This window comes from Ursus maritimus, unplaced genomic scaffold (genome assembly GCF_017311325.1).
Source record: "Ursus maritimus isolate PB19 unplaced genomic scaffold, ASM1731132v1 scaffold_21, whole genome shotgun sequence".
In the NCBI taxonomy this organism is placed as follows: domain Eukaryota; kingdom Metazoa; phylum Chordata; class Mammalia; order Carnivora; family Ursidae; genus Ursus; species Ursus maritimus.
This window is the reverse complement of record NW_024424564.1, coordinates 51735186-51805449: the sequence shown is the minus strand read 5'-3', so window position 1 is coordinate 51805449 and position 70264 is coordinate 51735186. Positions and strand designations below refer to the sequence as shown.

The window sequence follows — 70264 nt, the reverse complement described above, 5'->3', positions numbered from 1 at the left end:
TCCAAGAGCCCTACGTCCCTGGGCAGAGACCAAACTCATTACAAATCCTTCTCCTGTATGCTGCAAAGAAAGACACTATTCCGTTTTTCTTTTTAAAGGTAAACCAGACGGCTGTTGAGATCTGCTATAAAACAGCACGTAGAAGTCACTTCACAGTTTGCAAAATGTCCCAAACCAGCTGCAAACTACCACTGACCCAGGTGGGTCAGCGCTGCACCGTCTACACCCTGCAAGGAACCGGAGCTGGGGCCAGGGCAGAGAAGGCAGGCCTCAGCTAATTCGCGTTCCTGCAAAATGTCTTCATCCTTAGAGGGAGGGGCACGAATCCTCTGCATGTCCTGGGAATCCAGCTGCTTCCCGAGCCACTGCACTGCCTGGGGGAAGCCCGCCTGGGCCGTGCCTGCGTGCCTGCCCACCCACCCACCACCTCATGGCTGCCCGTTCCCACCCACCGTGGCCTCCAGACCTAAAGTAACACCGATCGCGGCTGACCACAAGCCACGTGCCACACCACAGCCCAGCCACCATGAACTGCCTGCACTTCTCCAAAAGGGGTAGCGGGGGGTCTCCTCCAGCACCCCTGGTAGGAAGCCCCATACTCCGCCCCCTCCTCTGGCTGATTCCCCGCCATCCTTTACACGCAACCAGGGGACCCCTTCCTCCAGCTGGAACCCAGAACCATGGCCAGGATGTGTGTTCCCCACAGGTTACGGTCACCAGTTCTGAGGATGGGCCTGGGGTCCTCCCTGCCGACCACCAGATCCCAGCCTGCCAGCTGAGCGCAGTATCAGGGACACCCCCTCCCTCTGCTGTCCAGGAAGGGAAGAGCAGCCTTCACCTCCCCCTTTTGGGGGTTCTGGCTGCATTTCCTCTGAGCTTTCACGAAAAGCCAAAAATTCGTTTCTTCTAGGCAGCAGCTCTCGCCTAGACTGCCCACTCTGGGACTCTGCCCGCCTCAGGACCCCGCTCACCGGGAGGCTGTGACTGGTGCCCGGGCCCAGGTAGGCCATGTGGATTCTCCCCCTCAAGGAACTGAACAGAGAGCCCCAGATGCTGAGCCCCAGGCCAGGGAGCTTCACAACGGGGCCGATGGCCCAGAGGAGCTTCCCCCCCCTCTTGGGGCTCCTCGGCCTTCTCTTGGAGTTCTCGAGACAGCCCAGGAAGGAAACAGCCCGGCTGTCCACCTCGGCACTCTTACCGGGGTGTGCGTTAGGGGATGTTTACAACAGCCCTGGCCCCCATCTACTAGATGCCAGGAGCACCCCCCACCCCAGACACCACCCATGTCCCCTGGGGGCAGAATCACCCCCAGCTGAGAACCACTGGTTTAAACCTGTGAAGCGGCTACTGGGGAAGGTTGTATTTTCTCGACTGTAAAATGAGGGGGAAATTCTTTTTTTTTTTTTTTTTAAGATTTTATTTATTTATGTGACAGAGAGACAGCCAGCGAGAGGGGGAACACAGCAGGGGAGTGGGAGAGGAAGAAGAAGGCTCCCAGCGGAGGAGCCCGATGCGGGACTCGATCCCGGAACGCCGGGATCACGCCCTGAGCCAAAGGCAGACGCCCAACGACTGCGCCACCCAGGCGCCCCAAATGAGGGGAAATTCTACCCTGCATAGACCTTGCAGTTAGGTAGGAGTTTCTACGTCGCAGGACTAAATGACAGAGCATCTCCGTCCCGGTGTTATTGTATTCGGTCCTGTTATTATAGATCAGTGTTTAAGTGGGCCGCGCGGGGGTCTATGCAGCGTTGACACAGCCCACCGCTCTGTAAAAGTCAAGGTGATCACCGGCGTTAACGGGAGTGGTGTAGAGAATATTCTCTCCTGCGCGTTATTGAAGAAAAGAAACGTAATACTTCCAACCTTCGGTTCAAGGTCACAGCCGCCTTGTGATCCCGTGAGACTGAGATTCCGAGGGCAGGCTCCATCGATATCATGCTCATTGATCGATGCTTCTGCACCCAATGCTTGGAAGGGACCAGGGAGAGAAGCAGAGGATGAGCCACAGACCGGGAGCAAGGACCTAGAGAAGACTCATCTGAGAAAGGATCTGCATCTGAGCTCTTAAAATCCAACACGAAGAAATCAAACAACTTGGACTAAAAACGAGCCCAAGATCTGAACAGACACCTCCCCAAAGGGGATGCACGGATCGCACATGCGCACAAGAAAAGATGCTGCGGGTCCGTCAGTCATCAGGGAACGGGAACCTAGGGCTGCTGGAAAACAGGCCAGTTACAGGGGCGCCGGGGAGGCTCAGCTGGTTAAGCATCTGCCTTAGGCTCAGGTCATGATCCCGGGGTCCTGGGATCAAGTCCCACGTTGGGGCTCCTTGCTCAGTGGGGAGTCCGTTTCTCCCTCTAGCGCTCCCCCCTGCTTGTGACCTCCCCCTCTCTCAAATAAATAAATCTTAAAAAAAAACAAAAAAAAGGACATTTACAGAAACAAACAAAAAAAACAGTCAGAGAAGAGGAACTTCCTAAATGTTTCCTTCCTTAGAGAGAAGGAGGGACAGAGCCTCCAGGCTGGGCTCTGGTCACCCGGGTCTGGGATGAGGGCAGGTCCTCAGCGCAGGGAGCGGGGAGGCCCCTCCATGGGGCCTCTTCCATCCAGGGCCATCCTGGCCCTGGTGCTGGCTTCACCCCTCTAGGGACTTCACAGGGCAGCTGCAGCCCCTGGGGTACCCCCTGGCCCCACCTCCGGGCCCACTGGACGTCTGGGGACTTCCATCCATGGTCATGAGGGGGACCTGGCAAGGGGAGTCTATCCAAACAGCTTTTAATAAGCTGCTCCTCAAAGTCTCCGGGCCTTCTACGGGACCGTGGGGCTTGTCAAGCCTTCTTCCCACCCTTTCCGATATCCACAGTTAGTCACAGTTCTGTTTTCTAAAGGGGGCCACCATGTGACCCGAAGTGGTTCCCTCCAGGAGCCCATCAGCCTGAATCATGCCACGAATTCAGCCACGGGCACTTCCTGCATCGGTTCCTTCAAACCCCAGGGCAACACATTTCCTAAAACGATCTCGCCTGAAGATGACAGTCACCCCAACATGTCCCTCCTCCGTGCCTTGTCACAACCACGAGTTCTGCCAATCTGGGGGGTGGGGGGGCGGAGTCCAGCACCTGCAGGCTCCCCGAATCTTCACACCCTCCCTTACAGGGGCCTCACCACCACCCAGGCTCCTGAACTCACCCTCAACTTTCTAACAAAAAGGAAAATGAAACCCCACTGCAGCTGACAGGCCCAGCAATCTCTGAGCACCCCTCCCTCTTCCTGCTGGTTCCGTGGCAGGCAAATGAGTGTCATCCCACAGGGGCCCAGGACCCGCCCTGGCTCACAAACTGCACGAACAGCACAGACATCAGGCAGGCAGGCTGCCAAGGCAACAGGTCTGCTGGAGGACTGACAACTCTCAATTATCCAGGACCTCATCATCCAGCCTCTGCCTCTCTGCTGCCCACTTTCCAGAAGACCAGTGGGAAGCCACTGGGATGCCACTAAGCCCAGCCCCCCCACCCCCATTCCTGTGTCTGAGCCCAGTAACAGTTTTCAGCCTTTTGTTTATATGGGGAACCCCAAACAGGCCAGGCACCTGAACTTTGAGAACCTAGGCAGGGCAGTCAGCTAACACACACACAAAAGCAACAACAGCACTACTGCAAGCATCTTGCTCCTTCTGCTGTTTTCATGTCCCCGCTGTTCATCACAGGAAGCTCTGGACTACTGGGATTCTTGGCGCACTGACATCGGACCAGACTGGCCCGCAATGAACTAGACACACCCGAGTTCCTAGAAGCAAAGACAAGAAGCATCTCACTTTGGGACCAGCCCATTAGCCCATGACTGCAGGCACGTGTTCTCTGTACTCCAAGGGCGTAAACGGCATCCATACAAAGCCAAAACAGTCCAGAACATTCCGTTTCCTTGCTATTCCATGGCACATTTCTTTCACCGGTTCCTTCTGATCTCAACCCAAACAGGACCTGCTCTGAGCGCTCCTCTACCCGCCTGCCCTCTCGCACCTTCTTCGGAGCACTCCGTATTCTCGCACTACTGGTCTGTTTACTCATCACAACCGACGCCCCGTTCCATGAAAGCAAGAGCCTGCGCTAGCCCTTCTCCCCAGGCCGAACAAACTGGGAGAGGGGAGTGGCATTTATGCCTGTGATTGTTCCAAGTCATAGAGAGGACCTGAAATGACTTTTGGCGAGGGCGAGAGCGAGGTCATGACAGGTGAGGACACACATCACTGAGGCAGCAGGAATGACAGAGAAGAGTGACTGTCTTTTATCATCTCGTTCAGGAGATACGACTTGGTAAGAGGCAAATGCAAGCCCCCGTGGGCCCTTAAATTGTAAGGCTTGAGAGAGAGGAAGGGCCAATTTGTTCGGGGCTATTTGGAAGCCACTAAAGGGTGACAAGGCCCTACCCACATGGAACTGTATCAGGTAATTCGGTAAAAGCATCCCCGATGGGAGATGCTACATAGAAGTCCCTGAGGGGAATGCATGGGGGTACAGACGTCCCCGAGAGGTCGAAGTGTCACACGCGTCCCTAGGAGTACACAGGTCCCAGGGGGAGATTAATGGAAGTCCAGCGTCCCAGACAGTATGCATCCTTGGGGTACACTCAACCTGGAGACACAGGGAGACTTTCTGCGGCATACGTCAGCCTCCTGGGGTTTCCGTCTTTGCTTTCCCAGACACCAGCCTGAGGCCGGCCCCAGGGCCTTCTCCCCCACCTGCCTCTTATCTTGGCTGCCTCTTCCGCTCCTCCAGGGCACAACTCACCCAGACCCATCCGGAATCTGCCCCAGGGGAGGATCTCCCGGCCTTAACAAAGGGAAAATTCAGGAATGCGGTCCTCCGAGGGCGGCAGCGGCCTTGTATTTAAACCACACACAGGCCGGCAGAAGTTCCGGCCTTGCAACTCTGATAAAACTTTCAACTGTAAGAGGAGGCAGGTAGTTTTTAAGAATAATTTTCATAAGCACAAAAGGGGGAGGGGAGCTCTGTAGCCCTGGGCCGCCGCACCCCCACACCCCTCCCCGGCCTGGGGTCTGCACACGCTGCGCCCCTTGCCTTCCTCCCCGCTCCAGGGTGAAGGCCACGTCCGCTGCAGGGGTTCCCGCACCGAAAACCAACTGGGCCCCTGGCCGGTGCCGACCCAGCCATAAGCGACCAGCGCTCAGCGCAAGGAGGGGCCCGCACCCGGCTAAACGCAGTCGGCCTGCAGGCGGTGCTGCTCTGGAGTGGTGCTAAGGCAGCGGCGACTCCAGCAAGGTGGGCGCGGGGCCGTTGTCCGCGTGCCGGGGCCCCGGGCTCTCGCTCCAAGCCCGCCTCCCGCGCCAGCGGCCATCTGCAACCCGCCCGGGGGGCGGGGAGGGCGGCCGGGCCCGCGCAGGCTCCCCGCCAGTGTTTAAAAGTCTCCGGAGGAGGAAGGAGCGAGGGTCAAGCGCGCTCCCGAAGGTCACGGCGGCGCCCCGCGCGCGCCGGCGGGGTCGGTGGGGGGGACCGGAGCGCGCGGGCCGGGCAGCCACCCTGGCGAGGCCCGGCGGGGGACGCGTGGTCCCGGCAGAGCCCGGGGACGCGCGCGCGCGGGGCCCGGAGGGGGCGGCGACGCGCGGGCCCGGCGGGGGCAGCTGGCGCGGGGCGGGGAGCCATCCCAACGGGGCGCGGGGACGCCTGCGCGCGGGGACGCGTGGCCGGGCGGGGGCTCGGGGACGCCTGCGCGGCTGCAGGCCGGGGCCGGCGCACTCACCCTCCTTGGCCTTCTTCTTCCTTGCCAGCGTGCCGCCGAGCTTGCCCAGGAACGACTCGTCCTTCTTCATCCTGTGGGGCCGCAGGGTGGGCGAGCGCAGCGGCGCGGAGGACATGGGCCGCGCGGGGGACACCGGCGGGCGCAGCGCGTGTCGGAGCCGCCCGGGTCGCCGCCGCCGCCGCCCGCCCGGGGAGGGGCCCGCAGGGCGCGGCCCCAGCGCCCGCCCCCGCCCCGCGCCCGCCCCCGGCCCTGGAGCGCCCGCCGCCAAGGTCCGCGCTGTCCCCGGCTCTGCCTCGGCACTTCCAGCCCCCGGGCCGCGCGTCCGCTCCCCTCCGAGAAGTGAAGGGGCTCGGCTCCCGAGGCTCACGGCGACCTTTCCTTCTACACGTTTGAGCCCTGCGCCCGCGGGCTCCGGTGATAGTGCCAAGCTCCTGTGGGGAGCGCGACTGAGGTGCTTCAAGTAACCACAGAGATAGGTCATTTCACTTGTTGAGCTTTTACCCAGAACCAGGCCTTGGGCTGGGGGAACCCCCTGTGAATGGTCCCCGCCCTTAGGAAGCGGCGGGGTGGTGGGCTGTGCTGGCCCATAGGCGCCCTCTGAACACCTTACCAGGTCCAGGGGAGCTCCAGGTGTTTCCCAAGAGGTGAGCTGGAGGCCCAGGAAACAGGGCTGGCCTGGATTCAGGGGCAGGTGTTCAGGCAGAGGAAAGACCACAAGCACAGGGGACAGAGTGGGGGCTCCAGGTAGGGCAGAAGGGAAAAGAAGGCAGGGCAGGCCTTGTAAATGCTGGAAGCTGAGAAAGGATTTTTGGATTGGGATGATGTGATCAGATGTGGGTCCGCAAGGTTGACTGTGGCTGACACCAGGACTGTGGGTGGAGGAGTAAGGTGGGAGCCCGGGACACCAGTTCCAGGGCCGAGGTGACTTAGGAGGGAGGTGAACAGATTCTGGAAGACGTAAGTGGAAGGATCTCTAGACCAGGAGTCAGAAGAGTTAAGCCCTGCTGGGCCAGGGTGAGACAGGGTGGCCCTGTCCTTGCACTGGGGGGAGTACACAGACCACAGGGACAGAGACTTGCCCTCCAGGACAGCACACGCGAACTGCGGTGACACAGGACTCACGGGTCGTGCCGTTAGGGACCCAGTGAGATGCAGGGAGAGGAGGCTTGCCGGGGAAAGGCCATCTGACCTGGGACACAGAATAAAATTACCGTCTGTCTTTGTTCAGTAAAGGGAGAGAAGACTCAGCAGGCAGAGGGGAGAGGGATGGGAAGAGAACACTAAGTAAAGACCGGCACCCCAGGGCTATGAAGTGACAAGAAAAAAGGCACATTGCCTGGTGTGGATTGAGCATTTGGGGTGGAAGGAACAAGATCAGTGCCCCGTTTGAAGAGCCCCAAGCCACCGAGAGGGTTTGAGCAGAGGCCTGACCCGCTGGATTGATGCAGGGAATGAAAGGAAGCAAAAGCCAGGGCCCGAGAGCAATTCGGAAGCTACTGAAACAGGCCAGCCCCGAGTCTCCGAGGCCGAGTACCAAGGTGGTAGCAGAGGGAAGGGACAGAAAAGAATGAGCTTTCTTGCAAACCCCGACATTTGGAAAATAATTGGATGCCAGGGTCAGGGACAGTGCAGGGTCCGAGGTCTCTGAGGCTCTGGAAGGCCCCATTGGGGGTGTCTCTAGCCAGGCTGGGGAAAACGGAGAAAGGTTGTGAACTGGGTTACTGACATCCCAATGGGATCAAGGCACCGTCAGGGCTACACAGTGCTCTCTGGATCCTGGAAGGATGCTGTCATCGAGGGCAGGGGTCTCTGGCCCCTTTGAGAAGCTGATGCGCAGACCCAGCAGTTGATTCTAGAAAAGTGCACACGTGAGATGTCACACACTGTCCTGGGAGGCCCACAGACACCCCCGCCCTCCCGCTGCCCTCAGCACAGCCACGGGCCTCCGGGGAGTGGAAAGAAAGCATGGGAAGGAAAACAGCAGAGCCGTGCTCCTGGGCCACAAGAACTGGCAGCAGAGAGACAGTCCGGTGCCCCCTGCCCAGCAGACAATCAATTGTTCGAATATTTCATCAGTGCGTCCAGCTTCCCAGCGAATGCACAGAACTTACAATTTTCACTTGTTAACTGCTCACACGGACACTGCAGAGACAGATGGAATCCTCCTTTTAAAAATGTCATGACACCATGAACGAATGCCTCTAGAAGACACCGAAGCCTGACAAGGCCCGCCTGTCGCAAGCAGGACTACTCACTACAACAAAGTGATTCCTCGTTCCTAGAGGAACTCCGCTGGGCCTTACGTGATAGTAGGTGCCTGGCGCGTTGCAGAAATCATTCGTATAGAAACATGATCTTTTAAATGTAGGCGTGGTACTTATTACCAAGAAATCCATGCAAGGCAACAACTTCTCAGTTCAGTTTATCATCACTCCCTTTTCTGCAGAGACGATATGCGCATTCACACACACCATTTCTCCCCCGCACATTTTGGGTCGGAGAATGGGATGATCTCTTACTGAATGCAGCTTTGAAGATTATCTTAAAGTATTGTGTGCGTTGCAATGGCTTGTCTCAGGTACGCCACAGACAACAATCAAAAACTGACATGATGGCTGTGGGTTGATTTGTATTTTTTTTCAGGGCTAGATGAAGGAGGGACAATGATATAACCGCCCCCCCCCCCCCAAACTCTCCTTCCTTCCTGGCCTGACTCCCTGGGGATTTTATACAGTGTTCCCTCTAGGATCGTCTAACCAAAACAACTTTCCAAATCGCTTTACAGAGCAGCACACATCAATAGTCACTTGAAGATTGGAAAGTGTTGGTTTTTAATAAAAAAGAGAATTTAACAAGAAGCGGAAATGTGATCTTAGCTCCTGTCCTCATCAACTCCACCTTCCAGGTCTTGGCATGTTACGTACACATAGCCCACGTCATTGCTCTGCATACACTTTACATTTGGAGAAGAATCATGAAAATCAGCTTATGTGCAGCTGCCCATTTCAGGAAAACCATTTGATTTTGCATTTGAAGTGTGGCTTCCAAAGAGGCCAGTTCCCTTATAAGCTTAATGAAGGACAAGGAATAAACATTTCGCGAGGGCGCACCCTATTCCTGGCCGGCTACTGAGCCCTATGCTGCGTGTTCTCCATCAACCCCAATTACGTGCATTCCCGCCAGTCTTGCGGTCTTTCCCGTAAATGGACAGGCGCACTGGGCAACGCACACAGATGTAATTTGTCCTAACGCTTCAGCTGAGGCAAACCAAACAAAGAGCCTTCCAAGTAACGAGACAGAATGGACACACTGGTATGTCCGTACGACGGAACACCACTGAGCCATCAAAAAGAATGACCGAACAGATGTATCTCAAAAATGTCATGTTGAGAGGCCAGGGGCGCACTGGGCGCATCCACGTGTTTGAAGGTCAAGAACAGGTGACCTCTTCGCTATGTTGACAGTGGTTCCCCTCGGCAGGAGAGGGTCTTGCCTGGTACAGGCACCGGGAAGTGCCAAGCGATGCAGACGTTCCCTGTGTTGGTCTGCGTGGTAGTCACACAGGCACAGACCCGTCTGCGAGGATTTGCGCATTTCCCTGTATATCCGTTATACCTCCATAAAGTCTTGGGGAAAATAAAGTAAATAAATAGTACCTCTAAGCAGGATAATTTGAGTTCTTTACCTTGCCCGCTTTGGGGTTCCGTTCCTTATCAACGTGCCTCTTACCGCCACGCAGCTCTGCAAGCACTTAAAGGGGGTTTTAAAGCTGCGTGTTTTCTCCGATTTCCCTTTCGTGTAACTAAAAAGAAGTGATGTCTTTCAAAAAACAAAAAAACAGCCGTTAGCTCTTCGGGAGAGGAGAAGGAGCTCATCTGAGGGCGTAGGAGCCTGTGAAATGTTTTCTTGTGTTGCTCATTTTCAAACCTCCGAGCAATTGTGGGAGAGTCAGAAGTCTGTCGAAAAGCGAGGGAAAGCATTAATTCAGTGATGGAGACGTATTTCCAGCCCAGGTTATGCTTTGGGTGAGATCTTACCACACTCCGGGGCAGCGTTTCCAAATGCACGGTGCTCATCACCTCCAACTAGGACACCTTCTTGCGGACGGTGCTGTTTAATTAATTTGCCCACGGAGGGATCCGGCAGGAGAGTGACGTGTGATTTTCGCTGTAAATGCTAGGAGCGTGAAAAGATGACCACACTTGCCTGGAATTTAAACACCGTGGTGGTAGTGCTTTCTCCCCTATACATGCGAGTGAAACATGAGTCACGGAAGGCCGTGATCAGCAGCCTGTTACTTGGTGATTTTGGAAACATCAGCAAACTTGGAGACAAGGGAAGTTAGATTTCCATTTATTAGCAACTCCTCTGAGTTGTCAGTTTGCATAGTAGGCAAATGAAACTACAATACGCACTCGCTTCCTGAAAATGTTTTATAGATGAGGAAACGGGTGAGAGGCTGGGACAAAGTTATCGATTCCTTCCGTGAAGGAGAACTGGTAAAGCCCTCTAAAAGATTATACCCCCAAGACTTCCCCCAAGCTTTTAGAGAGCAAGCTCCTTGCAAAATGGCATTACCTTGTATATAGCTGGGAGAACAAAGGCCGGGCCTATTAGACATTCACATCTTAGTCTGAATTTCCTTCACTATTAATTTGCCATATATATGTATCATCTGCCTGCACCATAAAAGGCTTTGCTTTCTTCCTCCCACCCAACTTGGGAGCAGTGAGGGAATGAGAGCTGTGCTTTGGGTGCTGGGGAGGACGATGAAGGGTGGGGCACACTGGCACAGCGAGACTTCTCCAGGCTGCTGGATGGAGCAGACTCGGCCACCAGAGCCCATCATGAGAACATCACTGGAGCCAGGAGACGGTGATGTGGGGCAGGGGTGTGTAAGGGGCCAGTCAGTGGATATGTTCAACTTTGCAGGCCACACAGCCTGTCTCAGCTTCTCAGCTTTGCTGTTACAGCCCAAAAGCAGCCACAGACACATCAGCAGACGAGTGTGGCTGTGTTCCAATAAAACTTAATTTATGCACACAGAAATGTATATTTCATATCATTTTCACCTATCACAAAATAGTTTTCTTTTGATCTTTTTTTCACAACATTTAAAATGTAAACCCATTCTTCCCAGGCCAAACACAGACAGGCATCGGGCCAGATCTGGGAGCAGACTGTGCCAAAACTGAATTTCGCTTTACGGCACGTTTTTGCCAGAAAGTCCTAGCAGTGGTAACGAAGACGGGACCAGTAAAAATCAGTGTTTAGAAGCTGACCGGGATTCAGATCCTGTGGCTTCCCACTCCGAGGAAGTAAGTCTACAAAATCCTTCCTCGTGTTCGAAATGCATTATTCCCACGGCACTTCCAAGAGTGGGCTGGTAACAGTCCCACTTCTCATGCATCGATTCTGTAACACTCTGTACTATTACATAAGGTACAAGTACATTGCAATGGCCTGTCCTTTTGGAAAACAGGAGCCACTTAAATGTGCATCCGTGATTATGTAAATGATAGCGGAGTCCAGCTACTCTCAGTGTTTTATGAGCAGGCTGGAGCTATCTTCCTGGTGTGTGTGCGTGTCTGCGGTGTGGCGTTAAGAGGAAAAGCATGATTCCAGGCCTTTCCACACGCTGCAAAGGACACAAACACCTGCCCGGTCCAGCTGACATTTTAACAGCAAGGGAATCAAATGAGCATATGTAAAACCCAAATATGTGTGTGTGTGTGTGTGTGTACATTTTACACACACGTGAGTAGATACACATGCATTTTAGGTATATATATAAAACTGTTTGGAAGCCCACCTTTGAATCTCCAGATCCTCTATCAAGGGGAAACGACCGACAGGAACTTTGCTTTCCTACCCGTCAGTACAAAAACCAACAAACTGATGTTTATGGAGAGCGAAGAGAACTGATTTGAGGACCAATTAGAACACGTCTCGATTGAGAAAGTGGAGACGCCGGCAGAGCATGAGCTCAACACGGTGCCATTTACCAGTGATTCGTTCAAGCTCTCAGCTCGGGAGGTCGAGTGTGTTCCTCGATTATCCACCTGCCACACGTACTGGGGTTCGTTGCTGATCGCGATCGGAGGCTGAGCAGCTGTGAGCAAATTGTGCTCTTGAACCAGGAGCGTGTCAAAACGTGAAGCTCCACTCTGATGACCTTAAGGCTGTCAAAATTTGAAATTTAGGGAAATCGGTAAGACACAAGGCTTGAAAAAACGATTCAGCCATTAGTGCTATTTAAATGCTTAGTATAAGGAGCTATTAAAATACGGAGCTTAATGTTTTTTTCAGAAGCGCCAGGTGGGCCCTTGAACTCGGGGTTCACAAGTTACAGAGTCCGTCCCCTGCAAACGTTTCTTCACAAGTGAACGTGGCAGTTTTCGTGTAACCTGAAAGAAAAATGCAGAACGAGAGTCTTTGCTCAAGAAGCATCACCCATAGCAGCTGTTCAGTGAATAATGATGAGTCCCAGAAGCCTGTCTCTGACGGTAGGAACAACCCAGCTGCCCATCGACACATGACCGGACACAGTGTGGTCGATCCGGGCGTGTGCATGTGAGACGCCGACACGTGCCACAACACAGACGAACCCCGAGCCATCGTGCTCGGTGAAGTGAGCCCGACACAAAAGGACAAATCGTGTGTGATCCCACTCCCATGAAGTCCGCAGAGGTGTCACCGTCATAGAGAGGAAAGGTAGAACGGTGGTCACCAGGGGCTGTGGGAGGGGCCTGGGGACCGAGAGTTTAGCGGGGGCAGAGTTTTGGGTTTGGAGGATGAAGCGTCCTGGGGATGGCTGGTGGTGACAGGTGCGCGACGCTCTGGATGTTGGACTTAAGGCCACTAAACTGTACACTTTAAAATGGTTGCGACTGCAAGTGGCAGCTTATGGCTCTTTTGCCACATTTTTAAAAAAAATCCTGTGCCTAAGACCCAAAGGAAATCCAGCCCTGAAAGTAAAGGTAATTTAAGACACTGAAAAGGAGGGCCTTTGGGGTGTGGGTGAGACTAAGGCTTCCTATGGAGGGAGGTGACAGGTGAGACGGATAAACAGAGCAGACAGGGAAGGAAGAACAGGGAGTAACAGGCCCTGGGAGGCGGCAGAGCGTTCACCGGAGGGCCGGCCCTTGGCAGACAGAGAACGGAAGGTGGGTGCACCGGCGACCAGGACCCCGGGGAGAAGGAGGGAGGTGGGGAAGGCCACAGAAATAAGGCCTGCGGTGGTGGTGGTGGAAGGAGCCACGGGCAAGCCCCAGCTAACCTGCAGAGCAAGCCCGGGGAGAACAACCCTCCCTCAGCTCTCCGGGGGCACCGCAGCTGACCCGTCGGGCCTTCTCCCCGCTGACTCAGCTGTGCTCCCCGCCGCCCCCTGCACAGGCAACATCATCTCTGCCTTTGTAGCCCACGTCGGAGCCTTGCACACACCAGGACCTCAGTGTTCGCTGAATGAATGAATGAATGAATGAGTGATCAATGACAGTAGTTTCGGCCACTTGTGGTGACAGGGACATCTGCACGCATGCAGAAGAGCTTTTATTGATCGATGCAAATTAAGGCTCCTCCTGATACACTCAGCCCCAGTGACAGGTTCAATGATGGACACAGGAGAGGACGGCATGGCATGGAACTAGCAGAAGCAAAGCTTCACGGTCACCAGGCCCTTCGAGGGGTCCTCTGCTGTGGGGGCACGTCAGCACCTGTATGCACGAAGCACCTGGCGGCTTCCAGTGTCAGAGCAGAGCCCTGGCAGGGTCAAACCTCCCGGCGCAAGGCCCACGCAGGTCAACTGGGATCTTTCAGAAGTGCAGGTCCTGGCGGAGGAGGGCGGAGCCGGGCCCAAGACTCTGCATTTCTAATCCAGCCCGAGGGAGACCACACATGTTTAGAGGACGGCTGGGAGGCCTGCCATCCTTGGTGAATTTGCCCAGCCCCTGGGCAGGGATGTGGGGGTCACCAGGGACTTCTGCCCCCAGACTCACAACCCTGCCCGGAGCCTGTCAGCTCTGCCTCCTCCACATCTCTCGCCACCCCACCCCCACCCCAGAAAGCCTGCGTTCGCACCCCACCATCTTTCACCCGGACCCAGGTAAGGATCTCGTACCAGGTAAAACCCAGTCATCACCACCCTCCCCACCTTCATCATTCATCCCTGCTTGGCCTGGTGCCCCAGGGCCCCACAGTCTTGACTCCTGACTCCCTGCTCCCATTGCTGCCGCCTTCCAGAACTGTCCAGGCTCCCACAGGCTCCGATCTGGAGGCCACGTCGATGAAAGGGGCACGTGCATCCCTGCATTTAATGACCCTCATAGGTCTGTTCACGGTTCAAACACAGGCCACTGTTCTCCAGGCTACCTTGCATTTCCGTTCCCTTCATGAAGAACGCAAGCTCTCGATTCTCGCGTGTAGATCTCGGGATGAACACCATGAAGGGAGAAGACTTAAATCAGCAGACGATACACAACTTTCCTGTTTCACCCACGTTTTCCTTCTAAAGTAGTATCTGTGAAGCCTGCCTGACAGACACTACCTCGGCCAGGTGATGGCGGGCAACATCACGGTGGCAGGTCCTGCTGGGGGCATGTACCCAGATATAGGATGGGAAGGGGACTTGACCTCTGTGGTCTTCCTCCCCCGGTCTACAAAATACCTGCCCGGCACTCCTCGAAAATGTCAGGGTGGCCAAAAGCAAGACAAGTCTGGGGAACGACGGATGGCTCAGTGTAACGGGGGATCCTGGATGGGGTGCCGGGCCAGAAAAGGACGTGAGGTAGAAACAAAGGAAATTTCAGTAGAGACTTCAGTTAAAAATAATATATTCATTAATTACTTGGTTCCTCAATCCTAGCAAATGTCCTCAGACTAACGGAAGATGTTAATAACAGGAGCTGAGGGTGGGGCAGGTGGGAACTCTGCGCGATCCTCCACATTTTTCTATAAATCGAAAACTGTAAAATGGAAAGTTTATTTTAAAAATATCACCATTGATTTTTAAAGAGCTGCTGTGTTTTTTCCACCTTTATTGCAAAATAAAGATTTTCGGAATTTTCAAAGCTCCTAAGGAGGTCAGCTGGGGACTGTGTTATGAGTAAGAGGCAGCTCCCCCAAGATCCTTTCCGAATCAATCATCTATTTTTAGAGTCCTTTGGGGCCAATGGTTCCTCATTTTCCTTAAAATTCATTTCAGAATGCTTAACCCGTTGGCCCCTTCTGGCTTAGTCAGAAGGCAGGAGCAGTGTCACCTCAGCAAGGGGAAACTGAGGGGAGCCCGGAGGAGCGGCCACGTGCAAGGTCAAGAGGGTCACCCCCGCAGCTTCCTGCAGCAAACCCAAGGGCTCCCACAGCCGGGGGGTCGGGGGCGGGGGGCATTTGAGGCCCTGGATGCTTTCTCCCTCTCCTCTGCCTTTGGCTCTGCTCCTACGTGACTGATGGAGACGCCCGTGGCAATATCTAGTCTGACTGGTTTTTCTGTTTATTTGGTTACTGAGGCCCAGAAAAGGGGGGAACTTATTTACTTCTGTTCTCTGACAAGAGAATGACCTACAGAGCGATAAGTCCCCTTCCAGACCCTGAGGGTGGGAAGGACCGCGTGTCAGGAGGGGTTTTGCGAGAGAACGAATGCATTCATATTGGAGGCACCTGCACGGCACCCTGCACCCGGCCCAGCCCTCGCACCTGCGTGTTGAATGCGTGGGTAAGCGAACAACGGGAGAGACAGAGGACAGGATTCCAGACGGTTCCGACTCCTAAGCCATGCTCTTCCAGTATGAGCCGGGTTCCCGTTCCCGCGCCCGCCCGGAGGAGCAGGGGAGGCTGTGTTCAGACAGACGGGCACTGAGGCCCCGGGGCAGCACTGAGCCTGCGGGGGTGGGAAGGCAGGGCAGACTGGGGTGGCTCCAGCTGCTTGCTCTGGGCGCCCAGTTAACAAACGTCTGGGTTAAAGCTTAGGGATGAATCATATTGAACGTCTACCGGCCATGGTAACATCTCAGGAAATCCCACCCCCTTGACTCCCGCACTTCCTCCCAGAGAGGGTAGCATGTCAATTTTCATCCGTGTTCAATGTCAAGGCCATACCACGGTCTCTTTATTATGTTCTAATATTTCTAGCAGTGGCTCTGTCTGCTTAGTATTTCAGGGAAATTACACTTCGACGAGCGGTAATTTCTGGGTATGATAATAAGATCGAAGCAATTGTATCTGGGTCTCTGACTCCATACAGGGAGGTCACCTTCTATTCTGCAGTGATGGATGGATGCGGGCTTGCTATTATCACATCCATCCCAAGTCAGAGTTACTTTAATTGACCAGCACATCTATCTAGTGATAAATGTAGGAAATGCTTCCTCCATTAGAAACTAATTGATTGAAAAGGGAAAGAAAAAAAAAATTAAACCCGGGCAGAGAGACTGTAATTTTCAGCTTGTCCAAAGTCATAGAATGTGCTTTCTTTTCAAAAATGATTACTATTTATTTTCCCAGCCAGATAATGCTGAATCTCTTTCTGCATGAACGTTCTTTGTTCTTAAAGTCATCTAATGATTTGGCAAAGGAATCCAGTAATTTACTTGTCACAAAAATGCCACGTAGAAAGCCACAACTCAGGCGTGGGGACAAGATGTCCGAGATGACCGGTAGCCCCACTCTAGCAAAGCATTGTTCATTTGTAAAGCCGGGACAGCTGGTTTGACCCCAGGGGAGCAGTGCTGAGACAGCTTCCCACAGCTCACTTCTCAAACTGGAACTTCCAAGGGCGGATGTTAAGACGTGTACATTTCATTGCAAATTTATACTATTACGTTTTCTCTTTATGCCACTTCCAGGTAATACCAATGCACAGAAGACTCCATTTTCTCCCTGCTCACACGGTCCTCTGGATCGCATCCACAACCCAAGGCAGAGCCCACCTGCACCGTGTGCACCGCCTCCCCTCCCCCCCCCCGCACCCCAGCCCTCTCCCATGCCCACTCTACCCCCAACCCAACCTCAGCGATAGCCTTCAGCTCCGACAGCGTGCCGGGCCCCTTACATCCATTTCCTGCTGCACAGTTTTCACCACAAGAGCAATAAGGGCAGGGAGGTGAGTATGATTTCTATCTGATCCTAAGAGGGTTTGTCATTGCCAGCTTGTCCTTCCTCTTCAGGTCCATTTGGAGGCTCTCACGTTCTTGGCGTTCCCAGCATTAGGCTAGTGCAGATGCCACCACGCTATCTGGGGAGGATCCTGCAGCCTGAAAACACGGGCTTTGGATGATGAGAGATCAGCGGTTCTCTGCGTGTGGTCCACGGGCCCCTGGCAGTCCCTGAGACTTTCAGGATCTGTGAGGTCAAAAGGATTTTTATAAGACCAAGATGTTTACTTAGTGACCTGGCTCACGGTGACACTGGCACTCCTGTTACCTGAGTAGTGCGCCTCCTAGCGGTCACTGTGCTCTTGCCCACGCGTGCCGAGCAAAACACAGATGCTAGGCTCGCTGAACAGTGGCCTCCGTGAAGCCGAAATGACCAACTCCCTTAGAGCTCAGCCCCTTTAACATTCTGTGTGACGACAGGAGCACACAGAGAGCTTGCCCATGGAGGCACGTCTGCTCGGGAACATACGTCTGCCCGGGGAACACACCACGTATGTGGTTGGGGCTCGGGCAGAACCAGCCGCTCTTCACGGAGCATTGATCATTGTGACCTGAAGGAGTGACTGCCCAACAGGTGATTCGGACCCAGGTATTTGGTAGACATTTCCTTGAAAATGAATGAAGTGGGCTTCCAGAAAAGCAACTGACCGTTATTTGCTGTCAATGATAAAAGGTGAGCTTCCACGCGAAAATTGGCATTTGGGGAAACTGTATCCACCACCAAGGGCTTGACAGCTTCACAATACTTAAGGGTTTTTCCGAGGAAATCAGTGGTGACATCAATAAATGTGATCTTTTTATTTCACACAATCATGACATGGGTCAGCGTTTGGCAGATTTGCATAACTTAGTGAGCCCGTATTTCCCAAAGGACCAGGGCATGACGTCACAAAATCATGCCTGGGTAAAAAAGATCCAGTCACAGCGTTGGTGAACCAGTGGATCTAGTGTATCTGAGTATGAAAAGTCCCTGAGGTGGTTTGCTTCCAAATTGCAACCAATCTGTAAAAAACTGTCACTTGCTGAGTTTTGGTCAAATAGCAAAAAATAGTCACCGTCACCTGAAAAGGCTATTAAAATACTATCCTCTTTTCCAAATACCCACCTGCTCGAGGATGGATTCCCCTCAGAGCCTCTCAACAACCTCACCCCCCAACACACTGAACGCAGACATTGCTGTGAGAAGCCATGTTTTTGAAGACAGATAGTCAAGAGATTTGCAACATTGCTGAACAATGCCACTCTTCTCACCAAATTTCTTTCGGAAAAGATTTTTCATAAAGTGTTATTTATGTTAGCAAGTAATAAGTTTGTTATTTTTTATTTTTATCTATTTTTTTGGAGTGGGCTCCACACCCAGCATGGAGCCCACGGCAGGGTTTGAACTCATGACCCTGAGATCAAGACCTGAGCTGAGAGCAAGAGCCGGGTACTCACCTGACGGAGCCACCCAGGTGCTCTTAGTTTCTTATTTTTAAATGAAATCATATAATTTTTAAAATTCCCAATTTCCAGGGGTGCCTGGATGGCTCAGTTGGTTGAGAGTCTGACTCCTGATTTCGGCTCAGGTCATGATCGTGGGGTCCTGGGATCGAGCCCCGTGTCAGGCACAAAGCTCAGGGGGGGAGTCTGATTGAGATTCTCTCTCCCCCTCTCCCCCCACTTGCATGTGCACACACACACTCTCTCTCTAAAATAAATAAATAAATCTTTAAAGAATTAAAATTGTCAGTTTCCACACCCCATATTGGTTTAAGTATTAGTATCAACCCACATAAACAAAAGCTCTTTGGGGGTCCTCCACAATTTTTGACAGTGCGAAGGGGCCCTGAGACCGAAAAGTTTGAGAACTGCTGTTAGACTTAATGATCATCCGAAAAGATCAGTTTAAAAAAAAAAAAAAAGGCAAAGGAATTTATTTATCGTTCCCGGGGCTCCCATTTTGAATGCCGCGAACAAGCTTGAAGTGGTTACACGATGGAGATCATCAGCCACGTTCCCATTTGCGAACGGGAACTGATGGCTTTAGAGATTTCTGGGAGGGTCATAACCGGTGCCGGAAATGCCGTATCTAGCTAGCGGCAGAGCTGAATGGCAACCGAGTGCCTACGGTCCACTCCTTGTATCAAACGCTCAAAACCAGGCGAAACAGTCTACAGTGTGACCTGTTGGCTAGACTTACGTTGGGGGCAGAAGGCCTCAGCAAACCCGCCGGCGACGGGCAGCCGGCTAGGACTGTGCACTCCGTCGCTGAGAGGTGGCCAACCCAAATCCTCTCCTTGACAGAACGCAACCCTAGGCCCAGAGGACAGCGGGGATTTGGGGAACAGCCCATAGGGCTAGAACCAGGCTCCTGACCTTAGGCCCCGTTTTCTAAGCAACACTAGAGATGGGAATTTTGAGTACAGTTGCCTGATCTCAAACCCTTCATTGAAAATGCAGTTCTCCCGGGGCGCCTGGCCGGCCCAGTGCGTGCAGCACACGACTTCCGATCTTGGGGTCATGAGATCAAGCCCCACAATGAGTGTGGAGCCTACTTTAGAAAAAGTAAGTATTACAATAAAATAAAATAAAATTAAATTAAATTAAAAAAAAGGGCAGCTCTCTGGTTGTTTTCTGGACTCAGGAATCTTCTCTCTGGTGACCTTTAAACATTGAAACCTTGAACACATCTAACTGCCCCCAAGGTGAGCTTACATGATTTAAAAAAAAAAAAAAGCAAACCCACAAACTAAAGAGAATTCTTAGCTGAGGGAGATGCATGTATGAGGAAGGCAGGGCCTCTGGACAAAGCGGCGAAGGGGAAACGTGACACGATGTGTCGGTGGCAGGGCCTCCGCGGTGTGGCCCGTCAGGCTGTCCTCTGGCACAGGAACACTGACATTTGGCAGGACAGCCTGCTCCCTGGCTGGATCGTCAGACCCACAGACACGGCGGGCCCCCGAGGAGCCGCTGGCCCTGCCCGTCGAGCACGCTGCCCAGAAAGCCACGGGTAAAGGTCATTCGCTGTGTGCACAAAGCCCGCAAGTTCCCGGTAACGGAGGACGCGATCTGTCACGACAGCTTTGTCTCCCCTGAAAACCAGGCTTCCTGAGGTCCGTCTCCTCGTTACACGTGGACGCTGACCGGCCTGGCAGGCTTCCAGCGGGGGAAGCAGCGGTGGTCTCCGTCCGGACAGAGAAGCAGGCTTCGAGGCCCATTCACTGCAGAGGTGAACGAAACCCATATCCAGCTCGGTTCCAGTCCCGAACACGAAGGGATTTACAGGAAAATGGAGTAGCACAAGGATGCAAAGGTTCACTGAGGCAGGGGGTACTCTGTGGAGGGGTTTGTTGGCTTTTCAGGTTTCTTTTCCACCATCGCGGATGCCCTCAACCAGCAGCTATGAAAACTTGCTTCCCACAGTGAAACCAGCCTGGTTTCTGGTCTTCCATGGGAAGCACTCTGTGAAGGGCTCTGGCTTTGTGCTCCGGTCTGCCCACCTCATCCCGCCTGGGGACGAAGAGACTTCTATTTCCACCTCGCGCCTCCGCTGGGCTCGTTCCCCCTTGCGGAGGGGCAGCCTGTGCAAACGGCCCTCCCCCTCCCCCCCGTGTGCGCTGGACACCGCGGGGCCTGGCGCGCTTTAATTAAAGAGCTGGTGCCAGCGACCCGGGCACTGCTTGATGAGACATGCACCCTTTCGCAAATGACTTCTTCAGGCTCTCCACTGGCACGGTAGATGAATTCTCAAAGGTCACGGCGTCAGAGAGAGTTATTCGGGTTTTACTGCTCTTAATTTACAGTCTGAACATGACAGTGTTATCACACGGGCCTCTTATTTTGCCACAGGCATAAATGTGAGACTGTAAACAATAAAACAATTCAGGGGGAAAAGCGTATTTCTCCACCCTCCCAACTAATCAGAAAAGTAAAGCTGTGCTGCTTCTTACATATTCTCTGAGAAATCCCCATAATTCACACAGGCAATGGGGGCAAGACGGTCTCTGGGAGGCGGGAGAGCTTGGCCCCGAGACGACAGGGGGCCTTGGTCCCCCGCTGCTCCTGAAGACCAAGTTCAAAGGCAAAGACACAAACAACAAGTTACAGGGAGGACTGCAAGGACGGGAACTCAGCCCCAGAGAGGAGAGGGAAAAATCCAGTAGGAAAACGCAACTGGGAACCAGCTGCAACCCTGGACGTTTCTACAGGAAGAATTCGAAGGAGGTTTAACTTTCAAAAAAATTTTTTTTCACATGACTGATCAAGTATATCCTGAAAATATTACTTTGAGAGATACAAGGTACGTGCAGGAGAGTCACAGCCCCCCAAAGACGTCCGCGTTCTGATTCCTGGAATCTGTGGCCATCACAGAACATGACAAGGGAGAATTAAGGTCACAGATAAACCTGAGCTTGCCGGTCTTAAAATAGAGCAGCTGGGCTGTCCGGGAGCACCCCGTGGATTCACGAGGGTCTGAAAAAGCACCAGGAAGCAAGAGGCAGAGAGACTGGAAAATGTTCTGCAGCTGGCTTGGAAAACACGGGGCTGTGAGCCAGGGACGGGCGCCCGGGAGGCCGGAAGGCCAGGAAACGGACTCTCCGCTGGAGCCTCCAGAAGGAACACGGTGGTGCGGACTGACTCCGGAGAGCACTGCCGACCCCCAGCGCTGTTCTAAGCTCCAGGTTTGCGGCAATCTGTTGGAGCACCGTCAGGCAGCCGGTATACTCGTCTCATTAACGCTATTACCTCTGAAGAACACATTTTTCCTCCCTGCCTCAGTGTCCCCAGCGTGCCACATGTTTCTTCCACGCCACCCACGTGCATTTAAAGGACTCTAACCCCCGGAGCTGTGACCGCGGCCCCCACCAGCGTGGTTCCCCCCTCAGCACGGCCAGAGCCTGCGCCCTGCACCGGCACCCAGGCTGCCCCCGGGGCTCTGCCGAGCACTTTCGGCGCATGGGAACAGACGCGGAGGCACCGGGAGCCTGGGAGGAAAAGCAATCGGGGCGCCGTGTGACGGGACCTTCCGGCTGGCCGGTCCACATGGAAGAACACGCGGCAGCTTTAAATGGCCCGCCCCCTCCATGCGGTCCTCCGGAAAAGCCGGCGTGGGACACAGAGCGGGGGAAAGCAAATCATATCCACGATGCCTCTGAGTATTTGTCTTTAAAATTTATTGACGTGGTTTCCCACGAGGACTGCAAAGAACGGCACGGACGCGTTTGCCCGGCGAGCAGGTGCGTGGCCCCGACCGGCCGCCCGAGGCCGGGGCTCCTCCCGCAGGCTCTAGAGCACGCGTCAGCTACAGGAACCTGATCCCAGCTCCGAACTGCACGCCGTCACATATCCTACAAAAGCAAAGGGCAGACAATCAACGCTCACCTCCCGCCATCACAACACCGTACCCGGCGCCTCTCTTCCTGCCTCCAGCACAAGCCGTTGGCGGACTCGGCCGCTCTGGGGGCACCCGCCACAGCCTGGCTCTCCCTGCCGCCCAGGCGCCTCGCCTCCGGCCCTCCTCTCCCGCTGCCCGGCCCCGCCCGCCAGCCCTGCGGCTTCCTCCCTTGCTGGCTTAAGAACCAGCCTTTGGGAGGTAAAAACACGGTAACACGTGGGGACACAGATTCCCCTTTATTGCTCCCTCCCCACCTTCTTTGTGGTCCCCCAATTCTGACTCAAGTGGCAAAAAGAAAAGAAGAACCCAGGAGAGAAACATTATGAACAATAAAAGCCCTGAGGGGGGAAAATAGCTTTGTGTTTATTTCTAAGGCTACCAGGCAAGGAGCAAGTTGTGAGAGGCTTTCTGTGCAAAGCAGAGCAGTGACAAGAGAGGTGGCTGTGGAAGGTACCTGGCAAAGCACAGCACACGGTGGGGGCAGGGAGGACAGGGAAGCACAGAGAGGCACAGAGAGCAGGGGGGATGGGAGACAGAGACGGGAGGACAGAGAAGGAGGGGGCAGGGAGGACAGAGGAGGGAGCAGGGAGAACGGAGAAGGGGGGGCAGGGTGGACGGAGAAGGAGGGGGCAGGGAGGAAAATGGAATTCCGAATCCCAAACAGCAGGTGACAGTGCGTGGCAGAGCACAGCATTTTTGCAAGTTGTGGACAATTTCCAGAAAAACTGGACAACAAGAATGGCTCCTTTGGGGGCGCCTGGCTGGCTCAGTCAGTGGAGCACGCGAGTCTTGATCTTGAGGTTTTGAGTTCAAGCCCCACGCTGGGTGTAGAGATTACTTAAAAATTAAAAAATAAATAAATAAATAAATAAATAAATAGAATCGCTCCTACTTTCAGAGGAAAGTTGATAATTTTATTGTCCTAACACCTGTGCCCTTGCCCAATCTCGGGGTTTATGGCGTATGAAAACTGGCAGGAAGTTTTTCTTTTTCAACCTGGGAGTGAGGGAATAAAACCCCCAATCTATTAAGAGATTGAAGGCGGACCGCTGTCTTCATCGCTAGGACCCCCTGCAGGACCGAGGTGCTCACTGGCCGACGGCATTAGCAGGAGTGCTCTAGCCAGAAGGGACGGTGGCAGCCCTTGGTGACCAACGGTAAAGCACGCCAATGTCCTCAGAAAGGCAAAGACCCACAACCAAAGCCAGGGCTGCATCTGTGCAAGTTCTGTTCAAATCTAAATGATCGGTTTCTCTATTTTACACCATCAGGTCCATAAAAGAGGTCCTTGCCTGTACTCACGCTTGCGAAAAATGCCTGAAAATAAGCCACAGGACAAAAAGTCAGTCAGGCCCCGGCTTCTGCCATGCAGGAACAAGCGGGCATTCCGACAAAGGCTCACTGGCTCAAACCGTAGCAGACGAAACGCCCCACAGCTTAAAAGGAGCCCACGGAGAGAAGGCGCCCATTACGAATACAACAGAGTCTGAGTTACATGAGGCCCCATCTATCCTTCCGTCGCATGTCTACCTCAGAATCAGGTCATCTGGGTCTCCCCTCCCCCCATCAGGGTCCCCAACAGGCCTGCCGTGTGCTCCCTAGAGGCCCCTGCCAGCACCCCACTGCCTCCTGCTCCGCACCTCGAGGGCCACCATGGGGGGGGGGTCTCAATGAGAGTCACACTGGCACCCTCCTGCTGCTAAGCCCTCAGACCCTGAGCACGGTCCCCCAGCAGTCATGCGGGGACATCAGGTGCCAGCCGGGGAACGCGGCAGTGGACAAGGCAGACGAGGGCCAGGACTCAAAGACCTTGGGCGTGTGCCCAAAGTGAAAAGGCCAGAGAGGATGGAAGAGGAGAGTGGCCGGGACTAAGTGCCGCCCCAAACCTCCTTTCTGCTCCTACAGAATGACAGCTCATGTGCCCCTGGCATCCAGGCTTGCTCTGCAGCCGGGAGTGCCCTCCCCACAAGTCCCCAGCCATCCAAGTCAGGAAGCTCCAGCCCAGAAACCACCTCCCCCAGGAAGCCCTCCCAGGCCCTCCGCAGGCGAGATGAGTCTCTTTCTCATCAACCCCTTCCTAGAGGGTAGTGGCTCTCAGGAGCCCGTCTCGTTCATCCCTGAGCCTCCAGGGGCCACACTCCGTGAGCCCCGAGCAACAGAACACTGTGAGGTCTCAGACGACGGTGCGTGCCCTAAATCACCTCCAGTACAAAATTTAGCCAACGTTTCAAAGCTATTTCCATTTGTGTAAAGGTCGGAAATCCTAATTAGAGAGCGTTTGCTTTAAGAGTTGGGGGGATCTACAGGTGATTCACACACACGTAATCCTCTGTCCCGCCGCTGCCTAATTTCAGAAATGAAGATCGGATTCTCACGATACCACCCAAACTTCACAGACTTCCCAGTTTGATGATAAAGCTTCAAACAAAGACGCACAGAGAGTAAGAGCGCGTCTCACACTGAACGGTAACCAGGCCGACCCTGCGCAGGGGGCACTGGACACAAAAAGCACTGGCTGCAAGCAGCAGGATCGGGGGTCACAAAGCGGAGCCGCTCCCCCGCTAGAGGGCCACAGGAGCTTCCTTATGTTCTGGTCTTTAAATATCGTGTGCACAGCAGGCTTCCTCCTTCCAGAAGAAACCACATTTGAAATCCATCTCTGAAACAGATTTTTCCAATTTAGAGAGAGGCAAAGCTGAAAGGTGAACGGAAGCAAGCATTCTCTGTAAAGATTCTATGAATCGGGGAGAAGACGCGGGGCTCCTGAACAGGGTGAGGGATCTTCGGAGCACAGCGACACCCAGTGGCCTCCAACAACGCTGCAGCCATGGTGAGGGCAGCGGGCGGGCTGAGCTGAAGGACAGGGGGCCCACAGCCCCAGGGACTTGCCCCAAGTCACATGGGAGAGAGAGGGAACACAAGGACGGGGCAGGGCAGGCCCCGGGGCCCCACATCTGCTGCTTTCTCAAAACCGGCTGAGAGGGGAGCAGTCAGTTCTCGGTGGCTGATGGTCATTCCGTGACACAGACATTATAGCTACAGCCAAAAAGCCACATGTACTTCTAGTTTTTTTTGTAATAAAAAAATATTTAGAATGTATTTACTTATATAATTTACACTAATATTAACCCAGTTAATCCAAACCGATCGAGCATCATGGAAACAGCCTATACAATCTCTGAGATCGGAAAGTGTGTATAGAATTCAAGCTTGAACAAGAAGACATTCCAAGAAGATGAGCAAGGGGGAGACGATTTTTATCCACCTGCACTTAATACTTGCGGTGCAGAGAAAGCAGCGTGGGGATGAAAGGAGCACCGCATTTCCACGTCCGGGCTCTCAGAAGAGGGAGGTGGCGGTGCTGGTGTTCGGGGCTTGCGTGGTTTCGGAGCAGAGGGAAAGGCGCAAGCTTTGGCCTCAGGCAGGCCTGGTCCTGCTGCTGTGCTGACCTTGGGCCCTGACGAGGCTCACTGTCCTGGTCTGTGAAAGGAGTAACGCCCTCCCCTGCACAGAGCTGCTGGGAGGCTTCCATCATAACATCAAGTGCCTCGCTGGGCGTCTCACACAAGGTAAGCGTTCAATAAATACCAATGATCGCCTTCCCTCCACGAAACGCTATAACTGCTCTCAGAAGAGACACAGAGTCGGGCTTCCTCAGAGCGTGGTTGGTCCACGAGTGTCAGCCTCACCAAGGGAGCGCGTCAGGAAGGCGGTGTCTGAGGGCCACCCCAGACTCAGGAGCGTCTGCCTCTACCAGAGTCCCCAGGGGAGTCAGAGGCACATTACAATTTGAGAAGCGCAGGCTCAGGGGGCTTGGGCACCCACATCTGACTCCATCCTGGTGTCGGGGTGGGCTCAACACCGGCCCCTCTGGTGCTCCCAATTAGCACCCGGGCGTTAAGCCAGGAAGACCCACATTCTCACCTGCGGTGGGAACACGGCTGTGCAGAATGCAGCCTGTGAAACTAGGCTCATTTACCTGAGACTGGAAATGTGTGGGGAATCTGCTAAAAAGTTACCTAATGTGCAAACCTTGCTCTAGGAGAAAAATGTCCATTTTCACATGTCATTATCTCTGAAATCGGGACACAAAATCCTATCCGTAGCACGTCTCAAACACAGCCAGGGGCAGCCACTGCATTAGCGGAGGGAAAAATGTCTCCGAAGGGAACACGCTTTGCTTCCTATCTGAAAAGGGCCACAGCGAATCCACCAGGAGCAACAACGTGAGCAGGAACCGACATTTACCGACAAAACGCTGAGCACCGTTCCAACTGCTTCACGCGCATGAATTCATTCATGCGTGGTCATGAGCGCCCATTCTCTGGGCAGGAAAACTGACACCTGGAGAGGTTAGGTCACTCACCCTGGGTCACATAGCCACAGAGTGGCTGAGCTGGGATCCAAGCCTGGACAGCTGGGCTCCCGCACGGACAGCCTGTGTAACCAGACCCTTTCCAGCTCTGCTCTGTGCTGAGCACAGGCACGGGGTGGACATGATTTAACAGTTATCAGAGCAACGGCTGGCCACGGGGCAATGGAAGGAAGGGCACTGACATCACTGGGAGCCAGGGCAGCCCTGCAGCCAGAATCAGCCTCCCAGGTAGAGACTGAGGGGCAGATGCTAGTGACTGGATAACCGGAAGGGATCTGGATGACGGCACACGGGCTGCACCGGAGAACCGGTGCTCAAGCGGCCGCCCCGTAAAAAGCACCACCACCCACCACACTGAAGTAGAAGACGGTGGGAGGAAAACCAGTACCGTTTTTCCTTAAACGAGGACAAACTCCAACGTCACGCTTGAGACTCAGACTATGACTCAGACAGCACCACCACTTGGTGGCCACGTAAGTGTAGACAGAACGCCAAAAGAAAAAAATACAGCCTAGCGTCCTGAATGCATTAGTGTGAAAGTAACAAGAGAGAATACAGACACAGCTAGGGGCAGAATGCTCATGTCCCCCCAGAATTCATATGTTAAAGCCCTAACCTTGAGATGGTATTCGGAGGTGAGGCCTTTGGGGATTCATTAGGTTTAGATGATGTTATGAAGGTGGGGTCCCCACAGTGGGGTTGGTGTCCTTATAAGAAGAGACATCAGAGAGCTGGCTTGCTCTCTCTTTGCCATGTGAGGACACGAAAAGAAAAGGGGTCCATCCATAAGCCAGGAAGAGAGCCCTCACCAGGAACCGAACCGGCCAGGACCCTGATCCTGGACTTCGAGCCTCCAGAACAGTGAGACACAGGTGTCTGTAGTTTCAGCCCCCAGTCTGCGGTATGTTGTTAGAGCACCCCCACCTAAAACAGACCAAGACCCTACTTCTGGATTCCTCAAAATGTATACAACAGATACCATACAAACCCAGAAATGGAATTCCTTTAACTGCAAATGACCTCGGGCCATATCCAGCCACATAATATTTAGCAACTCTTGCTCAGTAAGAGGACTGGTGGAGAAAGGCCAAGATGGCAGGTTCCTCTGCTCCCAAGAGAAGGCTCTGGAGAACGAGTCCTCTGTGGTCAGGAGCAAAGCCTTGTCTCCTCCAACTCTTGAGCTCCTGGCCTGCAAAGTCACCCCCCGGCAATACCTCATCCCACTTTTAACAGGCAGGATCAATAATGCCTCCTCAATTCCTCCGGCCGGACCCGTGGAGGGGCCCCCATTACTTGGCAACAGTGAGTGTAAACAGAGTAAGGTGGGGGAACACATCACATTTTTCCTCCAACTGGATGGAGAAAAACCCAATGGAGGAAAACTTCTTTTCATTCTTTCGCTAACTATTCAATTTCTCCTCAAATCTTGACTCTTAAAGACCACCGACAAAACGATTAACCATGTCCACAACAAAACAAAATTGCTGGACGGTGCGACGTAACGGGGAGGAACCCGTAGCACCTACTTGTCACCCTTCTGCACGCCCATGGGAACACAGTAATTCAGCTCCAGCCGGGCGATGTTGCCAAGCCTGAGGACGATCCCAGCACCGTAAGACCAGCGGATGCACTCGGCCAGCTTCCGGATGTGAGCCTTGGGGCCCTCCCCTGAAGAGAGAGGAGAGGACGTGACCAACAGTGCGGAGCCCCTCACAGGGCTGTCCTCACACAAGCCCTGGCTCTCCTCCTTACTGTGTGGCCCTCAGGGACATTTAAAGCCAGGCCTGGATATTCAAGGAGAATGCATGAAGTAGGATTAAGACAAATCAAGGGCGGGCTTGGGAGTAGACTTCCTACTCACCGCACCAGAAGCCATTCTCTGGGCCTGGCCCATTCTGTCCCCTTTGCCTAAAAAGGCATTTCCCCTGCGCCCGACCACCCAGGAAGCCTGGCTCCACGCGTCGGGCTGAGGGCCTTGTCTTCATGTCCCCCTGGCTGGATGAAGCAGCCGTGAGTCTCCTCTGTCCCCAAGCCCCTTGAGGGAGAGGCAAGCCCAACTCCACTTGGGGGTCATAATGAGAGCACAGAGCAGGTGCCCCAGAAATGGGTGCTGAGCGAACGAAAAAGCAGATCTTTGCAAGACAGCATTCGATGACGCTTTCTCATGCGTGTTTCATTCAACAACTTTACTTTGAGCACCGTGTTGTAGGAATCTTCTTAAAGAACGTAAAGACTCTGTAATCTAACAAAAAGGCAGCGACTCGCGTGCCGTGCTTTAAACGCAAGGACAGCGGCACCCTGACGGCCTCGCGGCAGCCCCGGCCTTACCGTAGTTGAGGTTGCAGAGGTTCCCCGCGTTGAGGCCCTGGCCTGGCCGGAAAGGCAGGGGGGTGTACAGGTGCAGGCCGCCGGCCCAGTACGCCTCTCCGCCCAGGTAGTCACCTAGTCAGGGAACAAGTGCAGAAGACAGAGGCTCACGGATTCGGAATCACATGGAAGTTTCTACAAGCAAGACGCGGGCCGTGCGCAGAACACACAGTGCTCGGGCTCTGTGCATGCTGGCCCGTCTGACTCTCGGTGTTGGTCTCACTTTGAAGCCTTTCTTTTTTGCCTGGCTTATTTTATAAGCTTAAACTGAAAAAAAAAATGCAAGTGTAGTTGAGTAAAGAATGACATCAGAAATTTATCAAAGTTGTAAAACGGCTGGAATAAAACAAGTGAACTCATGGGCGTCGCCTTGTCCACAACCGCAGAGGAGCAGACCGCGGCCGCCTGGCACATCAGACGCTTCCTCAGCAACAACTTTGAGACCACAAGGCTGGAGACAGACTGCAGAACGGGCCGCTGCAGTTTCTGGAAAGGGCTGTACAGGCTATCAATCAATAGGCACAGCATGTCTACTGCCCGCCAGGTCAGGAAGCAGTGTCCCAGCTCCACGTGTCTAGGGAAGAGGCTCGTTTTTGAAAGCTCATGACCACTTAGGGTTGGTTTGTCTGGTTTTTTGCCCAAGGTACTTTTGCCAAATTTAAGACCATCCGCTGAGAGTATAAAAACGCATTATTTCTAAAAAATGTTCCTATCCGTTCCATCTCGACTACAAATAGCTATACCATCAAAGCAGCAAGAAAACAAACAAAAATAGCCCTGAATGTTCATACGTGGTTGCAAAATACTATTCGTAAAGCGTCTAAGTACTCGTTAATACAAAATGATGGATCGTAACAAAGAAAAGTTGAGTTGTCTCCAAGATTAACCTCAAGAATAACCTGCTTGTTCACCGCAAGACCAGCCATCTCCTCAACCCCCTTTTAGTACCGAAGTTCTAGAGAGAATAAAAACAGGTATGACAAGTACCAGGAGGTCAGCTGTGTTGCTTTCATTTCTCAGTAGCTGCCCCTCTTTAACCTACTGTACCCTGGTCACAAAAGTACTACGCTCCTTGTAGAAAATCTGATAAGTAAAGGGAAGTACGAAAAAAGAAAAATATCCTTTAATTTCTCCTACTCAGAGATAATCAGCTAACATATCAATGCCTTTCATCCAGTGAACTGTGATGAATTGAGAAAAAAAAATGTGAGTCACTGTATACACACAAAGATAGATAGATAGACATGTGCCTTAGTCCTGCTTTTAAAAAGCCAGTTCGAGAGTTTAATATGTTGTAAGCACTTTCGTCTAATACTTTCTCTTGTTTGGAAATGTAATTTAGATGCCTGAATAATCACGTGGGTACCACACCGACCCAATCCCCATCTACTGTTACACTGGTGTCTAACTTCTGGCAAGCGTTCATTAGCCTGTCCTGAGTCTCCTTGCACACACAAATATTCAGAACCTTGTCTTGCAGTATAATCCACGTACAGAGAAGTATACATGTCCTAGGTACACCGCACAGTAAACATCCCCACAGGGAACACAGCTGTAACACGAGCACGGAGACTCAGGCACGTGCAGCCCCCCGAAGACTCTGTTCTCCCTGCTGACCACTCCCCCTGCTGGCCGACAGCACAGACCACTCTAGCCCGTCTCGAAACTTCACATGGACCGAATCACACTTGATGCCTCCGCTGGGTCCAGCTGTGCTGTTGCTGCTCCTGCTCGTTTCTGAGGCTCATTCACGCCGTATTCAGCCAGCGGCTCGAACTCGCTCACCTGGCTCCTGAGACACGCTGTCAAATTGCTTCCACTAAAAGCGATGTGGTTTACATTCCTGCCCATAGTATCTTACCGATGGCCTAGCTAATAGGGTACTAAGTGGAACAGCCTCGCATTTTAATTTTAGGCACGTGGCAGATGCCTAAACTTCCACAGAGTCACTACATAATACTTCCTCACAACAAAAAAAGAACACAACTATCCCTGATATGTTCCTTCTCTTTAAAAACAATGACACACGAATAAAAGAACAAAAATAAGTGACAAGAAATGTGTATTATGTACAAAAATGCACACACAGGGCAGTCATTATTCATAGTAATAAAAAACGGAGACAACAAAGATGTTAAAAAGAACAGCTCAGAAAGTCAGGGTAGGATATTTTATAACGGGACGGCGTGCAAACATTTAAGTGCTGTTTTTGAAGATTTTAGTGACGTGTGGAAATGCCTCGGACAGAATGTCAAGTGTCAGAGAGGGATCCAGGAAACAGGAATGATTGAAACGGGCTTTCCAGGGAGCAACGTAAAGCTTCAAAATGTTCAAAATCCTTTGATCTAGGGATTCCACTTCTAGAACTTAAGATTATAAAGTAAAACCTAGAGGTGAGCACAAAGACTCATTAGGTTATTCGGAGATACGCTGTTTCGTAATCATAAAAAAAGAGAAAGCCTAAATGCCCGACACGGGATTTGGTTTAGAAAGAGGACACTTCGCCAGTAAGATGAACTACGCTGCCGTGGAAAATGACGGTTCTTCTCTCTGGTTCGCTTTTGATGGGAATGCACAACAGTACGGCCATTTTGGAAGACGGCCTGGCAAATTCCTACAAAGACGACACAACTTTATCATACGATCCGGCAACGGCTCTCATTGCTGGTTCCGCAAATGAGCTGAAACTTTATGTCCACACAAAAACCTGCACGTGAATGCCTGTATGAGCTTTACTCATGATGTCCGCAACGGAGACGTCCTTCCCTAGGAGGTGAACGGGTAAGCAGACGGCGGCGCAGTCACACGACTGAACATCGTTCAGCGATACAAAGACACGAGCCATCGTGCTGTAAGAGACACGTAAGGAAGAAACTTACATACGCGTTGCTCAGAGAGGCCAGTCTGAAAGGGGTTCATACTGCAGGGTTCCAATTACGTGATCCTCTGGGAAACGCAGGACCGAGGAGAGAGGAAGCAGCTCGGGCCGGTCACACAGGGGGGCGAGGGGAGGGAGGGAGGAGTCAGTGGAGCACGGCGGATGGTGTGACCGGGGACCTGGAGGGCGCTGAAATGGTGGGTCCGGGCCACACACATTTGCCAGACCCCACAGAACTGCACAGCAGAGTGAGCCCGAGTGTGAACGGTGCGATACGGTTCGTAATAACGCGCCAGTACTGGCTCACAACCGTAACCAGCGTGCCTCACTAATGCAAGACGCCGGTCTTCGAGGACACTAGGGCAGCGTCCACGGAAACTCGGTGCTTTCGGCCCAACTCTTCTGGACACCTAAAACTGCTCTCAAAACCATTAAGTTAGCAAAGTTATAGCAGGTCAAGAAGATGAAATAAACTGTCACTAAAAAAGATGAAGCACTCATTCCCATAAAAATCTTTTTCACTTGTGTTACTGAGGCCGCGGGAGAAGCAGGTTCGGACACAGGAGGTAAATGTACCAAACACGAGCCCAGGGGCGTGCTTGCTTAAAAAACAAATGCTCCCACGTATCCTCGCTGGGCGGTGAGATCACAGGTGGGTGCGGGCACTTTTTGCTTAGACACATTTTCTCATTTTCCTACAGTTCCCTCAACAGGTACCTGTCCACGCCTGCTGCGTGACAAATGCTGTGGTGGGTGCTAACTCCGTGCTGGTGAAATATGAACATCTATCACTGTGGTAACTCAGACGAGCACAGTTACCCCTGAACAGCCCGCTGTGAACCGTGCAAGCCCACTTACACACCAACTTCCCATTAGCACGGTTCTATCAGTGCGTCTTCTCGTGACTTTTTTAACACCACTTTCTCTTCTCCAGCTCACCTCATCGTAAGACTACAGTAGGATCCATACGACCTGCGAAATCAGTGTTAACTGTTTGTTACTGGTGAGGCTGCTGGTAGTTAAGTCTTTGGAAAGTCAAACATGACACTCAGATGTTCACCTGCAAGGAGGGGGAGGCTGGCGCCCCTCACCTCCTCCCTACTCCACCGTTCAAGGGTCTAGTGTACGCGTTTTCACAAAGGAGATGTGACCCAAATTTTGGCTTGGTGGTCTCCCGGGGAAAGACGGACCTTCACTCTGTGGCCCAACGCTGTGCATGCCAAAGCCTCGCACGCTGGTCGGTCCTCCGAGGTAGAACCTACAACGGAATGGTAGATGTTAGAAGAAGTCGCCGCCGGGCGGGAGCCCACTAAACACAGTGGCAGCGAGGCCCACGTTTGGTACTGGACTGCCACTGACACTGTCCCACGGCCAAACGTGCAAGGACTGGGAGGGTGCACCGGGGTACGGCGCCTTTCATAGAAACTTAAACCAAAATCTAAACACTTCAAACTTCTGGGGATGTAAGTGAGATAAAAGGCACAAGTAAAGACCCTTCTTTAGGAAAGAGGGACATGTGGACCATCCGTGATAAAGGAATTATCTGCTGTCCATGAGAATTCATTATGTAACAGCTCTGTTGCAAAACGGTCTCCTATGTGCTCACACGTAATATTAAGTTAAAAAAAAAAAAGATAAAAATTATGTAACAGTATGATCCCAATTTTACAAGAGAAAAATAATACTAGAAGAAAACAGACCAAAATAGAATTGTTACTTTAAATGTTTTTTTATATTTTCTACAGTGATTGTATAATTAGAAAAAAATTATTACAATTAAAAAAATGAATTCCTCTCGTATTCCTAATGGACTGGATTATCACACTCTCTAGAAAGCTATCTGAACAAAATTAAAGGCATGAATTAAAAATTACTTAGAAACCCCATCCACTTTCTGTGAAACCTAACCCTTTATCAGAAGCCGACTCTAGGCCATGCTGAGTACTGATAATGAAGTAAAATGACGAGGGAAGTGGTATGTAATCTTTCCAATGGGGCCGCCACAGAAGCAACAGTCAGCGGCTGCCCCCCGGCCCCTGCTGACCCACGACACCCATGCTGGCTGCGAGGAGCCGTCCACATTCCTGGAACACTGCAGAGGGAGCAGGGCGCTGTTTCTCCCATTTTCCTACAGCATAAAGCCTCGACGAATGCATTCATCTGAACTTGAGTTAGAAGTCTATAAATGGGGGCGCCTGGGTGGCACAGCGGTTAAGCGTCTGCCTTCGGCTCAGGGCGTGATCCCGGCGTTATGGGATCGAGCCCCACATCAGGCTCCTCCGCCTCTTATCTCTGTCGAATAAATACATAAAATCTTTAAAAAAAAAAAAAAGTCTATAAATGTGTTTTTAATATTTGGGATTTCTAAGAAAGCCTTTCTGAATGCCCCATTATTATGGAAACAAACAGCAAGCTCCATTTACTTTTTTTAAAAAGTGATAAATCACACATATTCTTTGGAATTAAAACGACCCAGGAATCACAAAAAGCAAGAAGTCCTTGCCCTCTCCCTCATCTGCCCACCGCATCCCGACCTCCAGAGCTGCCTGCTGTCACTGGGTTGGTGGCTGACCTTCGGGACCCTCGGTGCTACCCCGGCAAACATAGACATGCGCTCGAGAGCTTCTGCCCTGATTCGAGAGCAATCCGCTCAAAGGAAGCGCGTGCCGATTTTAACCTGCAGACATCTACCTCGTTCTTTTTCATCATACGAGCTCTTCAGAATGGCTGTATTTGAATTTAATAATTTCTATACTGGCAGTTTTCGAATTTTTGCTATTCTCAACAATGCTACGATGGACATCCTCGTACACAAACCTCTGTCCGTTTATAAATGTTTTTCTGCAAATTGGATTCATAGAGGTGAAAGTGTCAGATCTCAGAGCTTACAAATTAACATTTTTTATACTTCCAAACTGTCATCCATAAACTAGGCTAAACTAGTTTAAACGAAACCATTTTAACTAATGCAAGGTTTAAAAAAAAAAAAAAAAGGTTCTTGCCCTCAAGAACACTTATTAGTATTTCAAAGCCAACAAGCACAATTTCATACTCTGCCGATAGGAGTATAAATTGCTATAAGCTTCTAAAAAGCCGACTCCAGCAACATGCTCTACAAGCTTTAAAAAAATGTTCATATTGAGACAGTACTTGCACATTTAGGACTCTCTCCTCAGATAACAAAGTGAACAAAACTTGACAAATTCACATTCTTCACAGGGTTACTTATATGCAAATAATGAAAAATTAAAGTGCAGCTTTTGAACAATTTCCCATGACTTGGGGAATGGGTTTACTGTATATTTCCTTAAAACTTTCTAAAAGGCAGGGAGAACACAGGGGCACCTGGCTGGCTCAGCAGGTGGGGCGTGTGACTCTTGACCTCAGGGCTGTGAGTTCGAGCCCCACGTTGGGTGTAGAGATTACTTTAAAAATAAAAGCTTTAAAACGAAATTTTAAAAAATTAAAATATCAAAAGCAGAGAGAACACAAAAGTGTATGCAAATTACAGTGTGTCGGCAACATACACGCGCGTATACACTTACATGACTGTACGCGCACAAAACACACCCCCACAACTAGCAAATTCAAAGGCAAGCGCCCCACACGTTAACTCCGCTTAGCACTGAGCAGGATTTTTGTTTTTACTTCCTTAAATGTTTATCTTTACATTTCTGTGATGCACATGAACTATACTCTTTCATGCTCAAAAGAGAATGTAAGATTTTTCATATTATGAAGTTAACTCCCTCCCCCTCAAAAAAGCAAAGCATAGTAGTATGAAGTACACTGGATATTTTGAAGTTACCCGAAACATAAAAACTAAAGTAAAATTTGACTATTTGCTCTCCTAAATAGTTAAGCTTCTCTACAATAACTTACAAGGAACCAACCAAACAGAGCCGAAGGAGAGCATCTGCAAGGCCGCCCACTCTCCCGTTATCCCTTACCTGTCCGCGATACTTGATGGTTTATCGCCAATGGGCACCAACATGCCACCCCAGAGAGATGCTGAGAAAACCTGCGGAAACACAAGCAGACAGCCGTGTTCTTCAGTGATTGTCCCCCGCGACGCGCGTCCACGGCGGCCACCGCACAGAGGTCTGGGCCGCGGGCCACGCACGGGCGCAGCGCTCTGGGGCTACAGACCGGGAACGCCTGCCTGCGTGGCCAGGAGCTACAGCGGACGGTGTTTCGTGCATACTGCTCACATGAAGACCCAGCAAGCACACCAAGCCCCACGTCCGTGCAAGGCACGGTTTCCTGGGCTTCCACGCGGGGCGAGGCTGAGCATGGTGGGAGACGCGTGCCGTCCGGCCAGGGGGCAGCGGCGCCTTCACGTCGGCCCCAGTCCCTAGCAGGCCTGGAGAGCGGCCAGCAGTGCTTCCTGCTTCTCTACAGGCACCCCCACTTGCCCTGATGGTGACACCACACTGGGCCTCCCTCCAAACAGAAACTCATTTCAACATGGGGCCCAAAGCCCTCTACCATCTGGTCCGACCTGCGTCCTCCCTGCGCCATCCTCCTCCTCCTCCCTCTGTCCGGTCACAGCAGCCCCCAGCTCGTCCAGGAACGTGCTGTAGCTCCTGCCTAGATGGCCTATGGCTGGCTCCCTGCCTTGGTTCTGAGCTGAGCTGCCTCATCCAAGATGCCTTCCTGGACTATCTTAAGTAGACTGCACCCCCTTTGGGCCACTTTCTCTTTACTCTGTTTTCTTATTCTTTCCAACACTTGCCACCTGCTGAACCGTATACACACGCGCTTGCTCGTGGGTCTCCCTTCACTAGGACATGAGGGAGTGGGAACTGTGTTTTACCTACTAAGTATTTTTAACGCCCAGGCAGTGCCGGGCAGCCGATACAGACGTGGAGGGCGGATGGGCAGGTGAGTGGGTGCACGATGAGCAGTACCCAGAGGAAAGCACAGGAACGGAATGTACAAAGCTTTGGTACGTTGTACATTGTACACTGAATGGAATGTACGGTACAGACCGAACTTGGTCTGGAGGTCAGAGGAGTTCCATAGAAGATAGTTGTTAAAAGGCAGGGAACAAGGGGCCAGTGAAGAGCTGAAAGAACAGACCCAGAGCCAGCAGAGGACAAAGTACAAGTGCCTGCAAGTAAGAGAGCCTCGTCCTTTCGGGAAACGAGAAGGAGTTTAGCAGAATCAAAGCACAGGGAGAAGGGGAAAGAGACGAGCCCAAAGCCTGGCTGCCATGCCAACAGTACCAAGCTCACGCGGGAGAGCGGTGTGGTTAAGGCTTGTATGTCAGATCGTTTCAGAAAGACCAGCACGCCTGCGCTGTGGAGCAGAAGGGGGAGCAGACGTTCATCAGAAAGGGACGTCACCACCAAGGTGAGAAAGCGCAGCACGGGAGCCGAGTGACACGGAGCAGGCGGAAGAGGCAGGGCCCTGGACTCTGTGGCCTTCAGGGTGAGGACTCCTCCGAGCAGTCACGGAGGTCGAAGGCAGCTGGGCCAACAGCTGTGCAAGCCAGTGGAACTGGGAGCCCGGTGCAGGCTACAGATTCGGGAGGGAAGTAATAGCTGGTTTCAGACACGCCAAATTTGAAGTGTCCCTGAGGAACAGTTGACAGTTCGTGACTCTGGCACCGAGAAGGAGAGCAGCGCCGAGCTCTGGGAGCACAGCACACAGACAGAAGCCGCAGCCACGGGCGGGGTGAGATCCTCCGGGGAGAGTGGCAGCACAAGACCCCTCCATGAGAATCTAGGGGAGACACTCGCAAGGTGGGGGTGTGGCAAGCTGCAAAAGGAGTGCGCAAAGAGAATGCGGACACGTGGAAGGAGGATACAGTCATGATGGAGTCCAGTGAGGACAGCATCAAGCGCGGTGGCAAGGGCCGGGGAGGGGACTGGGAGGAGCTCGCCGACTGGACAACGTGGGGGCCTCTAGACCAGCAGCAGCGGGGGAAAGGTAGGAACCAGACTCAAGGAGCAATGACACCAGGACTGACTGGGAGTAGTGAGAAGTGACTTTAGAAGTAGACACGCGTACCATTTCATTAAAGCTCACGCCTCGCCCCTGAGTTTTACAGTAGAGAAGGGCACAGGCGGGGTGTGTGTGTGTCGCAGGGGAGCACAGGGAGCTGTCCCCAGTCACCCTGGCTCTGGGAAGCCTGGAGAAAGAGCCAGGGGGGTCCTCTGCCTCAGTCAGAATCGGGTCACCTACTCCTCATTCCCGAGCAAATCAGGAGAGACCAAACCAAACTGGATTAAAGATTTAAAAAGAAATGCCCGGAAGCGCCCAGAGCCCTGCAGACTCAGCAAAATAAGGTGAAGACTCAGAATTTCTGTGGAAGGAACCTCAGAGGGAAAGGAGGCACATTCCTCTGCCCTCCAGACACGTTTCCGTGATGGCCCCGAGCTGACAAACAGGGAAGGGGCTCTCCTGGGGTCCCACATAAAATGACTGACAGGTTCCTCTTAAAGAGAAAAACAATCACGTCTCCCCAGAGTATCCTCAGTTCCGGCTAAATTGAAAAGACTGAGCACTTCAGTTTCAAGCACTAATGTCTGGGCTTCCCCTCTGGGTGGTGCTTTCACTATCCAGGAATTGAGTTTCCAAAAACAAGGGATAAAAATGCAGGTAAACATTCTGGCTGGATACTCACTGAATCGAATAAAAGTTGTTTATTCAACTGAAGCTCGAAATCTTCTTTTATGAAGCTCACGTCCCCTCCGGTGTAGCCGGCCAGCTCCTACGGGTGAGGGATCGCAGTCGAAATGGAGCAAACAGACTCACTACACCGGCTCCAAAACCATGTCGCTCCAAGTACTATATAATTTTATTGTTTTGTATTTTTAGAAAGGCAGGAGATTGCTTCTATCCTCTAGAAGCTCCATTCTAGTTGTTATTCTAATTGTTGTAGATGGTACTGGGGGACTGACATAAATACGGAATTCTCAAACACACAGACTCCGCCGAATGTTATGTTATGTTATGTTACTCCCGTATGTGGGCAAGAAACACCGGCCACAGGAACATTCTGCGTGATATGGCTTGTCTGGCCTACTCGGTGTTTGAAAAGAAGAATTAGCCAATCTTGCACAACTGGGCACCATTTGATGTAAAAATCTGGTTTCTAGCTGGTCCTCTGACCCTGAAGATCAGGCGGACAGAACAGTGCACCCTCCCACCCCAGCCGGCATCCACCCCGGGGACCCTATGGCGTAGGACTCACCCTCTGCCTTGAGGCGGTCTCTTACCGGTGACCAAGGGATTCGCTCAGCCAAATCCCAACCTTCCTCCCTGCCTAGTGAGTGACCCCATCCCAGAGTCCAGAACTTTATCCCCCCTCTACTCGGTGGGGACAGAACACTGCACTACATGGAGTAGTTCCAAAGCTGGGACCCTCACATGGGACTGACACCCCTGCAAGCCGTTCTAGAACAATCTCCATAATTAAAGGAAAGTGTTCGATACAGAAAATGTGCCTACTGGGTGGGACTCTCTCCCCTCCCAGGTCACCGAGCCAGCAGGTCGCACGCAGGTGAAGGAATACTACCTGGTTAACTTTCAGCAGAGCGCCTCTTCTCGGCAAGATGGAGGAGTTCCGTGAGTCGATGACCATCGCGTGCTGAAAGAAACGTGCATCCAGGTGTTAAACGCCAAGCCGGCGTGTCAAGTAACAAGGCGCACCTCCTGAGCTCTGACCGCAGGCTGCCCTCGCCCTATCATCTCACTTCGCCTTCCAAAAACCGTCTGGCAAGGTAGCTCCTGGTCCCTAATTCACAGGTGAGGGAACGGAGAGGATGGAGCAGACAATTCACGGTCACCAGCGGGGAGATGATGACCTGTCGCTGGGCCCATCCTCTCAAGGAGCTTGACCTGACCTAAGTGAACTCTGCCAGCTTTCAAGCACATCCCATGGTCGGCTCCCAGACACACCTTCCCTGTCCCTACTGACATCGCTTCAACAGAGTAATATGGAGCGGTGCCCAGAAACTCACAAAGCCGCTAGCAGCCACCCCACCCGTGACCCTTCTCAGTCCGTCCCATTGCTGGCAAAGGCTATTCTCCCAACGCATCTAAATACGCAGTCCAACAAGGAAAGCCCTTACCGAAAGAGATGATTTCAGCGAGTGCCCACTTTCCTTCCGGACAGCGAAGGACGCCGATCTCGAGAGGCAGCCCAGCTCCCGCCACACACCCTCCCACTTGATGGTGTGGCTGGTCTTCCATATGGGAAACTGCAAGGACACGGGGGACACAATAAGCCTTTCTGTGCTGTACCCACGGGGAGTTGTCCCCAGTCAGGCCTTAGAACGAGGCAGAGGTATCTCGTTCCAATTAAACACCTAAGATACATTTTTTTATCGTGGGCAGGAGGGAGAAAAAGAAGGGAAAGCGGGGAAGGGAGGGAGGGAGGGAGAAGGGGAGAAAGCTGCAATCCTGCTCGAAGCGGCAGGACTGTGCTCCGGGCAAGGAGAGAGGTGACCTGTGAGAAAGCGGCACACAGCACACAGCTCTGTAAGCCACAGGCTCTATGACCACCTGACGCCTGCCCCACCCGGCTCGGCCCCTGGTCTAAAGCCAGGGTGGGTGACAGCGGAGACCCACATCAGGCCCCAGGGAAGAGGGAGGAGGACGAAGGTGCTCACGAGTGAAGAGAATCGTTCCTGCAGCCAGAGGCCTGAGCCACGTGGTCACGTGCCCTTGCCCCGACCCTCTGGCCCCGAAGTCAGGCTCACCCATCTTAGGTCCCTATCATGGAGAGACACCCAGGTTGCTTTGGAACAGTGAACACTGTCTGGTGGCCTCAGGAAGTGTGACGATGATGTGACTCCTACAAGGAAGTCGAGTCACTCCCCACTCCTGGAGTGGTCTCTCACTGGGCCTTCCCTGTGGCCCTCAGGCCCGGCTCCCAGGGTGAGAACTCGGGGCCACCTGCCTCAACCCCAGGTCTCATCCAGCACCCACGAGGCACCAGGTCAGGTGCTAGGGAAGCAGACATGATACAGGGCAGCCTTGCCCCCCTGCCGTTGCCGCATGTGGGGCCACACGAGACTCAGCTACTCCTCCGAATGCCCGAGGAAGGTGCACGGCTGGCCTAAACCATTCCTTCCTTCCTCAGAACGGAGCTTGTAACGAGCAACGTGACCGCCCAGAGGAGACCCATGTCTCCATGTTCACAGTCAGGAGGACAAGGCAGGGGCCAGATGGTGCCACTTTCCTCCAGGAGCGCATCCCTCAAGCCCAGGGCCACCAGCTCCCAGTCCTCTGTCCCTCCCGCTCCCCCTGCCCCTCCCTCACGGCCTCTTCCAACAGAGATGGCTTTCACCTCTCCTAAGTCCTGGGGCTAAACCAGCTATCTCTGTATCTCTGGAGAACCTGCCCTTTAACAAAGGTGTAGAAAACAGCGATAAGAGGAGCACACGGGACCAGGGCACACTGCCGGGGGCCTCTGGAGAGCTGCTGCTGGACAGGGGCTAGGAGGGGGCAGGGGCTGGGTGGGCAGCGCCCACTCGGGGCAGGAAGGCCGCTGAGGCCTACTCCCAGCAGACAGACGAGGAGAGGGGGCCACACGGAGGACTGAACGTGCAACTGCAGGTGCTCACGTCGCATCCCGAGCCAGGGGCCACGGGCCCCCCTCCGTGCTGGGGGCTTCCCTGCCCCTGGTCTGCCTGCAAGGCTGAGGAGTGCCAGTGGCCAGTGCGTCCAGTGCCGACAAGGGGCTGCGTAGCACCGACCACAGGGCTCCAGCAGGGGACCCTGGACCAAATCTGCCAGGGCACAGATGGAGAGAATGGTCCAGGTACCCTCCCCAAGATACGGCGGGCAGGCGGGGACCAGGAACTTGCTTTTCTAACCAGTTCCCAGGTGAGGCCATGCTGCTGGCCTGCAGGCCGTGCTTGGGGAACTACTGTTCCATTGCGTGTCCAGGCCTCGCCTCATGAACTGCAGCCCAGAACAGCAGGGGAGGAGGCCACACAGTGTAGAAAGGAAGGGAAAGAGGGCAGGGGTCATCGTAAAGCCAAAAGGTCGTCAAATGCCAGGAATTCCATCTGCTGCGTTACGTCAGATCCTGCTAGAAGTTCGTAAGTGCCAACCAACGAGGAGAGCTTTCAGTCACCTGCAGTGACCTTGCTGGCTACCAGAAGCTATCGACCTCAGCACACATGAGGAAGGACAAACACACGGCATTGCAGGAAGCCGCCAGCTGGGAAGCAACCCACAGCGGGGCGAGGGCAGAGGGTGACCCCGGCCACGAGGCCCGCGCTCCAGGCGCCAGACCGAGGGCAGGCCTGCCCACCCTGGCCCACCCTTCTTGCTGACTCTGGCGATCAGCTGAATAGGTGCCTTGTCCTCACGCAACTGCCCCAAGGGAAGGACGAAAGGCTACTCACGCTGTACTCAGCGGACACTCCTCGGTCTGTCTCCCGAAGCGAGCTCCACGGGAACTGGCCAGTAACTTTATACAAGTTCACAGAGAAACTAGGAGACAACGGGACAGAGCTTTAGACGCTGAAACAGTGATTATAACTCGTACACATTGAAATCAATAGATCTAAAAATACACTTCTGGGGCTCGTCGTCATGAGGGAAGCTACAGCACATTGTGACACACCGCACAAGGACCAGCTGGTTCAGCCAGGTGTCTTTTCACAACCAACGCATCTACTTTAATTGATAACCAGGCCACTGTACTCAACGGTCTGTTTGGCTTCCTACTTTCTCTCGAAGTTTCCGGGCCGTGGTTTGAAGAAGGACAGGCCATATGAAGTCTCTTTGGTTCCATAGGAAAACTGAAAAGTCACCTTTTCTGCACGGCCTAGAAGATTAGGGAGTTTGAGGCCAAGCACCTAGGAGGAATGGAAAACCAGTGTTGGTTTACATGGAAGGAAGGGTAACTGCTGAGAAAAACTCTGCTGGCCAAGGGAGCCTGATAAACACAGGACCAAACCGAGGACTACAGATCTGGCCTTTCCTCTGTAACTGCTTTTCCTCTTTAAAATGTGCCTTTGCTGAGGGGATATGCACCTCCCCCAGCCCCCCGAGCACGCGCCTGAGGGAGAGGGGCAGGCTCGCTTGCTGACTGCAAAGCCAGGGAAATCAACTGTACAGATCCGGAATTCAGGGGAATTTGAACAAGACACTTAATACAAACATTCTGCAAAGCATTCCTAATTAACCACTGATGTTCACATTGTTTTCCAACAATCTAAAACATACTACAGTCGGGACGGGGTGAAACAGGGGAGGGGGCTGAGGAGGGCACTCGTCGTGATGAGCCCTAGGTGATATGTGGAAGTGGTGAATCGCTGTGCGGTACACCTGAAACTCACCTAACACTGTGTGTTCGCTGGAATTTAAATTAAATGAGAAAGTAAAACAGACTACGGCCAATTCCAGGAAGAGCAGTGAGAAACCACGCGCTAGCCTACAGAGGTGAAGGTGCGCGGCAGAGTCTGGAAACCACCATCGGTTTGGAGGACAGTCCCATTTAAAAGCTCATTATTGAAAGTCCCACTATTAGGAAGCATATCATACCATACTGCCTTCGTTGTTCCCAACCATGGTGTTATAACTGCCCGTTAATCTCCTTAATTCGGTTACTTCAAAGGTAACGTCTAACCCATTTGGAAGCGCGTCGTCACCTACGTACACAAAAAATATGGAACGGTAAGACGGCTCGCACATGTGGTTTTACTTGAGGTCCCACGGCTCAAAAAGACAAAGAGCAATTTGAAGGTTCACTTGAAAAAAACACACCCTCTATTTTAAAGTTCCAGAACATTCCACCACAAAATCGCAACACGCCTCTCGCAACACACCCTGCACCTGGTTCCCGTGGTAGAAGATACCACACGAGTCAGTCTCCGCGACAGGGAGCAACTACGAGCAGCATGTTTGTTGACGCGCACCCTATCTGCTGAGGGCATTTGTTCTCCTGCTACAGAGTCCTTGAGGGTACTTGGGGCTGCAATTCAACTGCCATTAAAACACGGAATTCCTGTGACAAGAGGGACTCTAGTGACCCCGAAAGACAAGCAGCGAACTCGATGCAAGTGAAGAGGTAACCGCTCCGGTCCTTCCGCGAGCCAGGGCAGCGGCGGCTGCGCGATGATGAGGGCCTGAGTCCGCGACAGCCGCCTCGGCACCCACCACGGGCCCCAGGGCGCTGGGGGGCAGGGCTGAGCTCTGCGAAGGACTGGGGGCCTCTCACAGAAAGGCAGGGCTGACCCCACCAGTTGGCGGGGTGGGGGCCGCATGTGGGGAGCTGCCTCGACGCTGGCTCCTCGATACTCAGACTCAGTCCAGGCCGGAGCCCAGGCCCCATTTTTTCACAATTTAATTTAATTCAAAATTAAATTAAAAATTAATTTAATTAAATTAATAATTTAATTAACAGTAAATTCAAATTTTACTGTTTAGAGCGGCTTTAGATTTATAGAAAAATCGAGCAGAAAGTAATAAGAGTTCCCACAGAGGCTCCCCCCGCCACCACACACACATTTATGTCTGCAATCATGCTGCGTTAGTGTGGTAACGTTTGTCACAAGTCACAAACCCACAGCGAGGCCTCCGCACGAACCGCGGTGGGATCTGCACGGTTCGTCCTTGCTGCCGTACATTCTGGAGGATCTGACAGACGGATGACGGTGGGCACCCCATCACAGAATCACGCAGAGCTTTCCTTCCCTAACCATTCTTTCTCACAGGTTCCCAGGTAACCCTAACCGCTGCTGGGACGCAGCACCCGACACGTGCCCCCGCGGGTGACATCACGTCGACGGCAGGCAGGAGAGCACGAAGATGAAACACTGCCAACCAGACTTATCCCCAAGAGAAGCACTCCGGAGTAATGGATGGGCCACTTCTGTCACTCACGTGTCTGACCTGGGGCAAGTTAAACCTCTCTGAGCTGTGGTTTCCTCAGCCGGAAAACATCTTCTCTAAAATAACACCAGTCACCTCCCCGGGTCCTGGTGAGGACTCAGCGGATCCTGCACACGCACGCTGAGCAGACCTCCGCCGGGAACGGCTGCGTCACTGCTCTCACTGCGGGGGCAGGAAGGGCTGGCTGTCCCCCCACCGCCCCCCACCCTGCTCGGCTAGCTCCTCGAGAAGCGGACTCTGCCTTGCTTGCGGCGGCCTCTCCCTGGTACCCGGTACAGGGCCTGCCCGCAGCGGTGCTCGTCATTCGGCGAGTACGCGTGGACTAAGCTGGCCGACTTGCGCAAAGTCAAACAGCAAATAAGCAAATGAGCGAAAACTGAAAGTGAAATCTGCTGCCTGGTGCCCTCCCGTTGAAAGCACACGTTCAGATGGAGCCTGTCTGCCAAGAGCCCATGTGGACACCGGCTGGGCTGGGCTATCCCGAAAGAAGCCTGGCTCCCTCCCTCGGGATCCTTCTTACAGCGCCTGCACCATCCACCAGTTCAGGTGACGGTATCTTCAAAGTTCACCTGTCCTCCCTCAGCCTGACATTTAAAAAAAAAAAAAAATCCAATGCCCCCCTGGGACCACTAACTACCGAGACCCATGTGCCTGACAACCCTCCAGGCGCCATCTATGTCTGGCCGCACATTCGCTTTTGTGATGCTGCAGGACGGACGGGAGGGGTAATCAGAGACACAACCCCGCGGCAGGTACCTTGACACGTATCGATCAAAACATCCACTTGTCTAAATATTCCTAGGCGAAGCAATTTTTCACGGGCTTCATGAGATTTCCGCATCACCTATGAGAGAGGACAAAAAGAGAAGGTCTTCCTCTGGGACAGCAACGCAGCTGGTGGCCGTCTGACCAGGCCGGGGGTTTGGCCCTGGTGCTGAGTCACCGGGAAGGGAGCCGCACGGAGACAGACACGTGAAGGGATGGACGAGCACTCAGGGAGCAACGAGCAAGCCCCCTTCAGAAGCGCAAAACCCAGACGAGGGTAGAAAGCAGGTGCAGTCACAGGATCCCTTTCACGGAAACAACAACAGAATAAACTAGTCAAAATGCACCCCGCCTGGCAGGACTCCCCGTAGGGATGACACTCCGTTGATACAGCGGTTGTGTCTGATACAAGGGAGACTGTGTTGTGTTTGCGCCTTTCTGTGTTGTTTGCATTTTCTAACCACCGTCCTGCTATGTTTTGCGCTCTTCAATGTTGACAGCAGTACTTTCTGATGCCAGGAGTCCTTTCCTGCTGGAGGGACAGACAGAAGTAGAGGGCAGGGCAGGAAAGGCTCTTGGGGAGCAGAGTAGGGTAGGACTTATAATACGCACGGTTTAGAGCTTGTCCTGTAGCTGAAAGGGCAGTGACTTTGGAGTTTCCAGCAGGGGACAGACAGGGTAGAACTTCCTCCAGAGAGACAACTGATGCTGTGAATGAACACGGAGAGAGAAAATGGGGGCGGAGGGAGGCGGGAGGAGCTGGGAGGGAAGCTGGCAAGCATGCGCATGCGTCACGGTGCTGGGGGAGAAGAGACTACACACGTCACACGCGGAGCCCGAGGACGGTCACTGACTGGATGGAGTGCAGGAGAGAGAGGAGGCTATACCAACTTTCTGCCCTGGGCTAACGCTTTCGAGTACCATGAGAGAAGTTAGGGACAGAGAAGGAAGGGCCGGCAGGGGCTGGGGGGAAAGGGACGATGAGTTCCATCTCTAGCCACACAGGGCTGGAGGTGTTTGTGGCGATCCCATGAGGAAATGCTTACGGGCAGGTGCGTGTTTGGGGCTAACGCTCAACACAGAGGCCTGGCGAGAAGTAGAAGTGGGGGGGCCCTACCACACAGGCTGCAGTGAGACCAGGGCTGTGGGTGAGAGCCCCCGGCAGACGGTCCTCATGGAAAAGCAACACATAAGGATGGTCACAGGGAAAGAACCTGACGCTGCAGCCTAAAGTGAACGTGAGGAGGGGGGCAAGCAGCCCAGGGTGTAGGCTCCGTGGAAATCAGGCGGAGAGAAAACGCTGAGAAAGAGGGAAGATATAAACAATCTCAAACGACAACAGAACAAGAGAAAGGCACTCTGCATCGGTGACAGAGGTCACTTCTGTCATACGCCAGGAGCCCTTATAAATTAACAAAAGCCCAACAATCCAATGGGAAACAGGGGACGGCAATAGGGGATTCGCAAAACATGTGAACGGCCAGTAAACCTGGGAAAGGTGCTCAACCTCATTCACAGGGAAAAGCCCCAGTGAAAACAAGGACGCAGGGTACTTCACCTGACAGGTGGGCACGAATTTTAAATGTGTTAATGTGAACAGATCTCCATATGCTATCGAAAATGAAAGGTGCAGGCAAATGTGGGGAATGGAGTTACTGTGTGTACATGTGCACAACCCCGGCTGCACAGGAGCCCCAGCCCGCTGACCGCTGGGGAGCGAGACGGGGGCTGGCGGGGGAGAGAAATGCCTACCTTTCAGTTCAGTACCCTCTGTACCCCCAGACTGTTTGATGTTTTTTTAAGATTGTGCTTACACAGTACTTTCATCTTTTCTAAAAAAAATAGCCATTTTCTTTAAAGTGAGCACGGCCAAACACTGGGTGAAGGTCAAGGAACGTGGGCGCGGACAGGAGCCACCTGAGCCTGGCCCCCAGGAGACTGGAGGGGCTCTGCCTGGGCGTGTCCAATGTGGCTCCAAGGGCAGAGGGACGGAAGGCACCCAGCAAGGAGGGAACGGAGACGGTGGATAAACGGAGCAAGGGCCCCGAGGAGACAGCAGGAGTGGGTGACAACAGAGCACCCCACGAGAGAGCATGTCAGAGTGCTGCTAAGTGGGGTGCCAGGGAGGGAGCGACACGGATGGACCAGCGTCTGCGGTGAGAGAGGCTGGAGGGAAGCGCGAAAGCAAACACAGGATAGGTTTGTGGGAGGCCCCCAGGGAACCGGGGTGGGGGCTCGGCCTGGGGGCACCGAGGCTCCCGTCAGGGTAGGAGGCAAGGTCGTCAGTGGAGAGGCTGCACTGGGAGCTCAGGGCTTTGAGACAGGAGATTTGTAGGTTCTTCGGAAGGGAATGGGAACAATGCCAAGCAGGGAGACTACTTGCCTCAATAAGGTTTTTCGCCTTAAAAACGTCTCCAATTTCACATATGATGATATCATCCTTAGTTCTTCCAAGCCCATCGAAATGAACGTGTTGAACAACCACCTGAACGTGATGAAGGGACATGGGTTACTATTTTTTTTTTTTCAGGTTTTAAATGCTGGTCTTTTGTTTTTGTTTTTTAATTCCAGTATAGGTAACACAGTGTTCAATTAGTTTCAGGCGTACAATACAGTGATTTGACAATTCTGTACTGTGCCTTTGTTCTTTTGTTCTGTTTCTTAAATTCGGCATATGAGTGAAATCGTATGATATTTGTCTTTCTCTGACTGCCTTATTTCACTCAGAAGTATCATCTCAGCCCATCCATGTCATTGCAAATGGCAAGATGTCGTCCTTTTTTATGACTGAGTGACCTCCATGATACATCTATACCACATCTTTATCCACTCATCAGTCTGTGGACACTCGGGCTGCTTGCACAGTTCGGCTATTGAAGATAATCCTGCAACACTGGGGCGCAATCTTTCCAAATTAGGATTTTCATATTCTTTAAGGAAATACCAGCGGTGGACCTACTGGATCAGAGGGTAATTCTAATTTTGAGGACCCTCCATACTGTTTTCCACAGTGGCTGCACCAGTTTGCACTGCACAAGGGTTCCCTTTTCTCCGCATCCTCGCCAGCACCCGTTGTTTCTTGTGTTGTTGATTTTAGCCATTGTGACGGTGGTGTGGTTTTGATTCGCGTTTCCCTGATGACGAGTGACGTTGAGCATCTTTTCATGTGCCCGTTGGCCATCTGTAGGTCTTCTTTGGAGAAGTGTCTATTCGTGTCTTCTGCCCATTTTCTAATCGGATTATTTGGGGTTTTTTTGGTGTTGAGTCATGTAAGTTCTTTACATATTTTGGATACTAACCCTTTATTGGATACGTCATTTGCAAATATCTTCTCTCATTCAGTAGGCTGCCTTTTAGTTTTGTTGTTTCCTTCGCTGTGCAGAAGCTTTTTATTTTGATGCAGTCCCAACAGTTTATTTTTGCTCTCATTTCTCTTGCTTCGGGGGACCGATCTAGAAAAAAGTTGTTATGGCCGATGTCAGAGAAATTACTGCCTGTGCTCTATTCTAGGATTTTAATGGCTTCAGGTCTCACATTTAGGTCCTTAATCCATTTTCAGTTTATTTTTTGTGTATGGTGTAAGAAAGTGGTCCAGTTTCATCCTTTTGCAGAGACATGGATTATTAAGTATGATACAGGACAAGAGAGTAGGCATCAAGGCTAAAGACAGATGTCTCAAAATTAATCCAAGGATTTTTTTTTTCAAGTTTAATGATCCATACTTCTTAATTCCAGACTTTATTTTCCTGCCTTTTTAGAAAACTAGTTACCTGAACCTATCCAATGCCAGGTCTATACTTCCTGTGACGGAGACTTGCAAGGTCTCTGTAGCCGGATGACCAAGGACCACGTCACTCCTAAACCCAAGCAGGCCACAGAGGTCCCCTGTATAGCCTTCCCAGCGTGCTCCCAGAGCACTCGCCCCTGGCTGATGCTGTGACCTCCAATTTAATAACTGTGCATCTTGCTAGAGAGCTTATGCACATTTCAGTAAACATGATAAATGCTGGCTCAGAGCCTCCTACCTCACAGTCTGTAAAAGCTTATTTCATTAATTCATTCAATAACAATGCACCCATCACCTAACGGCCAGGTATTATTCTAAACACTGAGGATATAGCAGTGAACAGCACATAAATTGCTGACTCAATGGAGCTTACCTTCTAACGGGGGTAGAAACAGGCAGTAGATACAGTACAGTAGATGGTAATGGATAACAGAGAAAAGTAAAGCAGGGATATGGGGAGTAGTAGGGAAATGCAGATCTGAAAGTAATCCGGATACTGCAGAAGATCTTAATCACACAACCACTGAAAACATGCTTACACTTCTTCAGCTAGATTTAAATTCCAAAGGCAACAAAGTTTAGGAAAAGTTTCACTCTTTTCTCGGGACACAGTATAAACTTAATTATAATTTGAGTTTGCCCTTGAAATACTTTGTTTTTTTTTCTTATAAACACAAAAATATGTTTAAACTTCCCACATAAACAAACGATTTCTCTAAAACCAGAAACGACTTTTCTAAAAGTCGCCAGCCTTTCTAAAACGTAGTTGGCTATCAAGTCTTCTTCAATGAAGGCAATGAGACAGGTTAATCCTTCCGTCTCCCTGGGGGTCTGGGGAAGCGAATGTCTCCGGCAGGAACTGCATCGAGCCCTGCAGCAGAAACTCACATCTTTGTTTTCAAGAATCTCCTGTTTCGCTTCAGGTTCAACTTCGACAAACTCAGCTTCTTCTCCTAATGCTCCAAAATCAGGTCCGTTAGCTGGGAGAGGCTCCAAACTCTGAAAGGGGGGGGAGAACACAGATAGATAAACTCACAGAAAAAAACAAAAATCCTTGCATTTTGTCCTTAGACAGTGCTCCAGAAAGCTCAGTACCGTGTTTCCCTCTGTGGAGTGGAGACTGGGGAGCAAAGGACAGACGCAAGTACTGTTGACAGACAAGTCCTGGGTTGGTTGTGAGCCCCCTGGTGTCCAGCGTACTATTAATAAATAAAAAGATGAAAAATAACCAAAAGGGGCAAGCATGAACCTATGATGACTGTGTCATGAACTGAGGACTATGGGACTATGGCTATTTGGGCCTGTACACCTAAGGCCCATTTGGAGAAAAAAATAGTTAAAAAATAAGGTGCCACGAAGACATTTATCAAAGGGGGCACCTGGGTGGCTCAGTCCGTTAAGCATCCGACTCTTGATTTCGGCTCAGGTCATGATCTCAGGGTGGTGAGATCAAGTCCCATGTTGGGTTCCGTGCTCAGCGGGGCGTCTGCTTGTGATTCTCTCTCCCTCTCCCTCTGCCCCTCCCCCTGCTCGGGCGGGCGCGCTCGCTCTCTCCCTCTCTCTCTGAAGTAAATAAATAAATCTTTTTTAAAAAAAAGACATTTATCAAAGAGAAAAAAATTGCTTTTTTGTTTTAGAATGTATCCTAATTTTTTAAATCAAAATCGGATACATTCTAGGGTAACTACACTGACAAATCAAATTACTAAAACATATTTTTCTGTACCCTGAAAGTCCCATTCGTATATTAAAAGGAACTGTGTATGTTCATAAAATGTGCCAGAAAGCAGTCACTTTCTCCAATCTGAACTGACCTCTCATCTCGAAAGCGTTAAAGCGACTTCTGAACAAGGATTCCACAGGCTGCAGCTAGTACAGTACTTCCAGGGAGACATGGTAACATAATAGAATTTATCATGACACACAAGTAACATTATATGTTACAGACATGCTTGCCTAAACACAGGGATTCCCAGACGCTCCTGGAAATAGACTCAGAAGGTCTCGTGTGGCACCAGGCAAATGTACAAATATGCAAGTTCGGCAAAACTGTCCTAACCGGTATCTGCTGCTTCCTTACGCCACCAGTTCTCTGCAAATAAGTGCTTTCGAAGTGCACAGACGGGTTTGAGATCTGCAGGTGGTGCAGCAATGCAGACTCTGGGACACTGCCCCCTCTCCCCAGATACACAGACTCGTCAGGATTTCCTCCATAATGTCACTGGTTGTCTGGAAAGGTAATACCCTGACACGTCCCCTTTCCCATTCCTGCTCTGAAAGACTGCGATGACCCTCGAGAGAGCCTAAAGGGATAGAATTCAGCTAGATTCCTTAGCAGGGCACACGAGGAACTCCACCCGAAGGCCCACATCTGCGACTCCAAGTTCAACCCCCACCACCCTCCGCACCCTCCCGTGCATGTTTGCGCACACCTTGTTCTCTCTGCCCCGTACAACTTCCTCCCTAAAACGACCTGCCTTAAGTGTCACCTCTGTGAGCCATCCCTGGCTTCTTCAGGCACAATCAGTCCCTCCTGTAGCGGGACACCTCTTGACGCTGGCAGTTTACACTGCCACAGGCTGTGCCTGGGGCTAACGACAGCTGCGGATGCAGCAGTGAGCAAGACAGACCCAGTCCTTGCCTCCCCGTGGCTGAAGCGGAACATCTACATAAGTAAATAGGGAAGATAATGCTGGGCAAAGAATGTACCATTTGTTTCATATCATCTTTTCATTTTTGTGGTGTAATATTATAAAAACAGAATCATTACTATAATCTCTCAAAATATTAACAAATTAAAACAGTAACTTTTTACCTGCACCATTTCACAAATATGCTTCCTGTATTTAAGTTCACATAGTGTAAAAAAGTAGGTGAAATTTGTGCCCATTCTGTATGCGGAGAACATACAACGGTTAGAAATATATTCATCCTATTTGATCTGAATGCTTAGCAAATACACTGTCGGGGCACAAGGCTTACATTCCATACTAAAAAAATTCCATTACAGTTCCTAAAATTTCAAAGCATGAAATAAGGTCCACTAAAGCCGCCATACCCACTTGTATACTTTAATTAGAAATTCAAACTTTAAGAGATGACGTCTTCGTGATTCCACGGTTACATCAAAGCTTGATGTCCTAAAATAACGGCTTTACCAACAGAGATTCATTCATTCACCAAATATTAAGAACCTATCACGTGGCAAGCACACACAAGATCCTCACCCTCAAAAATTTATATTCCAGTGTCTGGAAGAGCAGGCACAGGTTAAGTATTTGGTGAAATGAATTAAAATAAATATTTGGATCTAGCTCTATCTTTTCAGCAGCTCAGCCTACCAATCGGCAAGTTGTTGGGTTTTTTTTACGATTTTATTTATTTATTTGAGATTTGAGAGAGCATGCGCGTGTGTACAACAGGGGGAGGAACAGAAGAGGGAAAGGGAGTAGCAGACTCCCCACTGAGCAGGGAGCCCAAATACGGTTCCACCCCAGGACCCTGAGATCATGACCCGAGCTGAAGGCAGACGCTTACCCGACTGAGCCACTCTGGCGCCCCCAGCAAGTTTTCTTGAACACCATGTGCCAGGTATGGTGCAAGACAGTGCTAACTGAAGGGGCAGAACATGCAATCAATTTAATGAGTTAAACAGCATCTTTAAAGTGATACAGGCCAAAAACAAACAAAAAGTGTAAAAAAAAAAATAACAGATATTCATGGTAAATACTGTTTCACAAAATTTTTGTTTCACATACACATGAGGGTACTAGACGGCAAATATAAAATGTTTTCTTACTGTGAATCCTGACTAAAGCATTTAAGTAACACTGGCTAGTGGGCTGTAAGGTCCAAATTAAAGAAGAGTTTTTGCCAACATACTAATCAAAGCAGCGATTTTAGCACCAAAGGAGCTCAATAAAGGCAAAGACTTTTTTTGATGTTTTTTTCTATAACCCCAACGGCTGTGCCGGGCACCTAGTAGAAAGACCACTGGTAAAGGTTACAGGAATAAGTGAATGAATGTCTACTTTGTTGAAGATGCTACAAGTGATGCAAACCAAGTAAGATCCAGCTCCTACTGTAACATTGAGAAACTCAGACTGGAAAAGAGTAAGAATAAGAGCTAACACAGGAGTCGGAGGAAGAATATCAAGGAAGTTATCGGCACAGCCAAATGAGGGCAGATGAGGAGGCTGATGTAGGAAGTGACCTGAACTGAGCTCTAAAAGATGGGACTATTTCCATGGCTGATGATGGGCACGGGGGTGGGTGAGTGAGGAGCTGCTGGACAATAGTACAGTCCAAGGAGTGTGTCAGAACAGCTACTGCGTTTCATTTGAGTGAATGATCCGTGAAGCGGAGTGAAGTCCAGCTGCCCATGCCAAGCTAAGGGGTCTGTGCCAAATTCTTTGGGAAGCTACGGGAAACTACTGAAAACTTCTGAGCAAGACAAGTGAAAACAGTCCATGTTGTAGTAGAAAAGTAACGTGGAGACCTGGGACTCCGGAGGTTTGAGTTTTGGAACATTCTGAGGCTCTAACAAGTGTGACCTTGGACAAATATTCATTCTGTGGCCCTCAGTTAGGATTACCACAAAGGAGAGCAGTTGGGAAAGCAGTGAGGGCGCACCAAGCACCCAAGTAAGTACTTTCACCTACTGGGTCTTAACTCTCCCAACAAACTGGTAAGTGCTATTACTGCCTCCACTTTAAAAGGAGTGAATAAAGCATGGAGAGCCTCTGTCTCTGCACCGTGAGCAGGAGAAAGGAGGGCTCCTGAATGGGTCTGGGTCTTCCACGGATACTTGGTGCTCTAAGGGTCCACCATGACTCCTGCAGGGGCTGAGCGGGAGACTGCAGAAGGTGACCGGTAAGGAGAGAAGACGCCCGAAACGGCGGAGGCTGCCGAAGTCAACTCGCGCGGAGGAAAACTTATTACTCCGCCCCGCGTCACCACGGAAAGTTCGCTAGTCCTTTCTGGGCCACCGCCTCGTTAAGTGACCTTGGGCAAGTCACGTCCCTCCCCTGGATACCGTCTTCCTGCTCGGAGGTCTCCGGACCCGCTGGCAGCGTCTTTGCGGCCTCCCCACGAGGCCTCCAGGCCCCGCCGCCCTCGGCGCCCTCTTACCGGGGGAACCCCGGGCACAGCCGGGAGAGCGTCTCCCCGCGGCGCCCGCCCAAAGGTCACGCGGCCCGCCGGTCGCTGGGCCTCTTACCCGGGCGTGCACTGTCCCCATGGCTCCCTCGCCGGCCGCCGCCTCGCAGAGCTAAACCGTCCTGACCACGGTCCGTCTGGTGAGGGCAAAGGGCGGGTCCGCGGTGGCGGAGCTGTCAGTCAGTGCAACACCCACAAGCCCCGGACGCAGCGCACTGGGGGCAGCCATGATACCCCGCCCCCTGGCTCACGGTGCTTCAGCTCATTGGTCCTTAAGAGCCCGTGACCCGGATGTTCACACGGACGCCGGGAAGGCCCGAGGCCTGAAGGCCGCGCAAGCGCAGAGCGTCCAGTGATGGCCCCGCCCTTGCAGGCGCGTGGGGCGCGGGTCAGTGTGAGGATCGGCTGGGAGCCGGCGTCTGGAGTCGCCCCCGGGAGGGAGCAGACGGCTGGTGGGTGCTCCAAGGCTTCACCCACAGGGCCCTCCCTTAGCCCTCTTAGCGCCCTCGCCCTGCGGGTGCTCTGCGGGCCCCACGCCCCCGCGAAGCGCCGAGGCTCGCCTCCCCCGGCCTCAGGGACAGCACAGATTCGGGTTGGCACCTGCTACCCACCTGCTGGCCGATGGGTCCTAACAGTCGCGGAAGTCCCCGAGGGTTTCCCCTCGTTGGTAAAGGGAAGGTGAGGGTCATAGTACGTCACGGGATTGGAATAAGAGGGGGTGTGACATTGCCCGGCACATCGCAGGGCCCTCGGTGAGCGGTGGGTAAATCAATGGCCATCGTCCATTGAGCTGCAGCCAGTAAGTACTAGCGAGGGTGGTCCAAGGGATGGACTGGAGGCGGAGAAGAAGGCGGCCAAGGGGCTTCGTTTGGGTTGAGAAAACAGCCTCCCCCCCCCAAAAAAAAACAAGCCATGTCGTAAATAGTCGTCACACGTTGTGACAAATGCAGTGAGAAACAGCTAAGGGATAGAATAAAAGGGACTGTCATCATTTTGTGTCCACTCCCTCTTGATAACAGAGCATCATTTCACCTCCTTTTCTCCCCCCTTGGCCCTCTCCCAGAGTTCCTGACACCGTTTTCCATTTAAATAGCACCCAAGCCTCCCACTTCCCTGGGGTCCACGTTCCCCTTCTTGCCTGGGAAGAGACAAGTCAGCGCCTGCCTGGGTCCTGTCCTTCCCTCACTGCACCCCTTGCAGGTTGACCTACCCATCTGCCTCCCCAGCTCCTGGGGTCCAGGAAATCTTCCCCTGACCACCAAAGTGAGTCTTGGTGTCTCAGGACCCCCCAGCTCAGCCTCAAAAGGCTATTTTACGTGTGAAAACTTTGACAGAAATTTTCAAAGATAATCTAGCAGCAAATTTTAAGCACAAGTCACGCAAGCTGGACACTTAACTCAGAATTCATTCTGCCACTTCCTGTTCCCTCATCTGTAAAATGGGCATGATAGCAGTTGCTAAGGCATGATGGTATACTGAGGATTTGACAAGACAAAGCATGGTGCCTGGCTCACTGTAAACACTCAATAAACTAGATCGTTCTGTATTTTCTCCTTCATTCTCTTGAGTAAGCCCTTTCTCAAAGATAAGACGTGAAGTTGACCTGCAGATTGTAACAAGGTCCTGAACCAAATACATGAGAGTGTCTTGGGTACAAGGCGCTGGTGACAAGGTGACAGAAGACACATCAGAAACACAGTCACAGCTTCATCCTCAAACACCATCTCTAACCGTCACAATGCATAGTAACATTAAAGGCTCTGAGAAGTCCTGCAGTACCTATACCTGTTTCACTTTCTTGAACCCAGTATTTCTTAAATTGATAGGATCATAAGAGACGTTGGGTTTTGGTTTTTGAGGCTCTTTGGCCCTCCGTGGTGGTCATCAGGAATTCTGGTGCTCCTTTTTTGGATAAAAGATAGGGTTGCATTTCCGTGCCTCCATCCACATGACTTGCTTTGGTCAACAGGTTGTAGGCAGAAGGGATAGGTATGTCTGGATGACAACCTTAGAACACCATATTCCTTTCTCCCCTTTGCTGTGATCAGTGACCCTCCAGATAGGGGACAGTTTCAGGCTGGCCCAGCCAAGTCTGATGGGCATATAGTATGAGAAATAAATCTGGGGGAATCTTTGTTAAATGCAGCATAACCCAGCCTATCCTAACTGATCAAATCACCTAGTGAGACCTGCAAGGACACTAGCTTTTGAGAAAACTTGGCTTATACAGTGTTGATCTGGCCCCATCAGTAGTAGAAATGCAGTTCAGTGACCACACTGGTTCCCTTAATAAAATCAAACCTCAGGCTCAGAGGTCACAAGGAAGGGACACTGGATCTCCCCACAGATGCCCGTAGAGGTCACTCACCTCTAGTTTGGGACACCCTGTAACATGGGCTCCAGGGAGTGAGCTGGGGACAAGAGGCTAGATTCCAGAGGCCTTCCGTGGAGGTGGACGCAGAAGGATGGGGCCCAGCTGGAAGGGGCAGGGGCAGGTGGGGAGAAGGGGCTCAGTGAGTCCCTGGGTCCTGGCTCAGGTGACTTGGAAGTTGACAGATACAGGGCAGCTCTGCACTGGAGGGGTTGTGTTGGGGTTCTGGGTTATGCCAAGGAATAGCCAGGTGGAGGCGGCTGGGTGGGCTCACCCCTCACCTAAACCAGAGACTGGGGTCCTCAGAGTGAGGCCCCCCAGGAGCGGCTGTGAACTCGGAGTACAGGAGGCAAGGCTGAGCCTCGGGGACAAGCCCAGCACTCAGGACAGTCTAGGGTCCCAGAGGAAGGAGAGGGACTCTAGGGGGAGAGGGGTTCTGGTCTATGTCCAGGACAGAGCATGTGGAGACCACTTGGCCGGTGGGGCCATAAACCCCAGGGGAGGGGGCAGCATTTGAAGGAACTCACCTGTGAGGGAAGGAAAACAAAAGCAGGGCTCCTGAGCAGATGTAGAGACGACAGAAAACGTTTTCAAAGTCATTTATTATGAGTTGTTTTCTGATGAAAGTAATAAATAGAAATCTGAAAACCACATACAAGCACAACAAATGAGCGGTAATTACGGGTTGTGGCGTAATGTCCACCACTGTCAGTACTGGGGTGTATACGTTCTCCATCTTTCCTTCTGTACGTGCACCACAATTTTGGGTGTTTTGTGTTGTTGTTGTTTTTAACAAGAGGAGGCTCACAGTCTGCACCAAGTTTTGTTACCTTTTCACCAAATAAAGACGGTTGCTCCTGGCAGTAACTAGACCACACCGTTATTCCGCACGGTGGAGAGTATTCCAGAGCGTACATGTGCCCTATAAAGGAGGAGGAGTGTTGTTTGATAAGGTAGTAGGAACTTAAGAATCTTGTTCCGTGCTGATCAGAGGCCTCGGCAGAGCTGGAAAAGTGTGGGGCGAGGGTGCCATTAAGGCGCAGGTGGGGAGTGGAGCTTTGGCCATTTCTAAAAGAACAGTATCCCTCTTTGTGTTAGCACACATTTTTTTTAAATTATAAAACTCATTGTGAGAAGGGGGAACCAGTTCAAAAAGCAGTAAGAAAAGCAGTTGCCTGTAATCCTATCAGCTGTTCACATAATCCCTTCCTTGTGACGATCAGAGAACTAGCATATACATGGTCTATGCAGAAATGCGGCGGTTATTGAAGATACTGCTGACGGCCCTGCTGCGCTCCTGATGGAAGACAGCTGATCGGGGAACTTGAGAAGTGGGGGCTCGGGAAGGTGTGAGGGAGTGCTCTGAGGGTCCCAGGTGGGTGTCAGGCCTGGTCTCCCCCCACCCCCCACCACCAAGGCCAGCTCAGCAAGGAGCAGTGCCCTGTTCTGGGGCTTCAGGCGGCTGGGAGAGCCTGCCTCTCGCCAGCTCCTGCCTCCCTTAGGAGGCGAGCGCTATCAGAACGGGAGCTTCAGGACCCAGGTCCCCAAGACTCAAGGAGCCGCAAGGGGGTGGGGGGTTCTGTGCGCTGGGCCGTGGCCCCGTATGCTCACAAGGAGCCTGCCTCTAGGACCCCACAATCTCATGGCAGCTCCAGGGAACGGGCTCACCTAGAGGCTGCCCCTAGAACCACATTTCATTTTTCAAGGGCATGTCTTTGTAAGAAAGTGCTTTGTCTGAACTTGCTGGGTCTTCCAGTCCCAGCGTACCGACTCAGTACAGGCGAGAGGCAGCTCGCTGTGCCAGTGTTGAGGGTTTCGAACTCATCACTGTTTCTTTTTTGTTACGCTCAAATGCATAAATAAGAAACACCAGCACCTTTCACCTGTAGTCACATGACTCTGCTTGCCAACGAATCAAACCTGGGGAGGAGGCATGTCCCTGTCTCTTGCTTATCTCCATTAAGGCTCTGGGAGTACAGAAATGGGCAGGGGATGTTGAGAAAAAAGGGGCACAGCTCACAAGTGCTGGGCAACTGCCTGGAGGCCTGGGATGCCTAACTGTGCACTGAATTTTTTTTTGTAAGGCTTATTAATACTTCCCTGATTCACATAACATACAATGCAACAGATAATAAGACTCCTTTATATTTTATACAAAACTCAATCAAATATTCAAGCTAGGTCAAAAAAGCATTCCAAAATGTAAATAAGTGAGCATCTTTTAATGGCCCACGACCGTCAGCGCCCTCCTTAGAAAAGGCTGCCTCCCCGTCCTGCTGCACTGATCACTTCCTGTCTGGGGAAATGGGATCACGTACTCTTCCTTCCAAACCCCAAGACTGCACAAAGGGCAGCCCAACCTCTAGCCATAAGTCCCCCCCACACACACACCTCCCCCACATACCCCCAACCCGGCACAACACAGGCTATTCTAGGAATGTTGCACTGGGAGGGCTGCAAGACAGGGTTGGCGGTGGTCCCTCCACCCTGGACTTGCTGGTGTCATTTCCCAGGCAACTGAGCTAACAGACCCAGATGCTTAAATATCAGACTTCCTGAAGCTTTAGAGCACCACATACACCAAAAATAGCTTCCTAGCTTTTCCTCGAAACAACAGATTGCCTTTGGTTTCAGTAAACTATAAATTCAGCACAGAGGCTACAGACATCGGGGCATCGAGTGCCAGTGCGGACGTAGCTGCAGAAAGATCGGGAAGCACTTGCGAAAGAATGTCCTAGGCTCGTCTCCTCAAATGACTGAGGAACGCTCCTGCATGAGGAGAGTGGGAAAGGAGGAGTCCCTCCCAGCTCCAGCCCCAAAAAGCCAGGCCAGGAGGACAGGTTTGGTGAGCAGCCTCAGCTCCGGCCCCTGCTGGACAGCAGGGAGGGCAGCAGTGCCTTCACGTTCCTCGGGGAAGGCTGTTGGCCGCTTGCTGGTGTCTGGGATCTGAAATGAGTGAAGAATACTCACTCAGCCGCTGTCCTGCTGCCCTGAGGTCTTCAGGCTCAGCAAGGATGGATGGACACCACCAGCCAACGCTGAGCACACTCCTGGGCGCTGCAGGGCAGTGATGTCCAAAGTTGCAGCGTCCTCCACCCTTCCGTGCAGGGCTGATGTCGCCATCCTGGGATGCTAAGCTGGTGGCCCTTCAGCCTCCTGGACCCCTCCCACTGGACGTCCACAGGCACAACAGAGTCCATCCGTTCCCTGCACATAGACCAGCTCGCCCACCAGCCTGCACCACCATCCCCGGGCCGCCTCATCTGACCATCTGCCCCCTACCTCAGAATGCAGGAGCACCCCAGGGCTTGCAATGGGCGCCTCCTTCTGGCCCTAGAGCCTACAAACGCCTCAGTCCCACAGGTTCTAGTGAGACCAGGCCCTTGTCATCGTTGAGCCTGGACCAGGGCAGCTGCCCTCTGTCTGGTGGACCTGCCGCCCTAGGGCCCGGTGATGAGGGCTCCTTCCCACGGCCACTAGAGTCATTGCCCAGTGCAAACCAGACCCTTCCACTCCCCTACTTTAAACCCTTCCATGTCTGCCGATAGCACTGACACCCCACCTCCTGGGTGCCCACCACGTGTCCAGTACCGTGCCAGGGGCTCCCAAAAGCCTCAAAGAAACCCAGAGAGGAGACGAAGGTCACCTACACGGAACAGGGGAGACTGCCAAGGCCCACGATTTTCAGGATTAGACCCAAACCTTGTAGCTGCAACAAGGCCCTTCTCGCTCTGGATCAGTTTTCAGAATTCAGAAGCAACGGCATCCCAGGGGCCGTGTTAGCAACGAAGAATGCTAGGTTCCACCCCCAGGGTCCCCTCGAGACTGCGATTCAGCAAGTCTGAGGTCAGACGAGAATCTTCATAAGTAGACACCCCCCCCCCACCTGCAAATGAAAGGACCCTGCCACACCCACACGCCCACAGCCAAATCACTGACCTGGAGGTGGGGAACAGCTGCGTCACCACTCGAGAGCACACATTCGAGGTGAGCCAGTGCAGCCACCGGATGTCCTCGGGCATATCTGGAAGCCACATCACCAGTCTGCAGGAATAAAACCAGGAGACACACACACATACACACATATCCGCATGAGAACAAGCCAAAACACACACACACACACACACACACACACACACACACACAACCAGAAACTAAAGGCAGGTATCCTAGAACAATGCCCTTTGTCCAGCTAAACCGCCAGACTCACATCTAATCCCAATCTGATCAATCCCAGAAGGTGGATTAGGGACACGACACCGAAGACAAACTTCCCTAAGAGCCCTAAAGCAAAGTCAGGTCACTTGGGCTCCAGAAAGCTCAAGGGATACGGGTGGAAATAAGGGGAAGGGTTTCCAGGCTTCTCCCCTGTGGCAAGGTACCCCCGAAGCTGATGCAGAAAATGTCATAGTCAAGGAAGCACCTCCCACTCCCCCCCAGCTCTGTGGCGCTGGGCCATGCGCCAGCCCGGTGGACTCCCCACCCCCTGGCCCCCACCCCTACACAAAAGGACCCATGTGGCGAGCTCTGTAAATGCCTGACCAGACCTCACCCCGGGGCAGGGGTGTCAGGGAGCAGGTGGCTAATTCGGTAGAGTGGGGAGGGGATCTGGGCAGGAGAACCAAGCTGGATTCTAAAGGACGGTTTGACCTCTAAAAGATGGACGGAAGCCCATGCTGACCGACTCACTAAAAAGACCGTAAGCACCAACATAAATCTAACGAAAGCAGAGGTTAAACAAATACCCAGGATTCAAGTGTGTGCCTCCTGTCCTCCCAACATCCCACGAATAAAATCCCCAGAGGAAAGTGTGCATTTACTAAGAAGTGGCAAACACATAAACAGCATCGAGGAGAGGGCGGGCTGCGAGGGCTCACCAGGAGGCACCTTTCAGGGTTCTCCTTATGGACCGTGAGCTCCGTCACACTGTACGAGGAGCCAGACCACAGGTCAAGGCCCTTTCGTGGATTCTCTCCATCTCCACCCGAGCCCGAGAGGAAAGCACAAAGCCACAGAAAACGCTCACCTCTGGACCAGGGCGATGGCGGACTCCACAGGCAGCGTACAAGGCAGCATCACGTATGACATCACCTTAACTGGTAAGAAGTTGTAAATCTTGCTCCCGTAACCATGCTGGCTTTTAATTGCTTTACTCAGGGCTGGAAAATACAATGTGCAGGTATATCTCCCGCCAGAGTGAAAAACCAAACCGCCTTCCCCAGGGGCTGGAAAATACAATGTGCAGGTATATCTCCCGCCAGAGTGAAAAACCAAACCGCCTTCCCCAGGGGCTGCTTGGAATTTCTACGACATGACCCCGGCATCTGAAGACTCAGAAGCACTCACAAAGGAGATCAAACGAGGAGTGTGCCCAGACAGCCCTCGGATAGCCTGCAGGACACAGGGCTCTCAGCGAGCCACTCTCTTTTAAATAACCATTTTTGGAGGGCCACACAAACTTCTCAAATCGCCCGTCGACTTTTGAGCTTTTCCCTGAACCTTCCACTGAACTCTGTCTCCTTCTGCCCAGAACCCTCTGGCCTGTCAGGTCCCTTTTGTAATGACCTCCTGACACCCCCAATCACATTCGCCCCAACAGCTGCTGACTAGTGCCGTTAGCGCCACAGAGAGGCCAGCGCCCTGGGGCAAGGGATGACGTCCCGTACGTCTCTGAATTTCTCCACGTGCCCAATCGGAAGCTGGTGTGTGCACGCCTGTCCACCTAACAGTCGATCACATGATAAAGTATACTGCCGCTCAATGGAGATTCAAAATTGCAGGTTTGGAGGCAGGGAGAAATCAGGGAAAGGGGGCACCTCAAGAAAGAAGGCTTCGAGATGGGTGAACACATGGAGTGGGGTTCTGGAAGAACAAGCCCAGTCCCGTGCCCCACCCTCACCCACTGTGTCCAGTTCACTCAAAACAGGCTCAGCTGGAGTCTGCTCACCTCTAGCCATGACCCCATGGGAGGGGAGACCGACATGGGCCTGGACCAAGAGTGGGGGCCCCAACAGGCCTGCCCTCTCGATCTGCCCCACCTCCCACATGCAGGATTGCCTTCCTCCACCACACCCAGAAGAAAACCCCTTCAGTCTCTCTCTCTCTCTCTCTCTCTCTCTCTCTCAGCCACAGGAAACCACACCCTCTGCCTGCCCCCCTGCGGTGTCGGCACCTGCCGTGAGCTTGGGCGACAGGGTATCCAGGATGCTCTCGTCCCAGGGCAGGATGCTGAGACGCAGGTGGTCCAGCAGCTCGTCTCCCTCAGGCTTCGTCCCCCCAGCGGACAACCTCGGGGGAGATGCCAGGCTCCTGCATCCCCAGGTGAATTTAAGGGTCTCCGGCTCCTCTGAGGGTGAATTCAGGCATGGATGGGGCCTGCTGCAGATGCCTACCAAGGACACGGGAAACCAGCCGCCAGGTGAATGTGGGCAGCAGGGGTCATTGCTCACGCACCCACCTGCAGAATGACAGGAACGCAGGCAACCGCCGGGGGAATCGGCTAAGCGGGAGGTGGGGAGAAGTGAGGGCGGGCGTTCGGGCTTTTGTAACAGAGAGAGACGAGTGTGGGGTTTTGAAGCCGGAGAGATATGAGCTTGGCTCTGGCTCGATCACTCACTCGCTATGCGGGCTTCACAGCTGCAGGTGGATTTAATGAAGGTGAAAGGTAAGAATTATAATTAATTTATAATAACTGAACCGCCGGTGAAGCCTGTGTTCCAGGCCTTGAGTTAGGAACTTCCTAACCATTACGACCATTCCCACCGGTCTCCACTTCTCCACTTCAGCTGAGAAATCAGAAGCACAGAGAGGTGAAGAGACTCACCCAAAGCCACACAGCCGGTAAGTGGAAGAGCGGAATTCGAACGCAGGTCTGACCTGAAAGACGACACCCCTCCACCGTGTGGCTTTGAAAGCAGCTCTAGGTAAGGGCGTTTGGGCAGGCCCTGCCCTAGGGGCTGGGGCTCAGTACCTGACGCCAGTGAATGATTCCCACTCTCATAGAATTGGCATGCGGGGCTGGGCTGGGGAACAGGCGGTTTCAGGAGCCCATGCAGCCTCTGGCTCCTCTCCTGCTCCCAGACTCTGGTTAAAAAGACCAGGGGCTGCCCCTGGATGCCTGCCTATGCCTTGCTTCCCAGCTTACACTTCACAGCATCCTCGTGGCCCAGACCCTGGCCAAGGCTCCGGCTGCCTCCCTGGCCCCCTGGAGAGATCAGCATCCACACGGTGCCAGAGGCCTTCAAAGCCCCCACTCCCCCCAGCTCCCATAGGCCTTTCCCACTTCCATCAGGCACGCCCCTCCTCTGCCAGGACTGCACCCTCCCTTACGTGTGTTTCAGAGAATCTGTTCCCAGAATCGACCCCAGTGCTACATGTCCTCAGCAAGATGTGGGGCAGCCGGCCTGCCTGAGGGCCTCGCTTAGCTCTTTAGACACTGCCCCAACACAGAGGATGCCGAGGCCAGTTTCCTGAATTACCAAGAATCCCCAGGTACCGTTTAATCCCCTCCCCCCTTGCTACAGAGTGGACACAGAGGCCCAGGGAGGAAGGCTGTTTGTCCAAAGTCATCTGGTTAGGAAAGTCTCTGTGTCACCCGAGTGCACCCCTAAGGGCTCTGCCGCTGTCACTGATTCCCAGATTCCTTGCAAATTCCATTGCATTCCCAGCCCAGATGGCTCTCCAGAACTTCAGGCCCTGACATTAGCTGCGTCCCACACAGCTGCCCCCAAACAGCCCTGGGGCCCCACACACCCACCCAGCCCACACACAGCACACCAGCCTTCCCAAAGAATGTGTTCTCTCCCCTTCCCGAGAGCCCTGAGCCAGGGAGCAGGGCACCCCCACCCCAGCTGTGGAAGCCAGAAGCCAGGACTTCATTCCTGAGTCTAACCCTTCCAGAATCTCCAGTTGGCCATCTTCGAGTCCTGTTCCCTCAGGCCCCTTGCACCACCCTCCCTGCCCTGGCCCTGGTTGACCCTCCAGCTGCCTCAAGGGTCCCCTGGAGACCAGCGTCTCACCCTCTTCACCTGCAGCCAAAGGCCTCTGCTCACCTTCCTCACTTCTGCCTCAGCGGCCCTCAGTGACTCCCTACTGCTGCAGGATACGAACCCCCGTCGTGTCCACCAGTTCCAGCCTCCCCCACCCCCACTCTGCCCATCTCTGTGTGTCCCCTACCCCCGCCACTCCAGTTACATGTGCTTCCTTGCCCTCCTCCAACCAACTGCACGCTCTGTGGTCTGCAAGCCTCTAGCTCACGTCCCCCACATCCAGAACGCTCCCGTTCATCCCAAAGTGGTACATGGGTTCACACCCTCCCAAAGCCCTGCCTTCCCCCTGCAGGGGCTATGCCTATCCCTCCTGTGTGATCCCAGAGCGTCCTGCAGCTTCCTGTCAGGGCACTCAGCACACACGGTCCTTCCACCTGCTTCTCTGCCCACCTGACCCGCAGGCTAAGCTCCAGGAGGGTCAGAGGCCGATGGCTGAGCACCTTCAAGGTGCACGATCAACATTTTCCAAGTCGAGAATTACATGTATGTCCTTTTAACCCCAGCTCCTTGCTCGTGGCCGAAGACTAATTCAGAGAAGCAATAGGGAAGCCAGCTTTTAGCACTGAAGACAAACGGCCCCCAACACATCTGATATTGGCGAGAGCCCAGCTCCCACGGCCCAGACCCGCCGATGACTCAAGGGCAGGAGCCTGCCCCAGGAAGGACAGCTGCGCTCACGGGCGTGACCCGCACCTGGCTGGAGACAACTCTCTGATTGCTCCACTTCGGGCTCAAGGCCAGAAGCCCTGCTTAACTCCCTCCCTTGTTTATCTAAAGGTTCAAAATAGTTCACACAGGAAAGAAAAACTAACAGGACTGCCTTCACTCTTCGAACAGGGCGTTACTGCGGGAGGAGAGAGCTGTGGAGCAGAGACCCCCCGTGGGCCAAGCCCCAGCTCCGCCCCTCAGTGAAGGGGGTGTGGTCCCTGGCTCACCTCCGTTTCCCCATCTGTAAAATGGGACCACGATTTTATCTCACGGCGCTGATGAGGGGGCTGAGCCAGACGCCAAGTGAGGACTTTGAGCGCTGAGTTTCTAACTAACCCCAGCCTCCGGTGGACTGACTGCTGGCGAAAAGCTGCTAGAAGGCCCTGTCTGCCCTCACGTCGCCCATACGTACCGTTCTCCTCCAAGAACCTGAGGGCATCTAAGTACCCGCGAAGGCAGATCTCGCCAAGCACCTGGCAACAGATCAAGTAAGGTAACTGCAGTGCGGAGACCAGGAGCAGAACCCTCCCCACTCGGAGCTGCTCCCGTGGCCGGGCACGGCCACAGCGAGGCTGGACCCAGGGCTCTGTGCTCCTGAGACACAGAAGTTTGCTTCCACACGGGACTAGGCTCAAATGACACCCCCTTCCGCGGAGCCTTCACTGGCAGCCCAGCGTGACGAGCACTGGTTTCTCTGGGCTTCCTTGGTCCCCGGACGTGCTTCCACCCTCGCAAATACAGGGGCCTGTTCTAGTTGTCCCCGGGGCAATTAACGTGGCCTCCTCCACATATGCAAACCAGTGCACAGCCTTCCCTCTCTCCTGGAGCACATGCTGTGGGGGTATAGTCTACACACTGCCTTTTTTCTCCCCGGAGAACCATTAGCGTACACGGTTCACACGTTTTCTTTATATTACGGGGATAAGACCTCCTACAACAACAATCAGAAAGATTAAACCACCAAACGCAGTGTGGTCCTTGACCACGCTGGCAAATAAGAATCATCAGGATAATTCCGCCCCCCAAAAAATCCCACTGCCCAGGCTGCACCCCAACCACTTCAATCATAGCCCCTGCGGGATGTGGGATCTGAGCTGTGGGGCTGTTTAAATCTTCCCAGGTGATCCCAGTGGGCCGAGTAGGGCAGCCCTGAGCTGCTGGGATCAGAAACTCTTCTCTACGTTCCTCTTCAATGAGGGGGATCTGTTTCCGTTTGTGAAAAGAACAATTGGGAGAGATGATGGCAAACAGGGAGGCAAAGAAGAGCTGTACCCCCCACAAGACACAGCCGCCAACTCACCTTGAGATCCGGAGGGAACAATGCTCTTATGAGCAGGTAGACGTTCTCGGAGCAGAGGCGCAAGCTGAGCTTGGTAAGGTCCACGTGAAGAAAGTTCGTCGACTTGACTTTAGGGCAGATGTCATACTCCCCATAGAAGGGGGACACAGTGATGGTCGTTTTGGCATCAAAGAAGGGGACGTTGTCACTTGCTCCTCCATCCATGTATCGCTTTTACGGGGAGGAAGAAAGGACATACTGTCAGAAGCTCTGGGCTAGTGTCTTCTGTGTTTTTCAGATTATGGGTAGAGGTTTCTCAGAGCCACAGGCTGATATTGTGGGAAGACAAGGTTCTGGAACTACTCCTTCCACAAAGCCTTACTTAGCCCTTCTATGGCAGGCCAGGCTCTGGGCTGGCACTCGAGCGTGCTGTATACTGTTGTGTAGTTTGTGCACTGCACAAAAAGTACCTGGCAAAGAGGCAGACGGAGGCTGGTGTCCAGCTCATATCATGCTGGCCAAGTCTGAAGCCCAGCCAGGTAACTACAGGTGTGCCCGTGTAATCTGCACGAAAGGGGCCGTATAGAGCAGGGGCTCTGTGTGCACTGGGGACAGAGTATGATACAGACCCTGCCCTCCAAGAGACAGAAGGTCATGGGTTCAACTCCAGACCGCCCTTGCTGTTTGGAAAATCAGACCCACACCTTGAGGAACTTTGGAGACTTCAATGGCCATGAACCTGGGATCAAGAAAGCCTTCGGGAAACCGCCGCTGAATCCACAGCCTAGTGGCATTTGGGATCAGCTCCCATGAGCATCAGCTTTCCCGCATCCATACCCTTTGACAGCCTTGGCTGGCACAGGCAGGTTTGGGTACAATTTGGACAAAGTCTTGCACCACTCAAAGCAATGTCTGGGATGATTCCCAAATGTGAGGCCGTCCCAACCCAGCCCTCGGTGCCCACAGACAAAGGCCTTCAAATATCACAGCCAGCCCTTCCCGAGCCCTAAAGCAAGTCCAGAGAAGAACCAGCCAGGTCCAGCCACGCCTTAGCCATGTGGAGAGTCTTGCCTTGAGTCCAAAAGATGATCAGGTGTGTACTCGGTGGTATTTTCAAGATCGTAGCCACACAATTTCCAAAGAAGACGTAGGGAAGCCTCCGAAATCTCCCTGGCAGAAAGGGACATGGAACGGAACGTCGGGAGCTTTCGGGAACACTGAAGCAGGAAGCAGGCTGGAATCCGATGCACTTTGTCACATGGACTTTTCCCTTCCATTCCCAATTTTCCTCGAGTAACGTTCTGAATTTGCTCGGTGGAATCAAGAAGGAGCTGTTCTGATTCTCCGCGGGTTTCACTGCAGTGTGCTGAATGCATGACCACCCCCCAGGGGAGGGGGGCTCTGGGACAGCCTGGGCGAGGCGGGCAAGAAGGCAGCAACTCTGCGGGGTCGTGAAACAGCCCCTACTTCCTGCAGGCTCCCCTGTGCCAGGCTCTGTGCTGAGCACCTCAGGGCCCTGTCTCATGTGAGCCTCGCGACACCATTACGACGCTGCACTGTGATAAGCCCTTGTTTTGCAAACTGATCTCAGGGAGGTTAAGAAATGTGTCCAGGGGTGCCTGGGTGGCACAGCGGTTAAGCGTCTGCCTTCGGCTCAGGGCATGATCCCGGCGTTATGGGATCGAGCCCCTCTTCCGCTATGAGCCTGCTTCTTCCTCTCCCACTCCCCCTGCTTGTGTTCCCTCTCTCGCTGGCTGTCTCTATCTCTGTCGAATAAATAAATAAAATCCTAAAAAAAAAAAAAAAAGAAATGTGTCCAAAGCGGTCCAGCTAACATGTGCCGGACGGGGGATTTGGTCCACATCTGTCTGCCAGGCAGAGGCCGTGGGCATCTGGGGTGACCCCTTCACTGCTCCAGGCCTGTTTTCACATCCAGAAGCAGCAACAGTGTGTCTGTCACGGGGCTGCTCCAGGCGGGAGCGAGGCTCGGTGTGCGGTGCATCTGCCTTTGCTCTGCAGCGTGAGGACGCCACTGCCCTGGGACACCGAGACACTGCGCTTTCCCTCTCAAGACAGGATATTGTAGCTCGGCACTACTGACGTTTAGGAACAGGTCATTCTTTGTGGAGGGACCCCACACAGCGGGACGTCAGCCGCACCCCAGACCTCGATGCACGAGATGCCAAGAGCCCTCTCCCCCAGTTGTGGCAACCCAAACTGTCTCCAGACATTGTCCCGGGGTCGGGGCGGGGGGGGGTGTGGATCACCATGGCCCTAGAAGGAGGCCGCCCATGGCCCCGCATGGCCCGGCATGGCCTGGTCTTTAGGCCACCGCCTGCAGAGCCCACACCACAACCTGGGCCTCTCCGTCCCAGGCAGGGCTCAGCAATCACCCACAACATATATCTGTGGGATGGAACCAAATCGAGGCCCTGTCAGCAGCTTCTGCCCAAAGCCATGGGCCAAAAAGGACAAAGGCAGACCCAGAGCGGGCTGCAAACTCTTGAGCCCTGAGACTAAAGCTCTACCCAAAGCAAGGAATGGGCTCGTAAGCACCTTGGAGTTGAACCAGGCCAGCGGGACCATCTGGGGCGCTCAGGAGAAGATTACACGATCAGCTTACCTTCCAGATAGCGAGATAACGAATTCTACATGAAAGTGGCTGTGCTCCCAGGCAGCCTGGAAGGGGGCTAGCTGGGGCACCTCCGTCTGAAAGGCCAAGAGGCAAAAAGCCCTGCACTGGGGACAGGCCCCGGGGTGCCTGTGGCTGGGGCCCTGCAGGCAGGAGCTGGGCAGATAATTGAAAAGTGGACTCACCACGCCTCTGAAGGAAGGAGGGATTATGCCAGAGAAGAAAGGAATGAAGCTGGAACAGAGCAAGGCCTGCGAAGACAAAAAGAAGTGAATCCACAGTTCTGAGCAGCCCGCCTCCCGATCCCCTGGGGGCCCGCATAAGCCTTCTTCACATGAACAGAGCAACAGGCCTGAGACGCTCTTTGCAAAGGGGGCACTTCAATAAACGAGCTGAAGGAGTGATGAACCAACCTACACACTTGTATCTCGGGCCTAAGTAGAAGCCCCTAAGGACGCTGTCTGTGGACATCAACTCCCTGTCCCTCTCCCCACGGGAGCTGCACTGGGCCCTCGCAGATGCCACCCAAAGGATCCAGAGTCGCTGACTGACTGGGAAGACACCAGAGCAGGGCTTTGCAAATGCCGATCTTCCTCAGAATCCAGCCAACCACAGACTCCATGGCCCACCCCAGGATTCTGATGCAGCAAGCTGGAGGGGCCCGAGAGCCTGGAAGCCAAAGAAGCTTCCAGGTGCAGCGGATGCTGCGGGTCCCGGCGAGGGGGGCAGGAAGCAAGATTGGCCCCCTG

General features: G+C 52.8%; 3 protein-coding genes across 7 annotated transcripts in view; all 3 read right to left on the bottom strand.

The window, feature by feature from the left end:
• PARVB (parvin beta) overlaps window positions 1-5945 on the bottom strand; it is a 98131-nt gene extending 92186 nt beyond the window's left edge. For all 4 annotated transcript variants that reach the window (XM_040637679.1, XM_040637680.1, XM_040637682.1 and 1 more), the window contains exon 1: window positions 5764-5945. In XM_040637679.1, coding sequence (XP_040493613.1) covers window positions 5764-5878 — 115 coding nt within the window. In that variant the 5' untranslated portion in view covers window positions 5879-5945. The remainder of the gene's footprint in view (window positions 1-5763) is intronic.
• A 16106-nt stretch (window positions 5946-22051) lies between these two features.
• On the bottom strand, window positions 22052-54697 carry SAMM50 (SAMM50 sorting and assembly machinery component). Its single transcript, XM_008702908.2, has 15 exons — window positions 54539-54697; window positions 50209-50319; window positions 47917-48018; window positions 45525-45612; window positions 43419-43525; window positions 42600-42730; window positions 42275-42362; window positions 39989-40117; window positions 39433-39504; window positions 38539-38625; window positions 35858-35928; window positions 33098-33165; window positions 28991-29104; window positions 28189-28330; window positions 22052-22240 (listed from the first exon to the last, which is right to left on the bottom strand). The coding sequence occupies exons 1-15, from the start codon at window positions 54557-54559 to the stop codon at window positions 22195-22197; spliced, it is 1377 nt and encodes a 458-aa protein (XP_008701130.1). The 5' UTR covers window positions 54560-54697; the 3' UTR covers window positions 22052-22194.
• A 2734-nt stretch (window positions 54698-57431) lies between these two features.
• Window positions 57432-70264, bottom strand: part of PNPLA3 (patatin like phospholipase domain containing 3) — a 16226-nt gene continuing 3393 nt past the window's right edge. For both annotated transcript variants that reach the window (XM_040637678.1, XM_008702909.2), the window contains exons 3-9: window positions 69701-69766; window positions 66905-67114; window positions 66017-66077; window positions 63021-63236; window positions 61875-62007; window positions 60788-60892; window positions 57432-59794 (exon numbers count right to left, since the gene is read on the bottom strand). In XM_040637678.1, the coding sequence (XP_040493612.1) occupies window positions 59704-59794; window positions 60788-60892; window positions 61875-62007; window positions 63021-63236; window positions 66017-66077; window positions 66905-67114; window positions 69701-69766 (882 nt within the window). In that variant the 3' untranslated portion in view covers window positions 57432-59703. The remainder of the gene's footprint in view (window positions 59795-60787; window positions 60893-61874; window positions 62008-63020; window positions 63237-66016; window positions 66078-66904; window positions 67115-69700; window positions 69767-70264) is intronic.

What these genes read in the sequence shown, in the direction of transcription:
- SAMM50 (XM_008702908.2), bottom strand. Translation starts at nt 54,559, where the DNA reads ATGGGGACAGTGCACGCCCGG. An exon ending in GAGTGTCCGCTGAGTACAGC is followed by an intron (nt 40,118 to 42,274) that starts GTGAGTAGCCTT and finishes GTGTCCTTGCAG; the next exon opens with TTTCCCATATGGAAGACCAG. An exon ending in CGTTGGGCCACAGAGTGAAG is followed by an intron (nt 29,105 to 33,097) that starts GTCCGTCTTTCC and finishes TTCCCTGACTAG; the next exon opens with GTGACTACCTGGGCGGAGAG.